The sequence below is a fragment of the Triplophysa rosa genome, linkage group LG15 (assembly GCF_024868665.1).
Source record: "Triplophysa rosa linkage group LG15, Trosa_1v2, whole genome shotgun sequence".
In the NCBI taxonomy this organism is placed as follows: domain Eukaryota; kingdom Metazoa; phylum Chordata; class Actinopteri; order Cypriniformes; family Nemacheilidae; genus Triplophysa; species Triplophysa rosa.
This window is the reverse complement of record NC_079904.1, coordinates 15,107,081-15,177,848: the sequence shown is the minus strand read 5'-3', so window position 1 is coordinate 15,177,848 and position 70,768 is coordinate 15,107,081. Positions and strand designations below refer to the sequence as shown.

General features: G+C 43.6%; 2 protein-coding genes across 6 annotated transcripts; both read left to right on the top strand.

Annotated features, from left to right (window-relative positions):
* The first annotated feature begins 31 nt into the window (after nt 1–31).
* Nucleotides 32–3,168, top strand: LOC130566061 (uncharacterized). 3 transcript variants are annotated; one of them, XR_008964429.1, is made up of 2 exons: nt 32–2,780; nt 3,026–3,168. XR_008964429.1 is itself a non-coding variant. In XM_057353275.1 (2 exons), the coding sequence occupies exons 1-2, from the start codon at nt 546–548 to the stop codon at nt 2,460–2,462; spliced, it is 1,821 nt and encodes a 606-aa protein (XP_057209258.1). In that variant the 5' UTR covers nt 32–545; the 3' UTR covers nt 2,463–3,168. The 3 variants fall into 3 exon arrangements, 2 of the variants coding, with proteins under 2 accessions (XP_057209258.1, XP_057209259.1); XM_057353275.1 differs by having other exon boundaries at nt 32–705; nt 802–3,168; XM_057353276.1 differs by having other exon boundaries at nt 32–1,615; nt 1,712–3,168.
* A 19,164-nt stretch (nt 3,169–22,332) lies between these two features.
* LOC130565700 (tumor necrosis factor alpha-induced protein 2-like) lies at nt 22,333–60,369 on the top strand. Of its 3 annotated transcripts, none has more exons than XM_057352694.1 (5): nt 22,333–22,728; nt 35,747–36,269; nt 57,975–58,127; nt 58,971–59,114; nt 59,556–60,369. In XM_057352694.1, the coding sequence occupies exons 2-5, from the start codon at nt 35,975–35,977 to the stop codon at nt 60,188–60,190; spliced, it is 1,227 nt and encodes a 408-aa protein (XP_057208677.1). In that variant the 5' UTR covers nt 22,333–22,728; nt 35,747–35,974; the 3' UTR covers nt 60,191–60,369. The 3 variants fall into 3 exon arrangements, with proteins under 3 accessions (XP_057208677.1, XP_057208676.1, XP_057208678.1); XM_057352693.1 differs by lacking the exon at nt 22,333–22,728 and adding an exon at nt 24,872–24,950; XM_057352695.1 differs by lacking the exon at nt 22,333–22,728 and adding an exon at nt 36,527–36,707 and having other exon boundaries at nt 36,165–36,292.
* The last annotated feature ends 10,399 nt before the right edge of the window (nt 60,370–70,768 follow it).

Below are 70,768 nucleotides of genomic sequence, written 5' to 3'. Positions count from 1 at the left end.
GTCTCCAAGATCTTAATTTTGGAAATGAGAATTGGCCTACACAAAGAAGCCTGGGTTTACACTGGGACATAAAAACAGATACCTTCACTTTCAAAGTCGCAACAAACAACCAGCCTTATACTCATCGTGGAGTGCTCTCTGTCACGAATAGCCTCTACGATCCTTTGGGTTTTGTGGCACCAGTGACAATCCAGGGCAGAGCATTGGTACGTGAGCTGACCAAAGAGGTACATGACTGGGACAGAGTCCTTCCTGAAGGAAAAAGATACAAGTGGGAAGAATGGAAAATCTCACTTCAAAAGCTAAGTAACCTTCACATCTCACGCACATATTTACAACTTTCATTTTTTAACACTTCACACACTGAACTATGTGTCTTTTCTGATGCCTCGAACTGGGCCATAGGGGCAGTGGCCTACCTTCGAGCTCTAAATGAGGAAGGCGAGGTTAAAGTGGGATTTGTGCTGGGAAAGGCAAAGCTGGCGCCATGTCCCGAGCCTTCAATTCCCCGCCTGGAGCTGTGCGGAGCTGTGCTGGCTGTGGAGATGGCTGAACACATTCTCGACGATCTAGACCACAAGCCGAATGATGTGAGATTCTTCTGTGACAGCAAGGTGGTTTTAGGATATATCCACAATGAGTCCCGGCGCTTCTTTGTTTATGTGCACAACCGTGTTCAGCGGATACGTCAGTCAACTTCTCCAGGTCAGTGGAATTATGTGCCAACAGTCCAGAATCCAGCTGACCTGGCGACAAGATCCATAGGTGCTTCACAACTGAACAACACCATATGGTTCACAGGACCCAACTTCCTCTATGAACCGTCCCAAGCACAGCAGCATGAGGTCTTCGAACTAGTGAATCCTAAAACAGACGCAGAAGTCAGACCTTATGTAACAAGCTTTTTTACTCAAGTTGAAGACGGCCTCTTCTCAGACCGATTTCAGCGCTTTTCCACCTGGGAATCTCTGTTGAGGGCGCATTCCTTTCTAATTCATCAAGCACGCTCCCTCACATCAAGCCCCAACGTCACATCCCACAAATGTAAAGGATGGCATCAATGCAGTGAAATACGTACGCCCGAAGAGCAGAAAGCAGCAAAGAAACTAATACTTCTGCACACCCAGAAAGACCTGTATCCACAGGAGTATACTGCTCTGCAGAAGGAGGAACAAGTTTCCAATTCAAGCATGCTGTGGAAACTCGACCCCTACATCGATGACGGTCTCATGAGGGTCGGAGGACTTCTGAGACATGCTTCTCTAGATTCAGAGCTGAAGAATCCCATCATCCTTCCTAAACAATGTCATGTTGCCCAGCTGTTGGTAAATTACTACCACTCCAAAGTGCACCATCAAGGCAGACAGTTCACGGAGGGAGCAATCCGTTCAGCTGGTTTGTGGATTGTAGGTGGAAAAAGGTTGATAAGCTCTATCCTGCATCGTTGTGTGATATGTCGAAGACTCCGGGGAAAGCAGGAAGTACAGAAGATGGCAGATCTTCCGCCTGAGCGCCTCAGTTCATCTCCTCCGTTTACATACGTGGGGTTGGATGTGTTCGGCCCATGGACAGTGGTCTCTCGACGCACCAGAGGTGGTGTAGCTGAAAACAAGAGGTGGGCAATACTCTTCACCTGTATGAGTATACGTGCAGTACATATAGAAGTCATTGAGTCTTTGAACACTGGGAGCTGTATCAATGCTCTGCGCAGGTTTTTTGCTGTGAGAGGACCAGCAAAACAGCTCAGTTCGGACCGAGGAACCAATTTCATTGGGGCCAGCCAAGAACTGGGCATGCAGGCTACAAGAGAGGACCAGACATGTCTTCTGAAATATCTTCATGAGAATGGGTGTACGTGGGAATTCAATCCTCCTCATGCTTCCCACATGGGAGGAGCATGGGAACGCATGATTGGCGTAACCCGCAGGATTCTGGATGGTATGCTGTTACAAATGTATCATAACCACTTGACTCATGAGGTACTGTGCACTCTGATGGCAGAGGTGTCAGCAATCATCAATGCTAGACCTCTGGTTCCTGTTTCATCAGATCCCTGTTCTCCATACATTCTCACGCCGGCAATGCTCTTAACCCAAAAATCAGAGGCAGCATTTCCGATTGAAGACTACACTGAGAAAGACCTCCTGAAAAGTCAGTGGAGACGAGTGCAGGCATTGGCCAATGAGTTCTGGAGTAGATGGCGAAAAGAATACATCAGTACACTCCAACCTCGACGCAAGTGGCACGTGACTCACCGAAACCTAGTCTTTGGAGATGTTGTACTGTTGAAACAAGCTCAGTTCCCAAGAAATGACTGGCCTTTGGGCTTAATTTCATCTGTCTTCCCAAGTAGTGATGGGAAAGTCCGCAAGGTAGAGGTTAGGACAACCTCAGGTGGTAACGTAAAAACATTCTTACGGCCCATTTCTGATGTGATCTTACTGCTAGCCAAAGAGGACTAAAATTCAAAGACCTTTATAGTGGCATTGGTAATGCCAGACGGGGAGTGTTCTGCCTCTGTTAGAGGCTATGTATAAGTTATGATTGATATTTGCATATGTTTATACGAATAAAATATGCACAATTAATGTTCTGAGTACATTACGTTAACCTGCTGATGTTATGTTAATTCCCGTGCGCAGACTTTTATTATGACATGGTTCTGTGAGCAAAGCACGTTGGGTAACGGGAAGTAGCGAACGCAGGGTGCAGCGAGCTCTCTACAAGCGTTATATTGTATCTGATTATCCTTCTTCCAAACCCTGTCGGAAGCAATGACTGTAAGTTTATTAATATCATCCATTTGTGTAGTGTATATAACTATGAGTATTTTCAGTTTATATGTGAACTGACCACGATGTTTATGTTGTTAACGATCGGTGCTAATGCGCTAAATTGATAAGGTGATATGTTTCTACCTTACGATGTTAGCAGGCTATTTGTATATTTCAGCTTGTTGTACTGTTATTAAGTATGATGTCATTAGAACGTTAATACATTTCTATTTTCTTACATTTATTTACAGTTTACTCAGTTCAATGGCTATTGAGTTTGTTTATGTAAACCATACATTGGATCATTAAAGGAGCAAGACGCTCATATCCTGGCTCTTGAACGGAGTTTGGCTTGCTGTTTATTTATATTACACGCTTAAAGAAGCAAAACATATAAAGAGAACAGTATAGGTACCATGTAGGGACTTATAGGTAGTCAGTGAGATTTTAAAGTTAACACGTTGCTTAATAGGTAACCAGTGCAATGTTGACAGGACCGGGCTAATATGCTCATATTTTTTATTTGTGTAAGAACTCTAGCTGCCATGTTTTTAATTACTTGGAGTTCTTGTAATAAACCTACAGGGCAACCGCCTAACAGTGCATTACAATAACCTAGTCTTCATTTCATGAATGCGTGAAATAACGTTTCTGCATTCGATAGTGACAGCAAATTACGTAATTTAGATATATTCTAAAATGAAAAAATGCTGTATGGCAGGTGTTTGCAACATGGTTTTCAAATGACAGATTACTATCGAATAAAATGGCCAGATTCCTAGCTGACGATGAGGGTTTTATTGATCATCCGTCAATAGTAGTAGTTCTTGGTGGTTACGTATGGTGGTTTTCAGTTCGATAAGTAAGACTTCTGTTTTGTCTGAATTCAACAATAAAAAGTTGCTTGTTGGTGAACTGCTGTGTTTCGTGAGGCCTCGAGGAAATGTAGAGTTGAGTATCATCAGCATAGCAGTGAAAACTTACTCCGTGTCTCTTAATTATACCTCCTAGAGGTAGTATGTACAGTACAGGCCCTAAGACTGAGCCCTGTGGCACGACGTACTGGACTAGTGATTTGCGTGACACCTCATCGTTTAATGAACGAAATCATTTTAATGCTATTCCACTAACGCCAAAATAATTTTCAAGTCTATGTAAAAGTATGTTGTAGTCAATAGTGTCAAAAGCGGCACTAACATCTAACAGCACAAGTAACGAGATGGAGCCACGATCAGATGCCAAATGCAAATCGTTTGTTACTCTGATCAGAGCAGTCTCTGTACTGTGATGTGCTCTAAATCCTGACTGGAATTCTTCACATGTGTCATTCCTTTGGAGGAAGGAACATAGCTGTGATGAAACAACCTTTTCAAGTACTTTATAAATGAAAGGTAGATTCTATATAGGTCTATACTTAGCTAAGTCCCTAGGGTCAAGTTGAGGTGTTTTGACAAGGGGCCTAATAACAGCCACCTTATATGCTTTAGGGACATATCCTAATGACAGAGATCAGTTAATAATACGAAGCAGAGGATCTATCATTTCAGGGAGCATCTCTTTCAATAAACTAGTAGGTATGGGATGTAGCATGCATGTTGTTGATTAAGATGATCTAATGATTTTAGACAATTCATCCTGACCTATTAGAGAATAATTGCAGTTGCTCCTTGAGGGAGCCGATGTTTATAGTCTGATCAGCTTGTGTCGCCACTTGTTGCTTAGCTGTAATCTTTTCTCTAATATTATCAATTTTACTTGTAAAAACGTTCATAAAGTTGTCACTACTATGCTGATGTCCAACATCTGAAGACGCTGATGATTATTTTTTGGTTAATTTAGCCACTGTGTTAAATAAAAACCTAGGGTTGTGCTGATTTTCTTGTATTATTGATGAGAAGTAGGCAGATCTAGACGTTTTTAGGGCTTTCCTGCATGTGAAGATACTGTCCTTCCATGCTATGCGAAATACCTCTAATTTTGTCTTCTCTTTATTACACTCCATTTTCTGGTCTGCTCTCTTAAGAGCGTGCGTGTGCTCATTATACCACGGTGTTGGACTGCTATCTTTCATTTTCTTTAGGCGCAGAGGAGCAACTGAGTTTAGTGTTTCGGAGAAGACAGAGTTAACATTTTCGGTGATAGTATCAAGATCTTCTAGGTTATCAGAAATGCTAGTGAATTGAGACAATTCAGGCAGAATATCGAGAAATGAGTCTTTAGTAGTTGAAGTTATTGTTCTACCGTATTTGTAAATTGGAGGTTTATTTGCAGCTATCATGTGTAACATGTAGGGTGTGTGTGTGGCCTTGAAATTTTATGTTCTGTGTAATTATGAATAAATGCTTGATGAGACATACAGTGTTGCTTGTGTGCATGCATCAAACTAATTGTTTCTGGCTATATATTCATCCTTGCATAAGTTTAAAGGGGGTATAAACGTGACAGTTAGGTAAAACAGATCCTGCACCAAAATTACTCCCAAGCCGCTTTAAATATTATTACTGAAAAATTATCATACCATGCCTTTTATATTGCAATTAGACTATGTTGCAAAAATACTGGCTAATTTTTTATTCGCAGCGTTCCGTTATATTTTTTCATTAACGCTCTGTAAATTTGCACCAAACAAGCCTGAACAATTTCCTTTTATTTATTTTCATATCACATTTTATAGTTATCTTATATTTAGCATAAGCTGGTTAGGCTATAGCCTCAATGCTCTTCGTTGTTCTGAATTTACCAACAAAAAATATAAATAAAAAAGTTTGTTTTAAAACTGACATCTTTGCAAAAAGCAACAATATATGCTACACAATAATAACCAAAAAGGAGAGATTATTTAGGCCTATTTGGCACTAAATAAAGGAAGGCAGTAATAATAACAAATTGCACTATTTAGCCACCTAAACACAGGGGTGTAAGCAGGGGTGAGGGCAAAACAGGGGGCCAGGGCTGAGGTAGGGGAGGTCCAGGGAGCATAGGGAGAACAACCAAGGGTCCGGGGGTAATGGGGACAGGAACAGAGTCTAGGGAGGACATAGAGACAGTACTGGGGGACCTGGACAGGGAATGGGGAGACGACACAGGGGAAGACCCAGGGGACAAAGTAGCCAGACCGGGGCTGAATGCCGGTGCTTTGGCCGAACCGGGACTGGAAGACGGCGCTGCGGCCTGACCGGGACTGGAAGCCGGCGCTGAGGCCGGACCGGTACTGGAAGCTGGCGCTGGCGCTGAGGCCGGACCGGGACTGGAAGCCAGCACCGAGGCCGGACCGGGACCGGAGGTCTGCGGCGGACCGGAACTGGGTACCTCGGGCGAGCCGGGACTGGATGCCTGTGGCGTCAGCGACCCCTTCCTCCGTTTCTTTTTCTTTGACCAGCCACAGGATGCACAGTTGGCTGCAGAGATGCGGTGGGGTGTGTGGCTAACTCTGCGCTGGAGGAGCCCGAAGTGGAGTCCCACGACTCCCTTCTCCCGCGCCTTCCAAGGCTGACTGGTGGGGCAGGACCTGCCGGAGTCGAGGTGGATGGAGCAGAGTCCCCCAGGGTGGTGACAGCCACCACGCAATCCTCTGGGATGGGAGGCAGGTGTGAGCGTGAAGGCAGCTGGTCCGGAAGGCAGCTGGCTGTTGACCAGCTCCTGAAAGGACCCCCGGATTATCCTCTCCCGTTCCTCCAGAGGTGGAGGATTGACGAGGCCCGCAAGGAAAAAAGCGTTCATGATTATCTCTAGGAGAAAACCCCGCCTTGCCACCGATGCCCGGGCATACCCGTCCAGGGCCCTATCTCCCTGAGGAGGGAAAGGACCGTTGCCATTCTGGATCATGGCGGAAGTCAACTGCCACCAATGCTGGTGGTCAGCCAACTCCCGCCTTGCCGAGGATGAGCTGTTGCCTGCTGGCAGACCCGGACTGGATGCCGGCTGCACCGGACTGGACCTGGACTGGATCTCACCATGTCCTAGAATCTCAGGGGTCTTACCAGCTTCATCTCCGACTTCGTGAGAGGGACGCTGAGGCAGAAGTTGAAGACCACCTTGAGCTCCGCCTCGCTAAAGTCTGTCTCAACCGCTGCCAACAAGAACTCCCGGGCAAACTCCAGAACACCGGAGTCCCCCTAGCGCAGGCCAAAGAGAAGGTGTGCCTGGCATGACTGCTCCGCACTGTTCATCCTCCACGTCTGCTGGGTTCTAATTTGACTTGTTCGTTCTGTCAGGGATTTGCAAGGACAGAGAACCTAGACGCAGACAGCAAGTGAGGGGTTAACAAAAAACTGATTTAATATCAAATAAAAAATCCACGAGGGGGTAAAACAACAGAACAGGGGATGAGATAGCAGATACAACAGGACACAATAAACTGACTAGACTAAATAAAACAATACTTGACACAAAAAAAACTGACTTGACTTGACTCGACTCGACTCGATGTCATACAGCGTAAACAGAACAAATAGCAGAATGAACAAGCACAAGACAGCAAACACAAGGGAATTATATAGGGGATACTAACAAGGGATAATTAACAAGGGGCATCAAACACTGATGGGAAGCTAACGAGGAAAAAGAGGGGGCGGGGCCAAGAGATGAGACAGGAAGACACATGGCACGCCAAAACAAACAATGCCATGTGTCTCACACAAAACACGTGGGGACTGTCATGACCCTGCCACAAGACTAGAAAAGCATGACAAAGTGAAGCAGGATCATGACAGACATCGGTCAGGGTTGAAAGTCCCCACTTGGCATGTTTAAAAAAAAAAGAACATATTATGAAAATAGACCTTAAATGAAAAGTGATGTCACTTTTGTTTCTCTAAAATGACCAGAAAAACTGGTCCCCTCTTGGTCAGTGTACAGCGACAGACGCCTCTTAGTAAGGTAGACAAGTAGGCGTGTGTGTGTGTGTGTGTGTGTGAGTGTGTGCGTGTGTGTGTGTGCGTGTTCATGTTTGTATATCCCGGTGGGGACCTAAACCTGAATACACACCAACACATGGGGACTCGTGTCACCGTGGGGACCAAAATTGAGGTCCCCAGGGGCAAAAAAGCTAATAAATACAGAACAATATTTTTTACAAATCTAAAAATGCAAAAAGTGTTCTATGATCTTTAGGTTTAGGGATAGGGTTAGGGATAGGGGATAGAATATATAGTTTGTACAGTATAAAAACATTACGCCTATGGACTGTCCCCACGGGGATAGTCAACCAAAGCCTGTGTGTGTGTGTGTGTGTGTGTGTGTGTGTGTGCGTGTGTGCGTGTGTGTGTGTGTGTGTGTATACTTGTCATTTACACACACTAATAAGTTCAAATAAGTAGCAGTACCATTTACAATTAACTACATGATGCCATAGAAGAACAGTTTTTGACTGTATATGGTTCTATACTGTAAATAACCTTTAACATTCATTAACAAAAGGTTATTTGTAGTATAAAAAGATTCTTCAGTAAAAAGGTAAGAAAGAAATGGTTCTTATAAGGGAACAAAAATATTACAATAGTCATTTGGCAAGGTGTTAACATGGCACTCCAAAGGACTTGAATTCATAAAAAACAAAGAAATATCATTTTACAGGATTAAATCAATGCCTCCTCTTCTTTATGTGGCTACATTAAACTGTACTTAAGAATGTTGCTGTCATACCAGGTTGCCTTGTGTTAACTGAGAAAAAAACAAAGATGCAGGACTCAAACCAACAACCTGCACAACAACACCCTAACACACTAACCACTACTCCACTTCTGAATCAGATTCCATTTGAATTTGAAGCCTTTCAAGCCTAAATTTAGCAAGTTCTAGCAGGGGGAATAGAATATGACAGCAACGTTTTCAGTTGTCAGATACTGTTCCCCCTGTGTTCCATAAGATAAAAAGTTCATACGCATGTGATATATACACTGCTGACTTTTAACACCAGAACAAGTAGCTTCTCAGAGTTTCAGCCTGATGTCACCAAATTTGTCCATCAAAGCAGGGGAACTTATCTTGACAATTACTGGCATCAGTTTTCATTTAATCAAACGTATTATATGCTTGGCTTGAATCAAATCTAAATGAATGCTCATTGGGAGATTTCAGAAAGAAGAAGACGATATACACACACAGACACACTCACACACACAAACACTTCTAAGTCCTTCACACCTGAGTGACCAACTTTGTCTCCGTAGGATATGAAACGTCTTCCCATGAATAAACATGGCCATCCAGCGCTGAGCAATTTCTCCTTTGCATGTAACAAATCTATTTACCATTGAACAACAGCACTCCTTTAGTCACAATCATTCCTCTCTCACTTTCTCCCTGTCACTTATCCTCTATTCAGCAAGCTCCGGGTCTGAATAGTGGTCAGAGCAAGTGTTTTCTGGCTTTTATAATCAAACCGTCTGCTGTTTTGAAGGAGATTTAGAAGCCACACTGTGTTTTCTCTCATTTTTTAATGCAGATTGAGCCCATTCTGAAAAAAATAAACAAGCAATGCTTCTGTCAATAATTGTCTCAGTTCCTGGTCTTCTTCTAACCCTTGTTTCGGGTCTCACTGTACTATCATGGAATAAAAATGTCAAAAAGGGTAAACATCAAATTGTATAGAGTGTTGTAGACAAGACCATCTAAACCGAGACCAAGTTAGAACCAAGACCAGAGTGTGTCAAGACCAAGACTTGGAGGGGTTGCAACCAAGGCGGGGCAAGACCAGACCAGCACTCTTCAACTCCATTAGAGTTTCAGAAGAGATCTCAACAATGTCACAAACTCAGCTCAGATTTGCCAAGTCTGAAATCAAAAGTCTATATTATTGATTATCTCAATATGATCTCAAACATTTCTAATCAAATTTACATTCAGATTATTTTGTCTCTATAATCTACAATCATTTTACAGTTCTATACCCTTCGTAGTTAAACAATTGTCTCATTTAATTCTGTTTCCAAGAAAGTTTTGAAAAAACATCTGAGACTAAATTGATACTTAACTGAAACACAACTGAGAACCCCATCACATCCGGGAACCATAAAAAAGCAATGTCTATGCAATAAAATGTTTCTCTGGGATATCAAAGAAGTTCAAAAATTCATTTAAATGCTTCATTTTCGTTGTTTTAATTTCAACTTCGTTATTTCTTTATGAAATTTAGTGGCATCTAGTAGTAAGATTGCGAATTGCAACAACGGCTCACTACACCCCTCCCTTTCGAAGCACTATAGTGGTTGACAAAGGACAAAGATGTCGTCACGTTTTTGCTTCTTTGCCGAAGCAGAAGCAAATTACGAAGCAATTTTCGTATAAACAAAACGTGCTCTGTAGAGCAGTTTTTCTGATTTGGGCTACTGTAGAAACAACATGGAGAATTCCGTGCAAGGAGACCCTCGGTGTATATAGATAGAAAAAGCTCATTCCAAGGTAATAAAAACACAACGTAGTTTAGTTATATTAGACATAGTTATGTATATTATATTGCATTTCTGTCAATAGATCCTCCTGAAAAATTACACACTGGACCTTTAAATATTTAATATTTTGAAATATTTTAATTTGCTTAAGTAACAATGTAAAATAGAAAGAAGACATTTGTACCCCACCCTGTATGTGTGTACATAATAAAACCCAATTTCACCGTTGTTAAACATATTCTTCACATAAAATTAAATTGGTAAGAATATCCTGATGTGGCTGTAAGACTCGACATGATAAAATATTCAGTTTCTCCTCTCAGGATGTCTGTCTACTTATACAATTTCATCCTGGATGTCTGACCCATGAAATGGAGTGAATAGATATGGCCTCAATTAGTGACTCTCTGCAGGCATCATCTCTGATGGCCATATTCAGCAGCCAGTCAGACTGAGGGGTTATTGAAAAATGAAAACAAAAACATACATGCTGCTGGGAGTAATGGAGTGTTTGAGAAACATGTTTTCGAATCTACCATCATTTTTGTAGTTCTCATGTTGTCACTACAGTTGCTCATCCAAGATATTTACTACTACCTTACTTCTGCCAGAAAGACTCGGGAGGCTAGAATGCGTGACAAACATTTATTAGACACTGATTGGCATAGAGTACAGTTAGGGTAGTATGTAGTTCTTTTGGCGTAGGCCCCGTCCTTGGCTCACGTCTGGAGGATCTTGAAATCCTATATTTCCTGCCTGATGACGAGGCAGGGGTGTAGCCGACCCCCAAAATAGTAGAAAGGGTTTTACCGTTGGATCGGGGCCTTCCCCCAAAGACTAGAAGGAAGGATTTCTACCCACCGGTTGAAGTTCCTGAATAACGAGATTGGGAACAAAGAGAAAAGTTAGTAAGAACATCGCTCGTAACGTCCACCGAGCCGTGAGCGAAGCTTTTAATATGGTCATCCTCTAGTGGACCATCATGTATGGAGACGAGCCGGTGAGACGAGCCTCGATAAGCTGTAATGTTGAGACAGAGACCTCGATAGGCTGTGATGTTGAGACGGAGGCCTCGATAGGCCGTGACATTGAGACAGAGGCCTCAATAGGCCGTGACGTTGAGACAGAGGCCTCGATAGTCCGTGACATTGAGACAGAGGCCTCGATAGGCCGTGACATTGAGACAGAGGCTTCGAAGGGCCGTGCCATTGAGATGGAGGCCTCGATAAGCCGTGACATGAAGACAGGGGCCTCGATAGGCCGTGACACTGAGACGGAGGCCTCGATAGGCCATGACATTGAGACAGAGGCCTCGATAGGCCGTGACATTGAGACAGAGGCCTCGATAGGCCGTGACATTGAGACGGAGGCCTCGATAGGCCGTGACATTGAGACAGCGGCCTCCATAGGCGGTGAAATTTTACAAAGCCTTGATAGGCCAGATGTGATGATGGAGGCCTCGATAGGCTGTAAAGTAGTGACGAAAGCCTCGATAGGCCATAACGTGGAAACGAAACGGTGCCTCTGTGGGCCGCACCGTGGAGATGAAAGCCTCGATAGGCCGTGATGAGAGATTGAGGCATTGGTGGTCACAACTTGGAGATGCGAACTCGATTCCTCATGCGGAAGACTATATTGACTAGTATTAGAGCGTGATCGAAGAGTAATGAATGAGAAAACAAGACACCACCACCAGTGTGTGCATGAAAATACCTTGGTTGAGGCTTGATAGAGCTTGCTGAGCCTTGAGGATGGTTTTGACGTCTGGTCTTATATATGACTCAAATGCTGAGGAAGACCATCTGCCCTGCAACTTGATGGCTGCCGTTGAGATCCCACATTCAGCTGCAGTAGTGGCTGCCCTAATCCTGAAGGAGTGTCCGGTGTATCGCGAGGAAGATAGATCGCAGCTTACTAAGACGGAAGCTAGGTGTGTTTTCAACCAGGCTTTGTTGACGGGTGTGCCGTTATGTAAAATAAATAGGTGGGAGTGGTGAGGTGTTTTAGGACAAATTTTAAGGTATTGTATCATGGAGGTGAAGGGACAAAATCTGATGTTAATTTTGGAGAGTGTTATGTTTGTGCCGGATCCTACGGAGTCGTTTTTAGAGTGCTTGAGGAACAGCGTGAAGAAATTAGGTGAAAATTGAATGTTGGAGAAAGTAAGACCACGAGTGGGATCAAATTGTTTTGATTCTGAAGCGAATTCCCCTGGGTGCATGAAACCGTAGAAGGCTGTTAAGAACAAGGCTTCTAGCATGGTGTTGATGTAGAAGGAAAACAGACTGTTGTGTACAGATATGATTAATCTGTGTAATATGGCTAAGGTGATGGGCCGGCATTTATCTGGTTGTTTGCTAGAGGATTTTGCTAGACCCTTGAGTAGCAGGCACATGGATGGGGCAGTGAAAAGACTTGGGTAATTAGGATTGAAGTATCTTGCATAAAATTGAATGCCTGCCAGCAATCTGCGAATTGAAGATATTTTTAAATTGCGATGCTCGTAGTTGTAGACTAGAAATGAACAGAGCATTATGGGAAATAGGGGAATTTGAAACGAAAAACAAAACGTGGTAAATGAGGACCATGCGGAGGTGTATGCGTTGAGTGTGAAGCCACACCTTTTGATATGTATTTTCTGGCTGAATTCAGCAGGTCGTCATATTTAGCATTATCTCCACTAGGGTGGGGCAGGGTGTTGGATCCGAGTTGGCGGATGGGCATAGCCATCTGAAAGCCTGAAAATGAAAGTGAGAAAGCGTGTCAGCTATGACGTTGTGGTGCCCGGGAATGTGCACAGCCGTAATTATGAAATTGTAGAGAACTGATTGCCAGGTCAACCGTCTCAAAAAAGGCATGATTGTCTGACAGGGAGATCTTCCTTTAATGATTATAGCTACTGTCGCTTCGTTGTCGCAAAACATTGTGATGCGTTTACGTGACCACTCTGATGCCCAGAGAACGCTAGCTACCGCTAAGGGGTAAATTTCATGGAGAGCGGACGAAATGTTGCCTGAAACAGGCTTTGGAAAATCGTTTGGCCATTGTTCGGCGAACCATTGGCCCTGAAAGAATCCCCCGAAGCTGAGTGATGGGGCGGCGTCAGTAAAAATGGCAGTTCTAGGGATGATTCGGAAACGTCGTTCTAAAAGAAAGAAATGCCGTTCCAGCTGTTTAACAGGCATGACCAGAATCTAAGATTAGACAGGTATCCTTCATCTTGAACCAGGTCGCTTAATTTGGATATGGAATGAGCCAGTGTTAACAAGCGAGAAATGAATGGTCTGCCTTGGGGAATAATGCTCATGGCGAAATTTAGATTGTGAGAGCATATCGTGTTTAGATACTGCTCGTAGCGAGATGAAACATTCCGTGAACGATCGGATTCTTAGCAGTTTATCGCTTGGGAGAGAAGCTTGCATATTAACCGTGTCGAGTAAGATACCTAAGAACTCTAGCGAAGTAGAGGGACCCAGCGTTTTTTCTTTCGACAGGGGAACGCCAAGTTCGTTGAAGATCTGTTTAAGCGTATCGAGGATTGAGGTTTGTGATTTGGGAAGGTCGATTAGTAAAAAATCGTCTAGTAGGTGTAGGACGAAAGGCAGTTTGCAGACGTTTAGCAGGATCCAACACAGGGCTTCCAAAAGGCAATTGAAAATATGCGGGCTGCTTCTGCAGCCGAACATGAGCCTCATGGCAAAATAAAATTTTGAGTTCCATTTAACGCCGAAGAGAGGCCACTCTGAGGGGTGGAGAGGTAATGTCTTGAAAGCGTCCGTAATGTCCGCCTTAGCTAACCAAGCACCTTGTCCGGCTAATTTAATTAACTGGATGGCGTTGTCGACGGAGGCGTAGTGCAGGGAGAAGGGTTCTGAGGGAATATTTTCATTGACGCTAGCTATTGTGTTGGAGTGAGGAGAAGACATACTGTATAAAAAATGAGACGTTTTTTACCGGAGTATTTACGGGTGGCAATGCCGAGCGAATTGACTCGGAATGGAGAAAAAGGAGGAAAAACGAAGGGACCAATTACGTATCCTTTATTAACTTCTTTCTCCAGCAAGGCTGATACTACCTCTGGTTCTGATAATGCTGATTGTAAATTGGTTGCAACGAAAGAGGTAGTGGGTTTGGAAAGGACCCCGACCCGAAACCGTTGAGATAGACCGGTGATTAAATAATCCACGAAATGAGAATCAGGGTGTGAAGAGAGGTAGCTTGAGAGTACGGGGACGTTAATAGGTGTAGATGGGTGTGTGTTCAAAATCTCTTCCGATTTGGAGCCTTCTCTCGGGTTGCAGGCCTGTATCTCCGTGGGCAGACGGATTTTGGGTGCGGGTCCTTGCAATAGCTACAAATATGTGCAAATTTACATTGTGAGAAAGAACAAACAGATTCATTGAAATTATTGCATAATGAAAGGCCTTTAAAATCTGTAATAGGGCGACCTCTAACGTCGAATTGTGATCTTACATTTTCAGCACCATGGACATTGGCTTTGCTGTCGACTGCTTTGGGGCAAAACGACGCTGAGTGTCCGTGGGCGCTACATGTGGCGCATACCAGGATCTTTTGACCGCCAAAATGGCGGACGAGCAGCTCGGTATCGGTGACGGACCAGTCTATTCTTGTGTTGAAGAGAGCTATGAGAGAGGCGGATTTAGCCGAGAGTGATTTGTGGTATTCATAGAATATTGTGCCTCCATAGCGTTGGTTAAAATCCGCCATCATCGCTAAGTATGTGTCTAATTCTTCTCTACGATCTGGGAAGACTTTGCACTGAATGTTTCTGTAGGTGCTGAGGGCAATTACGAATTCGGCAAATGACAAGTTACGTTGTAGTCTGGGATCAGATGTTTTGAGGAAAACGGCCACGTCACCGCAGTCGACCATTTTCCTATCGGCTGCAGGCGAAGGGAGCAGTAGAGTAGCTACTGTAGTTTTATGTCCTTACCTTGAATGATATTGTTTCTTAGATGAGAAGACACCATGACTGCTGCTGGTGAAACAAAGCGCCTACCGAACACTTGAGCTGGGACGGAGGTGGAGAGGTTGAATTGCGAAGTCGCAAATGAAGCGGGGGCGACTTGAATTGGTGTCTGAACTGTAGGCATGCGTGGGGCTGCAGTAGTTGTTGAAGGTGCGTCCAAATATTCTCTTGCTCCTAGGGGAGGAGGGAGAATCATTGAAGATCCTGGGCTCGTCTGGGGGTTAATTCTGGAGCTTGTGAGAGCGTTTTCTAAAATCGCCATTTTTGATTCCAGTCCTTTAACAGTTTTTGAAAGGCTTAGAACGGCTTGGATGAGCTGCGTGTTAGCGTTGGCGGGTTCTGAAGGAGGAGGAGATGATGTCCGTGCAGGCTGCGTGGGTCTTTTGGCTGGACGACGAGATGAAGACTTGCCGGTCCGCTTCCTGCCAGCTTGTTTTTGCTGAGTTGTCTGCGCTGGCTTGGTCTGTGTAACATCCGCATTACCTGGAGAGCTACCTAGCGTGTTGTTGGCCAGTAGGAGCAGATTTTCTCTAGAGAGTTCTGGGTTTACGGGGATACCGGCGGCCTCGAGAGTATTGGCAATGTTGTCCGAAGATTGCTGGGCCCATGGAAAGTCGTGGCACTGGATCCGAGTGCTACGCCTCACGGTAAGAGGAGATGGAGGGACGAATTCGTCTTCGGAGTCTGTGTAGTCGCAGACGGCGTTATCCTTCTGTGACATTTTGGTTTGCTGCTGTTCGCTCATGGTTGAATATCGCAGCTTCAACTGTAAATATCAGCGGCTTCAACTGTGAATGCAAACAAGAGGTGAGTGGCGATCTTATATACTCCAAGTGTTAGCTGGTGATTGGTTAAGTGACGATTGGTTAGGTCTATACGTTGTTAGTGGCGTGAGATTGAGTCTTCCCGGCAGAACTTGCGCTGGAGCTTACATTTCAGTGGATTGAAAACAGCAATCATTCTTCTACCTATTTTCTTTCATTATAAGCAAAAAATAGTATAGAAATAAAATAGATTTTTCACCTTTTGTGTTCCACAGAGAAAAGGCAATTTAATGACATGAGAATGAAAAAAAATATTTTCTCCCCTTAAAATTCCTGTTGTCTACTATTTATTTTAATTAGTATTTATCCTCCCCCGGGATGTACGTAACATGGTGCAGAGAAGGCTTCCCAAAACCCACGGTTGTCCTTCTAGCTGCCACTAAAACCATTTGTGACAGACTAAATCCTTTAGCTGACAACTCAAACCTTGTGGAGGTGTTCAGTGATTCAACACGATTCCCAGTGAAGCCCACCTGTTATCTGAGGAGGACAATAAACTCATCGCACCCTCTGGGTCACGTTTCAGACTGATGAATGCATTCACAATCACTCCCAATCATTACAATCTCATCAAGGAAGAGAGAGAGCTGAAGAGAGTCAAGCCCATTCAAATCATCTCTATCCCCTCTTATCATTATAACCCCAGGCACATATGTAGAGCGAGTTCGAGAGAAAGAAGAGCTTGCTTAGAGGAGAGATAGACTGAGATGGTGAAGGGCTGGAAAGAGATTGTGTGAGCGCAGGGGTGCTGTTGAGTCTGTGTCAGAAGCAGATTAAAATTCATACAGTCTAATCAGCCGCTAAATTTAACCTTGTCAGCCAGACCCCCATTCTGTTCACACACATACACACGCGCGCGCGTGCGCTACCACCTTAGTTGGCTCATTCAGATCCCCTGATGGACAGAGCAAATCTAGCGAGACTCGATTCACCACTGCCTCCACCTATGAAGGAGGCCTCACAAGTGAGGAAGAAGATATTATACATTTGCATCTCTTGTAGAAAATTCTTTAAAAAAAATGATATAGAAGCTGTCTAAATAAAAATAGTCAGTAATAAGCTCATTGGTATTGAAAAAAAACAGAAAAATAAATAAATGAGCAAAAATATGTACCACTGAACCTCTCATACCAACCTGAAAAAACAATACTGAAAAAACAAAACTGAAAATCCTCCCATAACCCCATTCCTAAACTTAACATCACCGGCATGAAAGCTAATTGTACTAGTGAAGATCATACAAATTCATACGAATTAACCAGCTCGTAAAATAGTTACAGATTCTGGTGAGATTGTGTTGCTCATACACATTTAGTACAGTAAATCTGAGAAGAAAGATCTACATTCGATTTATTGTTACAACATTCAAACCACATGCCAACAAGAAAAACAACATACAGCTCTGGAAAAAAAGAGACTGCTATTTTTTTGTAGTTTTTTTCTGAATTTACTATTTACAGGTGAATTTAAGTCAAATGAGAACTTTATTTTCATTCTGTGAACTACTGACAACATTTCTCCAAAGTTCCAAATATACATATTGTTCAATTTAACTTGTGAAAATGATGCAATGTTCAATCAATCAAACTTCAACTACTGCAAAGAAAACACGATTATATTTATTTTAAACAACACAATACGATGTTTTACATGTATTTTAAAAGAATTAAGAATAAATATTTATTTTAAAAAATGATCTTGAGGTTTGATTTTGTTGAAATTGAACAGACACTGCATGGACTGGAATGGCCACAATACATACTGTGTATCAATGCATTTAGTATAAAAGCAAACTTTTTCTTGCTGTATAAAATATAACTGTTGTTTGCCACTTAAATGACATATTTATTCTTCATTGCTGGAACATTGCTTGTTAAGGCGCTCTGAGTGGTTGTAAGTTACTTTTTGACAAACTCAGTTCTGGTTCATGTTTATTGGGAATAAAGAAGGAATAAAAAGAATATGTTCTCGGAGGACTGAAAAGGAGCTGTGCTTGCTCGTGTTGCTTCTTAAGAGCTTTTTATGGTGCTCCAGGAAGCCGATGTGGGAAAACTGAACCCTCACCTGTTGCCTTAACTCTCTACTAAAAAACCTTCAAAACCTTTTTTGATTTGTTTCATGATCATCTCATAGGGAAGTATGCGTTCTGTCAGAAAGATCAGTCTTCTTGCATCACCAGCCTTACCAAATGTGTTTTATGTCATTTGCAATTACAACATGTCATAGGCCATGAGTGTCTGAATCACATGACTTTTCTTTCAGATGATAATAGATCTCGATGTTCATTCAAATAATCAAGATTACAGGTAGTTTATTTCCATATGGGTCGCTTCCGGTTAACTTTAATTTCCTTTTGATGAAATTACTGAGAAGTCATGCTGACCTCAATTTCTTCCACCAAATAGCCTGTATCAGACTTTCTTTTTTCTATCACACTGCTAAAATAAAAAAAGCACTAAAACATACTGGTTTAATAGAGGAAATAGTGCTGGACTGTCTTTTCTTTTTTTTCTATTTCAGTTTATGTGATAGTTCACCCAAAAATGTATATTATATTATTATTCACTGCCCCTTTTGTAACATATCTGAAACAATCTTAACAAAAAACCTAGGGATTTTTGTTTAGTTCATATTCAACTGATGGGAAAGAACTTCATGAAGATTCTTTGACATCTAGCCCACACAGCACACCATTTTACATACTTGTGGGTGAAAGATAAGGATGACAGAATTTTCTTTCCTATTCCTTAGTGGTTCTCAAACCTTTTCGTTGTAAAGCCCACCATGTGTGGGTCGCATTGCTTTATGGCCCCCCAAATAAAGACTTATGATCTTATACTTTGAATTTTAACTACACCAAAGACATGTTCAAGTATACAATGCTGGTAGTCTTATTTTTCTGATGTTTGATTGCACAAAATTTATGATTCATTTCTATATTTCATAATATTCCACAAAAACTGCTGCCCCCCTAGACCCATTTTAGGGCCCCCAGTTTGAGAACCTCTGCCTGCTTGGGCCGCATAGCGAGTTGTCAAAAAAGCAATTTAACTCTATTCTACAAACCAGTCCATTACCTCCAGACATTATAATATAGGACGATAGGGTCCATGACACTGCGATTCATATGATGGCGAGCAATTATAGCGCATGCATTACAAAACATCACTTCTACAGAAATCCTGAGAGAAACTTTTTGCTCGTCTAATGTTGTTGTGCCATTTGGAATGAGGGAGTGAATGAGGTGAATGAGTCGAGATAATGAGCACATTTACATTATAGGCTTATGGATGAGCCTCAGGGAGTCTGATTAGGAAATGCCCTCTGGTTACCTGGGTGATTATTATTCTTATTGAGTCGGCAAGACAGGAGCAGGATTTCCAAATGCAGACTCCTGGGTAGTCTTGGAAGTGTCGAGGAGTCTGTGGAGAGACCGAGTCTACAGGGCAAACAGCTAATGATGAGGTGAATGCATTTAAAGTCTCCGGACCAACCACCAACCAGTAAGACCCAGTGCAGATTTCCAGTACATCTATATGTCAGGATATCTATCACATGGGTCTGTAAAGCAAGCAGACAGGAAAACAGTTGTATGACCTATGTTACTTGCAAAAATGTTTTTTTAATGTCCATCAATCTAGAAAGATTATATTTGCTGACATAATAATAGCAGCATCTACTAAGCAAGGACTGGATCATGCTAACAAAATTCAACCAAATCGGTATAAATTTCTTTGTTCTGATGAACACAGAGAAAGATATTTAGAAGAATGCTTATAACCAGACATTTTAATATTTATTTGTTTATTGTGCTATATAAGATTCATTTCTTTTTATCTGAGTTTTAGTTTTAGTTACGTTATTCATTTTCAGTAGGCCTACATATTTTTAGTGCCTACCATAAACGTAGTTTATAGGTAACATTTTTAATGTCCGTTTAGCGTACGTTTTTCAAATATTATTGAGGTTGATACTTAATTTGATTTCATTTAACAACTGTTTAATAGTAAACTATGATAAGCCTAACCTGAAAAGATCATGGACTTGCAAAACCAAAACAGCACCTCACATGCTGTCATCAGATTTAACTTTCTGTGTCTCAGCAGCTCTGAGCTGACACTGCCACTGAAAGAAAGAGAGGCATTGTGTTCAGACATTATCACTGATGACTCTGATACAGCACAAATATTGTGACCTTAGTTCACAGTTCATGTGAAAAGCTCTATTAGCACGTGGGCATCACAGTTCCCAGGTCAGTATTTGTGTGGTGAATACACTGTAGATAAGTGATGTAACTTTAGCTTATATGCTCATTTATGGATGATTCTCAAAAAATACAGCACTACTAATGAATTGCTGTGAATGACCTTTGTCCAAAGTAGCCTAATGTTGAGATGAACAGTATTTCCAAAAGACGTATTATTTTATCAAAATGAAAGAAAATGTCTCATGATGTATCATATGTAGGCCTATCATATTTTTTTTTTAAAGCAGTGTGTCTTTGTAGACTGGCCAGTTATTGAATTTATATTTGCATTTATAGATTTTTATATATTTACATGTGAATTTACTATTAAAGTAACACAGACAGATTACATTACATTTGCAACCCAAAATATTCTCAAAAGTATTTAAGAATAAAAGTATTATTCTATAAGTCACTAACTGCTGTTGGCAAGTTTGATGGTGAATGTGATTGAGCAGATGATGAGAACAGATGCATAGCCCCCGCTACAGAACATGTGCAACAGCCTTCATTGGGCCACGTGGATTCGTCATCAGTCTGGATGACTGTCAGCTGGGAGATACACACGATGCACGTGTCAGGTTTTCTCAGGGTGGCTTCCCAGGCACTCCTCTTTTCCACACTGGGTGCACTTAACATATACACATCGTTTTTTTTTAATGCCCGGTGTCTGGCATATAATATGGACATATGCTGAGCATAGAATTCACCTGTGCAAGCAACATTTGAGTGATAATACAGAAATTGCAATTATGAAAATATTATTCAAGTATTATGTTTTTTTTACACTTTGAGCACGCTAGCATTGGTCATGAGACTGCTTTAATTATTACATATGTTTTGGTGAGAATGCTGTTCTATAGTGAACTAGTGACCTCTTGCGGTAATGTAAAAACAATAATAAATACACTCTTCTTCCGCTAGATGTCACTGTGTAACTAATTATATGACGAATGATGTTTATTTGTTTGCATAATTGGAGTAGTTGTGATGGAAACTCAAATTCTGATGAAATGATCAGAAAAATAAAGCCTTGACTCGAGACTTGATACGGAGGTTCAGGTTAGCTTTTCAAATAACAAACAGGCATAATCATTGTAAAACACATTAACATTCAAGTAGCAAAAGATTTGTCTAAGGGACTTAATCTACATATGAAGAGTTTTTTATTATGTTATCATGTTTTTATTGTGTTTTTTATGTTAGTTAGCTGTTTTTTTGTTATTATGTCTTAAATCAAAACAAACCAACTGCAGTTTATTGATATTAATCGGAATGCACAATAAAAAAACATGATTTTGGAAAATTTTAAAAACGGAGTTATTTCATTTTGGAACCAAACTCTTCATATATAGCCAGTAATTTAGAGAGTTTTACACACTCCTGGTTTTTATGGTGTTAAAGATTTAAATAAAATGTTCATATAACAATAATAATAACAACAATATACACTTGTATATACTGTATACATCAAATAGCCTATAAAATAAAATTGTGTCAAAATAAAATTAAAAAGACAATATTTACATTTACATTTAGTCATTTAGCAGACAATTTTATCCAAAGCGATTTACAAATGAAGATTAACAACAGAAGCAGGACAACACAATGATAGCAATGCATAAGTGCAATAAAACTGGTCTCAGTAAGCCTGTCACAGTACAGTATACGAAGCTAAGCAGTGCACCTATTTTTTTTAATGAAAGAGAAAGTAGAAAAGAAGTCTGTAAGGGAAGGGATGTGTTTTTAGCTCATTCTTGGAGATGGCTACAGAATCTGCTGATCTTGTAGCAACAGGCAGATCATTCCATAATCGTTGAACAGATCCAGAGAAGGTAGCCAACGTGAGAGTGATTTTTTCCCTTTTTGGGATGGCACCACAAGACGTTGTTCATTAGCAGAGCACACTCAGCAGGGATCTAGAGCAGTGGTCGCCAACCCGTCGATCGCGATCGACTGGTCGATCTTTGAGACGTTACTTGTCGATCCCCGAAAGTAGGCTAATACGAAAATGGAGAGACAAATATATTGTGCCTGAATCTGATCAATGTCCAGTTTTGCAAGCGCATCTCTCTTTCTCTTCATTCAGTGGTTGTATGTTTTTAAGTTCCGCATTAATCTTTTCATGGCTGTATAAATAATGATTCCCTGGCCTGCGTGAGTTTTTAATGCGACCGTTATCATTAATCACATTTCATTGTGATGCGCGACTGCGCGTGATCGCTCTTCAGTGTTTCTAATGTCGGTGGTCAGTGATCAAACGCAAAATGAGACTCGCGCATGCACTGGCGTAACTGTCATTTGGAGGTCACTATACTGTTGCGGTGCATTACGCTTAAAAACAGTTTATTCATATGACATAAAAATGTCACTTGTTCGTTGGCGTTTTTGTGCTTTTACACTGGATGCGCAAGCAAGCGCGGTTTCATACTGTCCGCGTATCTGGAATCGCGGCTCTCTGTCTTCAGCGAATGTAACTTACGAGTGTGAGCAACGGGATATGGTGAGAAAGCGTCGCATTTTAATGTTGAGTTTGTCTGAAAGACAACATCGGTCTATTCACAAAGTTGTAATAGTGAATGATCCGCGGGTCTGTCAGTGATGGTAAACTGCACCAGTACTATCTCATGCGGGAGATGACATCTCCTGCTGATATCCTATTTATGTTTTCAATTAGCCTAATATGATAGCCCATTCCATACTACTACCTTTAGCTATTTTATGAAACAGATACTTATTACCAAGACATTATTAGACGGGTAAAAGTAAATAGATAAATGATTTAAAATAAATAATTAACGTTGTTGTTATTATTAGGGCCTATTTATAACATTTCCATCTATATGATGTATTTACTTAATAAAAGTAAACTAAATAAATGCATCATAAAGAACAAATCTTTATACAGTAAATACCTAAATAATTAGGGTCTTGTTAAACGTATTCTAAACCTCGTTTTAATGTCAAGCTGTCATGTATGAATTAAAGTCCTTGAACTGGTGTTTAAATTGGTGTTTTTCACCTCATTATGTCACACTTAAAGTGGCAACTCTACATGTTACAGAGTTTGCTTAGTTGCATCTGAAAAGTGGAACAAAGAATTTCAGGTAATTCAAATAGACCCACAATTATAGACTAAATAAAAGGCCTCAAGCAGGAGGTTCAATCTGGGCTGTTTTTATTTTCAACTTTTTGAATGGTAGATCTTGCCTTTCAACAATTCTGACGTCGGGGATCTTAGGCTCAAAAAGGTTGGTGACCACTGATCTAGAGGGTACATAAGTCAGTATTATCGACAGCGAGTGAAGGTATGGGGTGCCGAACCAGTGGTGCTTTTGTAGGCCAAGGCAGGCAAAGCTTTGAATTTGAAGAGTGCGACTATAGGGAGCCAATGAAACCTGACGAAGAGAGGAGTGACATGCTCTCTTCCGCTGATTGAAGACCACACATGCCGCTGCATTCTGGATCATCTGTAGAGGTTTGGTTGTGCAAGCTGGGAGTCCAGCCAGTAGCGCACTGCAGTAGTCCAGTCTGGACAGGACAAGAGCCTTGACTAGGACTTGCACAGCATGCTCGGACAGGAGAGGTCTAATTTTCCCAATTTTCATGTGTATTTTTTGTAGGCCCTATTTTGTGTTTTGGGTTATTTTAATGATAAACATAGCAGTAGCAAAACAATTGTGTTCAGTTTTAGGGTGGTTTTGGATTTTAAAATGTTTAAAGTTAAATGTACAGCATTATCCACATTTGAACTCCGTGGTGAACACTTGGAGGCGACAGAGAGAGGAAAGCTTATTTCTGAAGCCAGGGGGAAACCACGAGGTTTCCAGGAAACGGTGATGGCACTGGTGAGATACAATAAAAGAGAGAACAGAAAACTTAAAGAGAACTCAAAGCTATTAAATTAGGATATATGTATGTAGGGTTTTTTTTAATGCCTTAGAAAAAAACATTACTGATGTGCATCTTGAAACAAAACATTGCACTGACATATTTTAAGATATGTGGGGTATAAGTTATTTTCAGTTGAGATGGCTCAAACAGTCATTTTAGTCTGGGACTAGCCTTAAGCCTATGTTTAAGAGGAATTATAAAAATTGCATTTTTTTTTAGTTCCTTGTTTGTGCTGAGCTGCAATGGTTTTCAGGGCCTGAACATTATTTTCCAGCATCTTCTGCATATTTGACCACTTTCCAACAGTGACCGTACAATGCTGGGTTATTTTTTTAACCCTGTGTTTGGTCATGAAAGAAAAAACACAGCTGTTAAAACATAATTTACAACTCAACTGTTGGGTTTGTCCCTTTTTGACTCATCGCTGGTTTGAAAATAACCCAGCATTTTTATGATGTTGAGATCCATCTTCTAACACTAAAGATCCAACAATTACAAAACATACAAACATTCACTGATTTGAGGATGTAAACCGGATGATCAGTGTAAATGGTATTATATTGTAAAGCTATTTCAAAGATGATATCGTATTAGAGCCATCACAACAGACAAAACAGTTATTTGCATTTTAGGATGTTATAACTGCCCAGGAAACTGGCAATCAAAGAATCAAAAGACATGATGTGAAACAGAATCAAGACGTCTGTCTGTTTAAGCCTCTTGGTCACATGGTGCTTGTGTGGGTGCCATCACCAGCATAAAACAGGCTGCTGCAGACCTAGACACACACACAGCTGAACACACAGCTTAAAGAGAATCTGCACCGAAAAGGTAAGAATAATCATTTTTAATACTCTATAGGCTACTGTAAAGAGAGTGGCGACAATGCTGTGCTGCAGATATTTCACAAAAGTGACTTTTATTCTATTGTAGTCACTCTAAAATTGTATTCATTATAGGAGGGCTATAGTCAACTGGCGGCCCGCCAATCATCTTTACCTGGCCCGCCTTAACATTTCAAATAAGTGGAGAGACTTTAAGAATGGTGCACAGATAGCACTCTCCATGTGGATTACGTCTATTTGACGTCTGCATTTACATCTGCAAAACGTAGTTTGCTCATCTGCAATACATCTCGGAGATGTCAGACGTCATATAGACATATATAAGATGTCTGTAAGGTGTTTATGATTTAGAATTGATGTAAAGCTGCTCTTTCTAAGATGTTTAGCAGATGTTTTTACTCAGCGGATGTTTTCCAGATCTCCATATCTTTAGCAGACGTATTACAGAGGTTCAGACGTCTCCAAGACGTATTTCAGATGAGCAAACTATGTATTGCAGATGTCTTGCAGATGTAAATGCAGATGTCAAATAGACGTAAGCCAGATGGAGTGTGTTATGGTGTGCTTTAAGAAATGCGCATCCTGAGATGCCACGCCTTTGAAAGTCCAAAACGCTGCTACATTCAATACGAATTTAATTTCCGCGGCTCATAACGATTGACGTCTTATAAAGCGATTTGATCGGTCTGTCCAAGAAACTTAATGTTATTTGCAATGTTATAATAGGCAATCCACAGCCACATGCAGTCGGTTTGCGGCTTTGCGCACTGTTTCGCTGTTGTCTCAGATAAGGAAAAAACTATGTTGTTTTTATTACCGCATTCATTATGTATAATTTAAACAGCTATATTTACGAAAACTGCTCTCCCTCCAGAACTTGCACTTCAAAGGATCTGCCTTTATATGTGCGTGGCCGGCACTTGAATGCGATTGGAATTCACCTGAAGATTAGATAATAGCGTTCAGTTTCTTGCACACATCGATTGATTCGCTTTATTAGACGCCAGTTTAACGTCAAGGGGCAGGGATTACTTTTGTGCTGAATGCATTAGCGTTTTTTACTTTTTTACGTGACTTTCATTAATTCAATATCTTCCTAAATATCTTCTTGGAAAAAAACAATACCACCCACATCTTGGAGGTACTGGGGGAGTGTATGGGAGTAAATTAACAGCAATTTCATTCAATGTATTAGGGAATATAAAAAACAATTAAAAAGACAATATCCCTTTTAAATATCATGAAAAAGTATATACTGGATGCAATATTTGTGTGCATGTTTTAATATATATAACAGTATAAAAGGAACAAAATGCAATAAATAACGGAAATACAAAATAACAGAAGAAATTATGATATGGGAAAAAACTGGCCCGCATTGCCCGGTTGCATAAAGCACCTTAAGTGTAATTTTCCCTTAAGTGTGTCCTTAAGTATACCTTAAGTTTTACTTAAGTTATTCTCCTATTGTCTTTGGTAAAGGAAAATCACCCCTTAAGTGTCATACTTAAGGGAAAAACTTAAGGTGCTTTATGCAACCGGGCCCTGGCCCTCAAAGAAAAGAAGTTGAAGACCCCCGCATTATAGATTTCACTCGCCGCATTTTTTTTAGCCATTGAAGGTTTCATTTCGGGGCACAGTTTGCTTCGTTTCTGTTATGTATTGCACAGTTATACCCAAAACTGCAATCAATCTTAGCCGCGTTGATGATTTGTTTTTCGGAATTTTTATGGGTTGCTATTTTGATAGGCTATCGTATGACATCTGATCCGTGGGTCGGTCGGAGCAGCACCTGGGTCTGTATTTATTAGTTCCACATTAATTGACATATAGACAACTGTATGTGCGCGTAACGCACTGTCAAATGACACGGCAGTTTTGAATACAACTGATCAACTTAAGTCCATACGGGAGCTGTCAGGTCTAGATGCTGAGCTAACGGTGGAAACGCGGACATAATAATGTTATCGATCCTTGAATGTATGCTCTTAAAGTAGATTCATTAAAGTTTAATTAAAGACGACGCCGCCGTGTTTATAAAAAAATGGCGAAACATCGCTGCGTTTTAGAGTCTGTTGACTTTTTTTAGATCTATTAATAACAAAAACTCTAGTTAAATAACTTTGACATAAGAGTTAAATCTAACTCTGTTCTAAAATGTTCATCTATTTGGATGTGTTGTATGGTGACCGCGAGGGGACAAGCTCGTTTCACTTAGTTTTGTTGTGGCCACAAGATATCACCTCGTGGGAACGTGATAATATGTTGTGGCCACGAGATATTAATTCGTGGGAACGTCATAACATGATGAGGCCATGACATATTAACTCGAGGGAACGTAATATTATGTTATGTTGTGGCGAGATCAGCTTGTTGAGGTAATGAAATCCTTATGTTGTGGCCATATGTAAATAATTCGTTATTCGTTACATTTATATAGCGCCTTTCTGGGTACTCAAATGGAAAAAGTCATTTCATATAGTTCAAAACAAAATTTAAAAGTTTGTTATCATATTTGTTCTTTTTTTACTAAACGTAACGATGTTATTTGCCAATATATACATGAACAAAGTAATAAAACGTGAAAGTTAGATTTTTTTCTTGTCATGAATGAATAAGTCTATATTGTAAAATTAAAAGACCTTATGGTAGGGCTGCATGATTATGGCAAAATCATTACTGTTTATAGCCTATTATTCCCCATGACATTGTCTTTGCGGAAATATGTTTTAAAATATCTTAAACCTCTGTGAGGCAACTGCATGCCCTATTCTTTATATAAACATTCTGCTCCTGAAATAATTGATTATTCATTGATTATTCTACGGTTGTATCGTCTTAAAAGCATAATAAACACGTGCTTCTGTCGCGCTATGAAGAAATCAGTTTTTTTCTAAGTGTAATATACCGCATTCAAGTGTGCAGTTTGGTTTGGGAACCCTGAGAGCTGGAGTCGAAAACTGCAGTGGAGGAGCCGATGGACAGACCTGTATCATGTGCTAGCATACTGTGATAAATAGGCTTTTCCCACAGAGAATATAGGCCTATATACAGTATATATATATTAGGGGTGGAGCCGAACCCGAATACGGTATTCGGAAAGGCACAAACAGCGTGTTTTTTACTAATACTTATTTCGAACAAATACTTTAAAAAAAATATTTGTATTCGGGAACAAGAAAAACTTTATATCAAAAAACTGTGTTTTCTCATGAGACCGCAGTGCATGCCCGCATGAGTGAGTGAGTGAGTGACATTCAGGAGTCGGGGGGGGGGGGGGGGTAAAAGAGGTGACTGACACAGGCTGCTCCACACAGCAAGAGAAGGCTCGGCTGAGCGAAAAAAAGACTTCACTGCGTGCATCACTATTTTTGTTGAATAGATTTTTGTACCTTAACTGGGTTCCGGAGGCAGTTTATAACTTTCGGGAAGCGGAGTTTGATCGGGAGATTATTCCATTACGCTGCATTATTGACGTCTGCAGTCGGGTGCTCTCATGTTCGCTCTGATTACGTAGCTCTGTTAGCTCGGTAATTTAGACAATAGGCTGTTGACAGAGTAACGTTAACGTTCGGTTAAAAAGGTTAAAACAATGCTTGTGTAGTTGTGTCGAATTGTATGCACTTGTGGGAGTTATATGGTACGTTTAAGTTACTAGCAAGATGTAGGCTATAGGCTAGTTAACCTTAGCATAGCTTCCCGTCACTCGTTAACTTAGTTGAAACTCCTCACATAATGAGGTAATGGCTGTTATGTTATTTTCTTTTCAATGACGTTCCTTGTTACATGTTCAAAAACATCAACTAATATTGCATATCCATAATTATTATAATGAATATAATTAAAGAATACTTACACTATAACGTAAATTAGAAGTGTAACGCAAAAAACCTGGATTTTTACACCTATTTTGAATTTTACTCGAATACAAATACAAATACTTCCCCCCCTCAACAAATACAAATACAGATACAAATACCGGTTGCTTTGCACACCCTTAATATATATATATAATCTTGGATGGAAAATGACAGGCTGTGAATCCAATGGAATACATAGGCCTAAGGCGCACTCTCCTTGTGCGCTCGCGCACGTATCACTTATACTAAGTCTTTATTTATAATAATTTATTATTTATTCTAGGTTTTGCAGTTAAAACGTTTGCCATTACGAGAGAAATGATCAGTAAAGAGGACTCTATTGTATTGTTGATTTGTGTTTACTTATTTGAATGTGTATTTAAGATAATCCATTAATTTGTGTTTCGCTGCTGCCATATTGAATCTATCACACACACACAAACCATAAATAAAATGGTCCCCTCTTGATTTGATCCCTTATTTACTACCCCTTTGTTCTCTGTCCTGTGCTGGTTCATTGTGTGTGTCATATGTGGTGAGTTCCTGTCTTGTCAGTGTAGTTTAGTTATTTTGTATTTAATTCAAGTGTTGTCTTAGTCAGGTTAGGTGTAGTTAGTCATTGTCCCTGATGTCATGTTTTATACCCTTGTGTAGGGATGTAACGATTCACCGTGAGCCTGTTGAAAATCGGTTATAATGAGTGACGATTCAATTCGGTTGAGGCTTGAACTGAATCGCAATACATTTTTTGAACAGCAGGGGCCGCTATTTTCACTGCAAACCTAAACGTGGATGCTGATATTTCTTAAATGCAAAAAAATCCAAGATAAGCACAGACAGTATTCGTTTGTTTATATTAAAGAGACTTTTTCTATTATTAATTTGTTATAAAATCGCAGTTTACTTTTGTTATTTGAAATAAAACATTATTTTATTATGCAAAGAAACGTGAAGCATTTAAGAAATAATGCAAGGGAAGTTGTTCATTTCTAATTTGTTTCAACTCATTTTTTTTAAATAAATCGTGAGTAAATCGTGAATAAATCGCATCGTGAAATCAGAATCGTGAATCGCATCGCATCGTGAGCTGAGTGAATCGTTACATCCCTACCCTTGTGCTTTGTTGTTTTATCCCCACGTGGGTTTTTGTTTTGTTAATTATTTATTAAAAGTCTGTTAACCCCTTACCCGCTGTCTGCGATTGGGTCCTCTGTCCTTGTATCTTTGTCCTCACCACCCACATTCATGACAGAATGTTTGTGATATGCTCGTGAAATGTATTTAATTTGATTCATTCAGGCTCCAGTTATTATGTTCTCTATGTGTTTATTCATATTATATTTGTGTTGGTTAATTAGAGTTCAGATGTGACATAAAAATCAACACACTTTTCCAGTCAAATGTTTCAAATAGACATTTCAGTGCAAACTAATGTAATGCAGTTCCCTTTCTGTTGGTCTCTCGACGTTGTGTCGAACTGACAGAATGGGGTTTGTCTTGAGAACCAATCATCTTCTGAGTATTTAGAAAAGGCCAATGAAAATTGGCGAATTAAATTTGCATGCCGGGCTCCTCCCCGGATGTCCGGGCATAAGAGGGAAGCCGGCGTGCTCATTCATTCACCTTTTGTTCTTCAGAGCCTACGCATCTGATGAGCTTCTCTACGATCTTGGTGATCATTCTTTCTGCTGGAATCTACGACGTGGACAGCGGACGGTCCATTCCTGCAGTGACTCTCCCCTGGGCGTCTCGGCAGTTCCGGAGGTGTTCGAGCAAATTTCCTTTTCTAAAAGAGCAAATTTCTCCAGCGTGGCTTGTCCCGCTGTTCTCATGGGTGCAACACACTCATCGAGGAGGGGGACGGACACAATGCCTGCTTCCAGTTCGCTGGGGCAGACGTTGTGGATACGTCCTGCCCGCACTGCGGCGCTTTTCCCGGCGCTCGCGGCTGGTTACATGGCACCTCGGGCTTGAGCGCGGCTCCAAGCCGCGCCCGCCCCCAGTGCCGTGTTTACCGGAAGTGCATGAGGAACTTGGTAAGACCTGGAACGCCCCTTTCCGGCACGTTTCACGTCAAACAAAGTTCAGTCACCCTCTCTTCCCTCGAGGTTGAGACAGCTGGAGGATACGTTGTTGTCCCCCAGGTGGAGTATGCCGCCACAGTGCTCGTGCCCGTAGGCGGCGGCCACCTGGGGGGGCTCAACCTAGACTCCCGTCCAAGGCATGTGGTGTCTCGGCATCTCTGGTGTCGAGAGCTTACATTGCAGCGGACCAAGCTGCCTCCTCTCTCCACGCTATGGCTCCTGCCAGGCCAGGGCATTGAGAGAGCTCCACGAGGGTAAGACTGACCCAGCGCTTATGCAGGAACTCCGCGCCGCCACCGACCTCACTCTACGGGCGACCAAGGTGACCACGCGGGCCCTGGGTCGGACGATGTCCACACTTGTGGTCCATGAGAAACTCCTCTGGCCGATCCTTGCGCAGATGAGTAACGCTGAGAAGGTCCGCTTTCTCGACGCACCCGTCTCGCAAGGGGGGGCTGGTTGGTGTTACTGTCGAGCCGCAACGGCCCCGCTCACCCCCCGCCCGTCGGGGGGGGGGCACGAGACCCGCACGCGGCCTCCCTTAGAGGGTTCTCGACAGTAAGAAGCAGTCCTCCGTGCCGCAACTCGGCCGCCTCGGCCGTCGAGTCCCGTGCACTGTCTGCTTCCCAGCAGCCCTGGTCCTCTTCGACGCCCTCCAGCTCTGGGGCGGCCCCCCTGGTGGAGACAGCGAAGAGGAGACCATCGCCCCATCAGCAGCCGCGGCGAAGCGGCTGTCATGGGAAGACCTCAGGGGGATCGAGGCTACCATTGGGCCCGACCCCAGCCACATCGCTGGGAAGTCGGATAGGGACGGATCCTGCCCCGTCTCTCCATCTGCTGGCCCCCTCCGGGGGGCTAGCGCCCACTTACTCTCTAAAAAGGAGAGTTTCCTCTCTCTCTGGGTTACCACAGCCGCTCTCACCCTCTGCAACGGTGAATGGCAAACTCGACGTTGCGTCATGGCGAAGCGCAATGTCGAGTATAAACACCAGCCCTCAGCACTCTCAGTCAGACAGTGCGTTGAGCTGCGCAGTCGCCAGGCAGGAAAAACAGCAGAGCCGATCTCCTCCCCGGGGGACCTCCCCCGGCAAGGAATCCGTACTGCTAGCCATCGAACCACCCCCCGGGGGGATGATGAAAAAGATCGTACCTTAGTCCCCGTCTCATTCTGGGAGCCTGTCTGGCTTCCCAGGTTGTCAGACTGGCTAGGGAAGATGATCCGTCTCGGCTACGCCGAGGTCGCCACCCTTCTGGTGAAGGGAGTGATCGAGCCCGTCTCACCAGCCGAGATGTTCAACGGGTTTTACAGCCTGTACTTCATTGTCCCCAAGAAAGGCGGGGGGTTGCACCCTATCGGCACCTAGATCGGTGGGGCTACAGGTCAACTGAGAAAAGAGCAAGCTCTCCCCGGTGCAGAGCATCCTCTTTCTCGGTATGGAACTCGACTCTGTCCTCACGAGCGGCCCCGCTTTTCCCCTGGGGGGGGGGTGCGAGGACTAGCGCGCCCGGTCAGTGTTGAACTGCCTGAGATCAGACAGTCAGCGGTCCCCCTGTAACAAGAGGCTCCTGGGATACATGGCTTCCTCGGCGGGGGTGGTCCCCCTCGGGTCGATGCACATACGACCGCTCCAACACTGGCTGCAGAGTCAAGTTCCTTGGAGAGCGTGGCACACCGGCAGAAGGCGTATGGTCACACGCTTTTCTGCTGACACACCCTAACCCCCTGGTCTCCATGACCTTCTTGGGATTGGGGTGCCGTGTGCAAATGGGCAAGCAGTGTCGAGGCGGTGGACGGGCCCCCGCCTGCGTTGGCATTTCAACTGCCTAGAGTTGTTAGTTGTGCTACTTGCATTGAGGAGGCTACTACCTCTCGTGCAGGGAAGCACGTGCTGGTCCGGTCGGACAGCACAGCTGCTGTGGCGTATTCTTTCACTCACTGCAGCTAACATGACTCGCCCAACGCCTCCTCCTCTGGAGTCAGCAGGTGATCAGCTCCCTGCGAGCCACACACATCCCAGGCGTCCTGAACCAGACAGCCGATGCGCTCTCTTGTCAGTCGACGCCTCGCGGAGAGTGGCGACTCCCTCCCCGCGCAGCCGGCTCATTTGGGGCAGTTCGGCCAGGCACAGGTGGTCCTGTTGCCTCCCCGGACTCCACCCATTGTCCGCTTTGGTACTCCCTGTCCGAGGTACCCTCGGCACGGATGCCCTTGCGCACAGCTGGCCGCGGGACAAGCGGAAGTACGCTTCCCCCCAGTGAGCCTCATTGCACAGGTCCTGTGCAAGGCCAGGGAAGAGGAGCATCAAGTGGTACTAGTTACGCCCCTTTGGCCTAACCAGGACTTGGTTCTCGGAGCTGAGGCTCTGACAACAACTCCCCCCTGGCCGCTCCCCCTGGCGGACAGCTTCCCCAGGGGAAGGGGCACGTTACGGCATCCCAGGCAAAACCTGGTCTCCATGTCTGGACGGGACGAGGAGATCCTGAGTGACCCACCCCCAGTCCGGTTGGGACGTCACTCAGGCTAAGGGCTTCGGCCACTGGGCGGCTATACGCCCATAGGTGGCACCTCTTCTCGTCCTGGTGCTCTTCTCGGCGAGAAGACCCGCGGAGTTGCTCGGTCGGGTACGAGCTGTCCCGTCCTCAAGAGAGACGGGGGAGTAACCTCTCCCCCTCCACACTGGGAATGTATGTAGCCGCTACGGCCGCTCATCATGACCCAAGTGCTGGGTAGCCTCTGGGACAGCACGACCTGGTCATTAGGTTCCTAAGGGGCGCGAGAGGGTGACCACCTTATCCGCGCTCCGTACCCTCTTGCGACCTAGGTGGCGGGCCTCAAGAGGCCCCGCCCCCTTCGAGCCTCTCGGGGTTGCCGCTCTTTCTCAGTCTTGATAAAGACGGCTTTCCGCATGGCGCTCACCTCCAAGAGGGTAGGGGATCTACAAGCACCCTCCGTGTCCACAGATTGCCTAGAACTCGGGGCCGGGATTCTCACGTTATCTTGAGACCCCGCCCCGGCTACGTGCCCAAGGTTCCCACCACTCTCCCGAGAGACCAGGTGGTGAACCTGCAGGCGCTCCCCACCGGGGAGGAAGACCCAACCTATCCGTGTTGTGTCCAGTACGCGCACGGCGCCTCTACTTGGACCGCACGCAGAGCCCAGAAGCTCTGAGCAGCTCTTTGTCTGTTTCGGAGGTCAGCAGAAGGGCTGTCTCCAAACAGAGGCTGGCGCACTGGATCGTGGATGCCCTCGTTAGGGCATACCGATCTCATTTCGCCCCTGCCCGTTGGGAGTGAGGCACACCCCTCATGGGCACTGGCTCAGGGCGCCTCTCTGGCAGACATCTGCAGAGCTGCGGGTTGGGCTACGCCCAACAACTTCGTGAGGTTCTAATACCTACGCGCGGAACCGGTGTCAGCCCGCATCCTGGCAAGGTGTGGGACCGGCAGCCGGTAGGGCGTACGCCTGCGGAAGCCCTTCCCCCTCCGGGGGGAGCAGTGGCGATCCCGCCTCACTTCTTTCCCCTCGGGTAAAGAACAGGCATTCCATCCATCACTAAGCACCCTTCCAGGGGACAGGCTGGGCAGAGCAGCCCTGCCCCCTTAGGCCGGGGAACAGTTGAGTTATCTCCCACATAGCTCTAACCGGACCTAGTGCTCCAGACGTGGTAACCCCCCCTCCGTGGGCTGTTCCGTCTGATGTATCCTCATGAATGGTTCCCACCTTGGCAACCCATGACCTCCCCAGGTGGACTCCCACCTTGCGGTTAACTCCTGCAGTCCGCACATTCCTCCCATGAGTTCTCCCCTGATGGTGAGACCATGTGGTGTCTCCACTAATTCCTCCCTACGGTAGGTAGTGGCCTCTGCAGCGTTTTTCCCCCCGGGGGGAATAATGCTTACCCAGTGGCCCGTACGGTGCCGGGCGGCTTCTCGCCATTTAGAGAATCAGGCCTCCGTCCGTGACGGCCGGCGTTAGGGGGCTTCCCAACTTTTTGTGGAAAGCTCTGGGTCCCCCTTCCTCTCCACTGGAGGGTCATAATTTCGCGTTAGCGTCTTCGTCTGACTCGCCCAGGCCAGTCAACGTCGCTCCGCAGAGATTGTGACGCGGCTCAGTGCTGTGGCGTTTTCCATAGGAACCCCATTCTGTCGGTTCGACACAACGTCGAGAGACCGACAGAAAGGGAACGTCTTGGTTACGGATGTAACCTCGGTTCCCTGATGGAGGGAACGAGACGTTGTGTCCCTCATGCCACAACACTGGCCGCCCACCCCAGCGGTCGGGGGAGGATGCTTTAGGCTCCTCAGACCAAAGGTGAATGAATGAGCACGCTCATTCACGTCTCGTTCCCTCCATCAGGGAACCTAGGTTACATCCGTAACCAAGACGTTATATTTCCTGCCGATGCAGAAGAAAGAAATAATGTTAATGTAACATAATGGCAGATCTGATGATAAAATCAGTAACTTGAATGTTAAATGTGTATGGTTTACATATATTTATCAGGTTCTTAGGCCTTACATGTTCAGTCATGTGTGATGATTTTAAATGCAAAATTTAACTTTTGAATTGTCGGAGTAGATTTAAAGAAGCAAAGTTAAAAGCTAAAATGTATGGTTTTTTTGTAAAAAAAAAGAAAAAACTTGAGAAATGTGCATTGTTTTGGCATAGAAAAAAAGAAAATAATATTTGTGCATTAAGAAACAAAGAAATATGCTTTACTGATAAAGCTGTATTGAATTACAATGTGAAAAAAAGACATTGAATAGACAATTGCGGCAAATTAGGTGCGACACAGACACGTTTGCTCCTGTCTCCTCAATTTTTCCTGTTTTTACAGGGACTTTCTAATCTGCCAACACGGCCTTCTGCACGGGGCCTGTAACAGATTTTTGGGGGCTCGTCCGGGATCGACTCCTGATGCCTACGGAAGTCGATCCATAAAACCTGATCCTGAGGACCAACAGAGTGTGGATGCAGTGATCTAATAGACGAGGACGTCAGAGGAGGGGTTCAGAGAGCTGGTGACTGCGCGAGTTGCTCGAGGGACTGTGGAAAAGAGATCATCATGGCTGATCGAGTACGTAAGGGCCTGGTGTGGGAAATCAGGAAAAGGCTACTTGACCTGTCTGCCGTTGAACTGTTCCAAGTTGCCAAAAGCATCGGTCCAATACCAGAAAGAGACTCCCCCGAACTTGACGCGGAAGATCAAGAGGGTTGTCTTGAACATATCAATGCCTTCATGTACAGCACTCACCTTTTAGAATCAGAGGACAGAGGTATGACTGAACTTTTGGTTTTACAAGAGACTGTGGAGGCTGTTGTACAACAGCATGGTGCTGCAGAGCCTTGTCATCGTCTTGGTGAGGTTGAAAGTAATGTTGATGTATGCACTGCACCTACTTCACATACACACACCTCTACAGGTCACATGTCCACTACAGACATAAAACTGCATCTGACCTAGGCAGAGATGATCTGACCTTCAGATTTCAAAGAGCTGAGCAGGAAACTCAATCAGTATCTTACACCACATCTACAACATTCCACTCCTAGTCCACCTGTGATACACAACAGTGACACACCTTTGAATAGTAATAATATGGAATGTACCTCACAGGGATCACTCTGAGAGACCTCTCCTGCCTGCAACGTTGTGAATTTAAGATACAAAGGGGGAAAATTGGTGACTATGCATCTGACATCACATACACCAGTGTGTGCAGAAAGATCGATGATGGAGTCAAAGAATTTCAGTGAAGCTGAACTGGTCAGGGGAATATTACGTGCAATCAGACCAGGTAACTTCAAAGAAATGATTACGAATAAGCACGATATGACAGTGGAAGAGCTTAAGAGGTTCCTTCATTCTCACCTAGGCGACAAAAGTAGCATCGAGTTATTTCAAAACTAATGTGCGCAAAACAGATGGAGACTGAACAGTCTCCTCAACACTAGTGTTGTCAACATACTGGAATTTCTAACTTCGATTCAATACCTAAAAAAATATCGATATTCAATACCATTTTCGATACCACGGGGAATAAACTGCCATAGCAATAAGGCCCTAATAAGCAATAGCAATATAGGCCTTTTTAATTTTTATTTGAAGTTAAATTGAACAAGACTAGACAATGAGGTATATATTTTTACATTATTTATTAATTGTTAATCTAATGTTAATTTTACGAATACATTTACTATTTAAAATCAAAGTTGTATTTGTCAGTATTAATGGACCAGACCCTGTTGAAAAAAACAGCCTATGCTGGTTTGGTATGTTTTGATGCTGGTTTAAACTGTTCATGTGCTGGTTTAAGACGGTCATATGCTGATTTAAGATGGTTCTTAGCTGGTTTAAGATTAAACCAGCATCGATCAAAACATACCTTACCCAGCATATACTGGATTTTTCAACAGGGGAGTTAACATAAATAGTTGTATTTTTTAACTAACATTTAAAAGAGATTAGTAAATACTTGAACAAATGTATTGCTCATTCATTGTTCGTTAATGTTAGTTAATAGCCTACATTTTTATTTGGCTAAATTGGCTTTTATTCACATAGGCCCATACTGTAATCATTGATCAGCGCACATATAGACAGAAACGCAAACTTAAACGCAAGAACTGTTGCAGAGACTCCGCACTGGACATCTTTCTAACATTGACAACTTTTAACCGGAGCGAATGAGACGAGTGGATGAAATCATTGAACAGCGCACACACATAGAGAGCTATGGTAAACACGGAAGTGCAAACGTGTATCACACGCGAGAACTGTTGCGGAGACTTTACTCGCACCAGCATTATTTCAAACATCAAATTAACCAGAGCGAACGAGACGAGTGGATGAAATCATTGATGAGCGCACATAAAGACAGAAACGCGTGCATTAAACATGAGAACTGTTGCGGACTGTGTACTAACATAAACAACATATAACCAGGGCGAACGAGACGAGTGGATGAAATCATTGATGAGCGCACATAAAGACAGAAACGCGTGCATTAAACATGAGAACTGTTGCGGAGACTCTGTAAAAACATAAACAACATATAACCAGGGCGAATGAAATGAGTGGATAAAGTTATTGATCAGCGCACATACATGGATTGCTATGGTAAACACGGGAAGCGTAACGAGCGTGCACCACGCCAGATGTGTTACTGAGACTGGCCATCTTTTCTAACATAAACACGATTTAACTGCCGCAAACGAGTCAAGTCTGTGAGAGGAGGCGGGGCTCTGTTGTTATGCGTTCACGTGCAGTGTGTGTCAACTCACTGTCGGAAAAGAGAAAGAGAGCGGGAACGCACAGCTGATATCGATACGTGGGACATGGGTATTGGAACCGTTTCAGATTCTTCAGTATCGATACTTATCGAAATATCGATATTTTTGACAACACTACTCAACACCTCAACAGTTCCTGTACAGGGTAATAGGCCTCAAACAGAAAATACTCTTTGCTATCAAATGGTCTAACACGGCTGTGTGATACAGTCCAGCCACAATCCGAAATGTGTTCCTCCATACTGTGTATCATCAGTTTAAAGATGTCAGGAGTGAGCTCAAACCTCTGCTGGCTGACCACAGTATCACCGATGAGGCCATCATGTGAAAGTGATGTGATGTGAGGCCAAGTATGGTGTTCCATACTCGGAATTAGTGCTCTGCATTTAACCCATCCAAGTGCACACACACAGCAGTGAGTAACACACACACCATGAACACACACCCAGAGCAGTGAACAGCCATTGCTGTGGCGCCCGGGGAGCAGTTGTGGGATCAGTGCCTTGCTCAAGGGTCTCACCTTAGCCATGGTATTGAAGGTGGAGGAGAGCTCTGATCATTCACTCCCTCCACCTACAATCCCTGCTGGTACTGAGGCTCGAACCGGCAACGTTTGGGTTACAAGTCCGAGTCTCTAACCATTAGGCCACGACTGAGAAATGTGATGAAAATTACTAATGAGAAAAACGAGCGAGCGCGAAGGTTGGGTCCAATAACTCGTTCCAAGCAAAGCAATGAAAGCTCTGCCCAACTTGAAAGTGAACCGGACCGAGGGGTAAAAGAGACACCTGGTCAGAAAATGAAACACGATCCAATAATACAACTTACTGCTCGCATTGAGGCACCAGGCTCGAGGATGTCTCTGGAAGCAAAAAACGCAGGGAAACGGCCACTGCCCAGGGACGATCAGTGACCGAATACCCTATGTCCCAAAGCCCTGAGGACCCCATTTCAGCGATCAAATCTATGGCTGTGTGATTTTGAGAAAATATCTAATTGCAAAAAAATCTTTTACACACATTGAGATGCGATTTGATTTGCGATTTAATTTTCTAAGTCAAGCTTCAGCTCAATATTGTCAATAGTGTGCAGCACAGTAAGGGTATAGCAACACTGCTGAAAGAAAACAATAAAAACCATTACAGAAATTCCAATTGTTTCCATTAAAACCATTACAAAATTCCTTTTTGTAGTGTGTTTTGGGCATTGGTCAAATAGGAATTACAGTGTTTCCCACAGGATTTTGACAGACTTGGCGCTGGTGACGTCACAAACTAATTAGCATATTTATGACGTCATCACGTCGTGTTTGCGTCATGTTAGTGTTAGCACTTGATATCTGTTTTTCTTCTACTCTCTGATCTTGTCACATTATACTGTATTTTACAACTGAATGCCACCAGCAGTCACTTTAACTGCTGTTAAAATCCTGATTTATAAACGCAACATCATCGGACAAAATCACAGTACATCTCCATTATAGAGCGGCTATATGCTGTTTGCCCTTTCTCCACAATGTGTTGCTGTATTATGAACGCTTCTTTGATTTTAAATGCAAGTGACAGTTAAATACACTACACTAAGCTAACTACACTCGTGGCCGAGGGCTCGCATACACATGGAGCTCATCAGAAGAGAGTGGATGCGAACACGGAAGAGGAGGACGCGCGCCACTCACACCAAACAAGTCGTGAAAGAGAGAAGACGCGTGGAAGCACAGTTTATCCACTAGTTAATCGATCACAGATACAGTCATTATCCCGGATGGATAAAAAATTACAAAATGTGACGCCAAATATACTTGGGCCATTTATATACCTGAGCGAAAATGATGAATTACTGTTGTTCTATTGGTTCCCAACTGCCAGATTACATCACATCAATAGAATCCAGACACCAGTGTACACTATTATAGTTTCCATTAAAACAAATACAACTCCCATTATAACCCTTTAATCCATAAAATGTTCTGTTGTGTTAGTGAATTGTTAAAATAGTACATAGGTTACATAGGCTGATTTATTCATTTTTAAGTATTTGGGATTTTAAAAACAAGTAGAAAATGTGCTGAATGCTTCATTTCATCCAAGTGAAATTAGCAAAACAGTTAGATATAATTTGCATTTGTTTGAAACGCAGAGCCTGGCGTGAGTTGATACTATCATATTTTTCACATCGATTTCGATTAATTGCTCAGCCCTAATCAAATTTGACTCTGTAAAATGTAAACCCGCAAGAGCATCTCCCTGATGTGAAGACCAAACTCTCAGTATCAGCGAGTTGACAGTCCATCGCCACCCGGAACTAAAAAAGAAACTATTGTCAAATTGATAGGGAAGAAAGCCCTGGCCCAGTGTAATCTCAGTGGCCTCGCGGTGACTGCTTTGCTTGATACCGGGGCTCAAGTAAGCATGATCGATCGAATCTAGAAAGACAAATACTTACCCACTGTAGAAGTAAAGCCTCTTTTGGAACTAGTGGAAATGACGGAGAAGTTAGAAGTTTATGCCATCAATGGAGATAAAATACCCTTTGATGGGTGGGCTGTCATTACCGTCAACTGACAAGGAAATGACAACCCCGACCTCTCAATTAATGTTCCTTTTCTGGTGAGCCACATCCCAATCGAGAGGCCGTTTCTTGGCTTTAATGTGGTGGAAGAGCTAATTCATGGCCAACCAGAGCATTTAGTTCCTACTTTAGTTTTGTTGCTCTCCAGTGCAATGGCAGTATTAAGTGAGGGAGCCCAGACCCTGGTTAGTTTTGTACAGACTCCTGAGCACAGCGGACAGTGGAGGCGGTTGAGAGTAAACAGAGACAGCATTTTGATACCGGCAGGTCAGGTAGCATGGGTAAAGTGTAGAGTACCACCCAAAATGGATCAGTCTGGCACAGTAGCCCTGTTTGAGCCAGACGAGGACAATGTGCAGTTGGAGCAGCTGGATATAGGTAAAGCACTTTTGCAATTCCACAGCTCATACGTTGCGGTCCCTATCGGAAACCACTCTACATGTAACATTACCCGGCCTCGCAACACAATCCTAGGGTACGTCCACCCTGTTGAGACGTTGTTGGAAGCGGACAGGTCCTAGGAAACAAAGGCCAGAGAGAAGGTTCATGGTGCATCAGTGGCAGTGGTGAATGAAAGCTCAACCTTGTGGCACCCACCTGTCAATCTCAGCCATCTGAATGAGGATCAGCAAGCAGTGGTTAGGCAAATGCTGCACGAGGAGTCTGCATCCTTTGGCTGGGATAGAAATTATGTTGGCTGCATTCCGAGTCTCCAAATGTCCATCAATCTTAAAGATGACATACCAGTACAACGGGTTTATTCCTCAATACCCAAACCTTTGTTCAAAGAAGTAAAGGACTATATCCAAGATCTTATAGCAAAAGGGTGGATTGTAAAATCTCAGTCCCCTTACTCCGCCCCAGTAGTCTGTGTTCGGAAAAAGGAAGGCTAACTGCGTTTGTGTGTGGATTATTGCCTCCTCAATAGGAAGACCGTACCAGACAGGCACCCTTTGCCGAGGATTCAAGACCTGATTGACACCCTGGGAGGGTATTCTTGGTATGGCATCTTCTACCAGGGAAAAGCTTACCACCAGGGATTCATGGTCGAGGTTTCGAGACACATGACCGCCTTTATTACCCTGTGGGGGCTATATGAGTTGGTGAGAATTCCATTCGGCCTGTCCAATGCACCTGCAGCATTCCAGCGCAGCATGGAGGGGATGCTGGACGAGCTCAGGGATGAGTGCTGTGTCCCGTATCTTGATGACGTTGTGTTATGCCCGGTCATTTGAGGAACATGTAGAAGTAATCTGGAAAGTTCTCCAGACTCTTAGATGCCACGGAGTAAAACTTGAGGCCTGAGAAGTGTGAACTCTTCCGCCAGGAAGTCTGGTATGTGGGTCACCTAGTGTCGGCCAAAGGAGTGAGAATAGACCCTCATGATCTTGAAGCAGTGGTAGCACTAAAGAGTCACAGGCCCCAGACAGTGGGAGAGCTGCGTAGACTCCTTGGATTCCTTGGATATTATCGCTCATTTATACAAGATCTTTCACGGGAGGCCTGTGAAATCTACAAACTACTTCAGTCTCAGCCAGGGGCAACAATGCATCCATCCAGTCAAGGGAAGAGAAAGGGTCCCCAGATGCCCTCTCGAACACCAGTGGAATGGGCCAGTGAGCACCAGAAAACACTCGACCTGCTGATTGACATGCTGGTACTCCCCCTGTCTTGGCTTACCCGGACTTCAACCTCCCATTCGTGCTACATACTGATTCATCAGAAAAGTGCCTCTGGGCCATCCTTTATCAGCACCAGGATGGAGGGTTGCGGGTCATCGCATATGGTTCCAGGACTCTTTCTCCAACTGAAAAGAACTAACTGCATAGTGGGAAGCTGGAGTTTCTTGCATTAAAGTGGGAAGTATGCTAGAAGTTCAGGGACTATTTGATTTATGCCCCTCACTTTTCCATCTACACTTACAAAAACGCTTTAACCTGTTATGAGCACTACAAAACTGAATGCAGTAGGCCATCGTTGGGTGGGAGAACTGTCAGATTTTCACTTTGATATCAAACATAGGCCCGGAAAAGTGAACATTGATGCCGACACACTATCACTCCTTCCTCGTGATGTGGAGAAATATGTTGCAGGGTGCACAGAGGACCTGTCGACAGAGGTGATACGAGTGGTCTGGGATGGGACTCATGCCACCAGGAAGAAAGATGTGGCTTGGATTGCAGCACTCATTATGGCTCATGCAGACATAGACCAATTCTCCTCTGCTCCCTTGTTGCCGCCTGTAAACAAGGTTGAACTTGCCAAAGCTCAAAAGGACGATCCAGTGATCTGTAAAATAATGGAGATGAAAGAGACAGATGAGGTGCCAGATTAAGACAGTAGGAGAAGGGTGACGGGTCCAGCCAGAAAACTGGCTAAGAGAGTGGAGCAAGCTGTCTTTGGAAGATGGGTGCCTGTATAGGTACGTGGCTGGGAGGAAACAGCTTGTTCTGCCAACCAAGTATAGACAACTAGACAACATCACCCTCAAGGGAACCCCGCTGAGAGATTTAACTGGACCGAACAATGGCAAGAAAGAAAAAGAAAAGTGGAAAGATGTGTAAGTGTACGGCAGGGTTCCTCAGATAGTTTTCACCAAGGGCCAAATTCTACCAACAATAGAAAGTCAAGGGCCACCAACTATAATTTGATAACTGCAATGTTTGTTCTGCTATTATTTTTGTTATTATTATTATTATTATTCATTGTTTCCCTCATCTGTAAGTCGCTTTGGATGAAAGCGTCTGCTAAATGACTAAATGTAAATTTATTATTATTATGATTGCTTTTGCTGTTGTTCTTGTTAAAAAAGTCAGAATATAAATATATATTTCCCTTTCTGTCGGTCTCTCGATGTTGTGTTGAACCGACAGATGGGGTTCGCTCTTGAGAACCTATCAACTTCTGACTAGTTTAGAAAAGGCCAATGAAATTGGCGAATGAAGTTTGCATGCCGGACTCTGCCCCCGGATATCCGGGTATAAAAGGGAGATGGCGTGCTGCATTCATTCACCTTTTGTTCTTCGGAGCCTTCACACATGTCGACTTACGCCGACAAACTCTACGCCGAATTACTGCTGGAATCTTACGACGTGGTGCAGCGGACTGTCCCTTCCTGCAGTGACTTCCCCTGGGCGTCTCGGCAGTTCCAGAAGTGTTTGAGTTTATTTCTCTAAAAGAGCAAATTTCTCCAGCGTGGCATGTCCTGCTGTTCTCGTGGGTGCAACACACTCATCGAGGAGGGGGATGGACACGATGTCTGCTTCCAACACGCTGGGGCAGCCCTTGTGGATACATCCTGCCCATACTGCGGGCGGGTGACGATTCAGACGTTGCGTCACAGGTGGCTGTGTTTCCACGGGACTCAGCCACCACCTCGTCTGCTTCCCGTTCCGTGACAGCAGTGGCCACGGCCCTGCCGTCTGCTATGGCGAGCAGCGAGGGTGATATGAGGATTACTGTGAGCGCCAATCCGTCAGCCACCGGCTCGCGGACCGTTCGCACCTCGTCTCGCTCGTCTGACCATTCCCCATGAGGCGGTCCCACCGTCTTGTTCCTCAACCACTTATTCGGAAATGGTGCGTGATGATGAGATGTCCCTTGCAGCATTGGAGGGTGACTTACTGGCATCTGACTCCGATGATTCCTCGGAGCTCCCTACCTCGGGAGGTCGAGCCCAGGAAAAGCGGACGTCGAAATGTCAGCCATGCTTTCCCGGGCCGCCGGCATTGGGTTGCAGTGCACCGCACTGCCTCTCCCAACGCTCGCGGCTGGATACATGGTACCTCGGGTTTGAGGTACGGCCCCCAGTGCCGTGTTTTCCCGGAAGTGCATGAGGAACTTAGTAAGACCTGGAACGCCCCCTTTCGGCGCGTGCACGTCAAACTAGTTCCATCGCCCTTTCTTCCCTCGATGGTGGGGCAGCTAGAGGATACGTCGATGTCCCCAAGGGGGCTCGACCTAGACTCCCGTCCAAAGCATGTAGGTTTTTCGGCATCTTTGGTGTCGAGAGCTTACTCTGCTGTGGGCCAAGCTGCCTCCACTCTCCACGCTATGGCCATCCTGCAGGTCCATCAGGCCAAGGCGTTGAGAGAGCTCCACAAGGGTAAGACCGACCCAGCGCTTATGCAGGAACTCTGCGCCATCACCGACCTCGCTCTACGGGCGACCGCGCGGGCCCTGGGTCGGGTGATGTCCACACTTGTGGTCCAGGAGAGACACCTCTGGCTGAACCTTGCACACATGAGTGATGCTGAGAAAGTCCGCTTTCTCGATGCTCCCATCTCGCAAGGGGGGGCTGTTCGGTAATTCTGTCGAGCAGCAGTTCTCGACAGCAAAGAAGCAGACAGAGGCTATCAAGCATATCCTCCCCCGCCGCGATTCGGCCGCCCTCCAGCCGTCAAGATCTCATGCACCTTCTGCTTCCCAGCAGCCCTGGTCCTCTTCGACACCCTCCGGCTCCGGCGCCCCCACTCAGGCGTCGCCCCCACTCAGGCGGCCCCCCGGAAGAAGACGTCGAAGAGGAGACCACCACCCCATCAGCAGCCACGGCGGAAGCCAAAGCGGCCCTCATGGGAAGACCCCAGGGAGATCGAGAATACCATCGGCCCGAACACAGCCATTCCATCGCTGGTTGGTCGATCCGGGATGGTTCCTGCCCCGTCCCAACAGCCCACTTTTAAGAGTTTCCTCTCTCTCTGGGTGTTTATCACAGCCGCTCTCACCCTCTACATGACAGTGTTCGGCAACTCAACGTTGCATCACGGCAAGGCCCAATGTCGAGGATAATCAGCAGCCCTCAGCACTCTCAATCGACGGTGCGTTGTGCTACATCATCGTCTGGGTGTTTATCACAGCCGCTCTCACTCTCTACACGACAGTGTTTGGCAACTCAACATTGCTGCGAGACCCAATGTCGAGGATAATCAGCAGCCCTCAGCACTCTCAATCGACGGTGCGGTGTGCTACATCATCACCAGGCAGGGGGATTCCCCACGGCGAGGGATCCGCACTGCCAGCCATCGAACCACCCCCCAGGAGGTCGATGAAGCAGAACGTACCCCTAGCCTCCCTGTCTTGGTCCCTGGGAGCCTGACAAGAGCTTCCCAAACCGTCACGGTGACTACGGGATACGATCCGTCTCGGCTACGCGATCCAATTCCGGAAGCGATCGTGCTCGTCCCTTTAGCTGAGATGTTCAACGGGTTTTACAGCCCGTACTTCATCGTCCCCAAAAAAGCGGGGGTTGCTAGATCTGCGTACCCTGAACAGGCACCTACTCAAGCTGCCATTCAGGATGCTCACGCAGAAGCACATCCTGGCATCTATCAGATGTCAAGATTGGTTCATGGCAATCGACCTGAAGAGGCTTACTTTCATGTCCCGATTCTCCCTCGTCATCGCCCGTTCCTACGGTTCGCTTTCGAGGGTCGGGCATATCAGTACAGAGTCGTCCCTTTCGGTCTGTCCCTGTCCCCACGAGTCTTCACGAAGATCGTGGAAGCCGCCCTCACTCCCCTCAGGGAGAGAGGTGTGCGGGTACTAAACTATCTCGACAACTGGCTCATCTTGACACACTTGCGAGATCTGTTATGTACACACAGGGACCCAGTGTTTCGGCACCTAGATCGATTGGGACCACAGGTCAACCTAGAAAAGAGCAAGCTCTCCCCTGTGCAGAGCATCCTCTTTTTTGGTATGGAACTCAACTCTGTCTCCATTACAGCGCGACTGACTACAGAAAGCGCTCAGTCAGTGTTGAACTGCCTGGAATATTTCAAGCAGCCAGCGGTCCCCCTGAAACAAATTCAGAGGCTCCTGGGCACATGGCATCCTCGGCGGTGGTGATACCCCTCGGGTTGATACACATGAGACCGCTCCAACACTGGCTACAGAGTCGCGTTCCCTGGAGAGCGTGGCACACCGGCAGCAGGCGGATGGTGATTACGCCTCTCTGCCGACGCACCCTAACCCCTTGGTCTTCAATGACCTTTCTACGGATGGGGGTCCCTCTCGGGCAGGTCACGAGGCACGTCGTGGTGACTACAGATGCCTCCCTGCAGGGTTGGGGTGCCGTGTGCAACGGGCACGCAGTGTCGGGGCGATGGACGGGCCCCTGCCTGCGCGGGCATATCAACTGCCTAGAGTTGTTGGATGTGCTACCTGCACTGAAGGGGCTACAACCTCGGACAGCACAATTGCCGTTGCGTATATCAACCGCCAGGGTGGCATTTGCTCACGGCAGCTAACACGACTCGCCCGACGCCTCCTCCTGTGGAGTCCACAGGTGATCAGCTCCCTGCGAGCCACACATATCCCAGGCGACCTGAACCAGACAGCCGATGCGCTCTCTCGTCAGTTGACGCCTCGTGGAGAGTGGCGACTCCACCCCCGCGCAGTCCAGCTCATTTGGGTACAGTTCGGGCAGGCTCAGGTAGACCTGTTTGCCTCCCTGGACACCACCCATTGCCCGCTAGGGTACTCCCTGTCCGAGGCCCCCCTCGGCACAGAAGCTCTAGCGCACAGCTGGTGGTGGGACAAGCGGAAGTACGCCTTCCCCCCAGTGAGCCTCATTGCACAGATCCGGTGCAAGGTCAGGGAAGAGGAGCATCAAGTGCTACTAGTTGCGCCGTACTGGCCCAACCGGACTTGGTTCTCAGAGCTAATGCTCTTCACGACATCTCCCCCCTGGCCGATTCCCCTGACGAAGGACCTGCTTTCCCAGGGGAAGGGCACGTTATGGCATCCCAGGCCTCTGGAACCTCCATGTCTGGCCCCTGGACGGGACGAGGAGATCATCACTCAGGCTAGGGCCCTGGCCACTAGGCGGCTATACGCCTATAAGTGGTGCCTCTTCTCTTCCTGGTGCTCTTCTTGAAGAGAAGACCCGCGGAGTTGCTCGATCGGGAATGTGCTGTCCTTCCAGAGACTCGAGAGTAATCTCTCCCCTTCCACACTGAATGTGTATGTAGCCGCCATTGCCGCTCATCACGACCCAGTTTCTGGTAAATCTCTAGGACAGCACAACCTGATCATTTGGTTCCTAAGGGGGGCGAGAAGGCTACCGCCTCGTCCGCGCTCCGCACCCTCTTGCGACCTTGATGCGGTACGTGCGGGCCTCAAGAGGCCCCCCTTCGAGCCCCTCAGAGATGCCGCTCTTTCTCACCTCACGATGAAGACGGCTCTCCTGATGGCGCTCAAGAGGGTAGCGGACCTACAAGCATTCTCCATGTCCACAGATTGCCTAGAACTCGGGCCCGGTGACTCTCACGCTATCCTGAGACCCCGGCCCGGCTACGTGCCCAAAGTTCCCACCACTCCCCCTAGACACCAGGTGGCGAACTTACAGGCGGGAAGACCCAACCCCATCCGTGTTGTGTCCAGTACGCGCATTGTGCCTCTACTTGGACCGCACACAGAGCCTCAGGAGCTCTGAGCAGCTCTTTGTCTGTTTTGGAGATCAGCAGAAGGGGAGGGCTGTCTCAAACAGAGATTGGCGCACTGGATCATGGACGCTGTCACTACGGCGTACCGGTCCTAGGATCGCCCATGCCCACTGGCAGTGAGAGCTCACTCCACTCGGAGTATAGCCTCCTCGTGGGCACTGGCTCAAAGCGCCTCTCTGGCAGACATCTGCAGAGCTGAGGGTTGGGCTATGCCCAACACCTTCGCGAGGTTCTACAGCCTCCGCGTAAAACCGGTATCAGCTCGAGTCTAGCAGGGCATCAGGTAAGACTGGTGGCCGGTAGGGCGTATGCCTGCGAAAGCACCTTCCTCCCTCCTAGGTGGGTCAGCGTGCTATTTTTTGCCCCCCTTCTTCCCCCACTGGGTGAAGAACAGGCATTCCATCCATCACTAAGCAAGCACCTCCTGTGGGTGGGCTGGGCAGAGCAGCCCTGCCCCTTAGGCCGGGTACCAACTGGGTTATCCACAACATAGCTCTAACATAGCTGCTCTTGAATTTATCTTGAGAAAGAAATTTGGTCCAAAAGTCATTCACATTAGATGCCTTGTGTTGCTCTCTGAGTAAATCAGACTTTGACATTTCCAAAATCTCCAGCTGTAAAGATTCTTCATCTAAGGATGGAATCAGGCTTTTAGCCTCAGCAGTCCACAGTCCATCTGCTGGAACTGAGAATGGATGTCTTAGGAAGAGAAGGAGTTCACTCGACAAGTTAAAGCTCCCAAATTGCTCCTTGAAATTATCTGCCAGTCTCGTGATGAAGTCATGCATTAGCGGGTCCTCTCGCAAATAGGGTGTTTCTCGCAATGCTGTTGCAAATGTGGAAAGTGTAGCTTTCTTCCTTGAAGATCCCGTTCAAAAAGAGTCAGTTTTAAACGAAAAGCTTCAACAGCTTCGTGCATGTCTGCAATAGTGTGGTTCTTGCCTTGCAAATGCAAATTAAGCTGATTTAGATGAGACATGATATTGCACAAAAAACTCAAGTATCCCATCTCTGTGCTGTCGTTCAAAAACCTAAAAAAATCCTCTTCTTTCTGACTTTGGATGCTACTTAAAAATGTACAAAGTTCACACACTCTCTCCAGCACATGACCCTTGCTTAGCCACCGGATATCATTGTGCAGCAAAAGATCATGCCGTACTGCAGACATTTCCTCCAGTAAAGCTCGGAAAAGACGATGTTGCAGACTCGAGCTCTCGCAAATAAAGTTTATCAGCCTCATCACAGTATCCATTATCTCTTTCATTTTCCAGACAATTTGGTGCACGACACCGATTTATGAATTATGCAGTGAAATGCCATGAGTGTCGAGTTGACAGCAGCTAGTCTGCTTATCAGGCCTTTGTGATGTCCAACCATTGGGGGAGACCCGTCAGTAACGACAGACACAACTTTGCTCAAATCCAATTCATTCTTTTTAAAGAACTCCGTTAGTTCATCAAAAAGTATTTCGCCGGTTGTGCGCCCATGTATCGACAACAAACAAAGCAGCTCTTCTTGGAAATCCTTTCCGAGACAAAATCTGACAAACACCGACAGCTGTTCAATGTCGGTTCGGTCGCAAGACGAGTCTTTTGCGAGCGATATGGCTTCTGCTTTCTTTATGTCGGATAACAGATTAGACAAGCACTCACCCGCCAATGCCTCCACTCTTCTTGTTGCCGTGGAATCGGATAATGGCACCTGCTGTAATAGCTCCGTTACCATTTACTTTGTTTTCGCGTCGTGATTTAGAAGTTCATCCACCATGTCAATTGTACAGATTTTGATTAATTCGGCGTCAGTGAACGGCTTTTTGGCCTTTGCAAGGTTCCAAGCCACACGTAAGGATGCTGCGGTTGCATTCTCCTGCACAGGTGTGGTTTTGTGAATAACAGCAACTGACTTTTTGTAAGCGGCCACCAATTGTGTTACCTTCTGTTTGCGGCTTTCAGAATGTTCTGGATAACTGCAGTTGAAATTGCTGTGCAATGCATTGAAATGCCGTTTCATGTCATCAGCCTTACAGACCTCCACGGTCTGTGTGCATAATAAACACATTGGCTTTGCATTGTGGTAGTCAGGCAAAACAAAACAAAACTGTTCAGTCCATTCACTATTGAATCTTCTATTTTCTGTGTCTACTTTTCTCTTTTTCACACTCGCCATGATTTCGCTGTCACCCCTTGTCACTAACTGTCAATGAAGCTGCGCCGTTTGCATTTTTGCACCAGCAATCTTGTGATTGGCTGACAGAGTACCACGAGAGCTATGCGAGGTCAGAGTGCTTCATGTGATTTCGAGCCGTCCGTTCTCGTGCGTTGATGTCATGCCGACCCAGATGTGGCCCGCGGGCCGCCTATTGAGTAACCTTGTACGGTGTGAGTTTTTGTAACTGGAGCCTATTTAATTTTGTCAGGGAGGGTGTGACACCCTAAAGCAGTGGTCACCAACCCTGCTCCTGGAGATCGACCGTCCTGAAGATTTCAGCTTTAACCCCAATCAAACACACCTGAACTATCTAATCAAGGTGTTCAGGTTTGCTTGATAATTACAGACAGGTGTGCTGAAGCAGGGTTGGAGCTGCAGTCTGCAGGACGGTCGATCTCCAGGAGCAGGGTTGGTGACCACTGCCCTAAAGTATGTACACATTTTGTGTATTGTGATTCTTGAAGGAAAAGTTTACTTTCCATATACTGTTTTTCATTTTGCTAATAGTTTATATATCAAATGTAACAGGAAGTTTAAAACTGTCAAGTGTAAACCATTGTTTATTGCTGAGTGAAATCGGGACTCTTATTTTGAAAATGAATTGAGGACTTGCACAGAGGAACAGTGTGCTCCTGCGCCCTCACAATAGAACGTGTGCACGTGTTGTCACTTTCCCACATGAACACGCCGGAACGCCTGCTTGAGTGGTAAAACACTGGGCAAAATGAATGGTTATAATATCAGGAAGTGCAATTCCACGCAACATTTGAGTGTCTAAGAACACCTGATTCCTTTGTAAGTCATAAGGTAGTCGTAAGGATCACCATCGAGTCCAGCTGCTTGTAGTTTCAGCAAATAATTGCGTGTTTTAGTCCCTGTTTTTGTTCCTCCTATTGAATGCTGCCATTTTGCCTTAGGTTTACCACTCAAGGGAGCGTGTCCCGGCGTGTTCACTTGGGAAAGTGACGTCAATGCATACCCTCTATTGCTGGGAATACGCCCTTTTCACATGACGTCACGCATCTTCCGTTCTGCCGCGAAGCAGTGTATCGTTACTTCCGCTAGCACTCCAGTTCATAAGGTGGCGGTAATGCACCTATAAGCTGGTTTGCCAACCGCCAGTAAAACTCAAGAAGTTACTTCCGCTAGCGCCTCAGAATGGAGTTTACCAAGTCCCTTGCACATCTGCCACAAATATATGGCTAGATGATACAACGTTGTGACAAGCAGAGCGGGACGAGAGAGGATGCTGTGACAAGCTCGTTATCACTCGCATCACGGCCCTCGTCCCGCTCTGCTTGTCACAAACGTCTTGCTGACAAATTATATGCACACGAGTCATATTTAATTCCTATGTGTATGTTTATATAAATATTCCGATTTGTGAAGATATTGAACATGTGTTGATCCTCTGCCATTTTGTGGATGCTGTGGAATGAACGTTTGTGATATGATCATGAAATTAATTTAATTTGATTCATACAGGCTCCAGTTACCAGGTTGTTATGTTCGCTATGTTTATTCATATTATATTTATGTTGGTTAATTAGAGTTCAGATGTGACATAAAAATCAATGCACTTTTCCAGTCAAATGTTTCAAATAGACATTTTATATTTCCTGCCGATGCAGAAGAAAGAAATAATGTTAATGTAACATGATGGCAGATCTGATAATAAAATCAGTAACTTGAATGTTAAATGTGTATGGTTTACATATATTTATCAGGTTCTTAGGCGTTACATGTTCAGTCATGTGTGATGATTTTATATGCGTAAGATAACTTTTGAATTGTCTGAGTAGATTTAAAGAAGCAAAGTGAAAATCTGAAATGTATGTTTTTGTTTGTAAAAAATGGGAAAACCGTAGATGTGAAATATGCATTGTTTTGGCAAAGAAAAAAGAAAATAATATTTGTGCATTAAAGGTGCAGTTCTTGAAAATCAGCGGCCACTAGCGTTGTATTATAGTTTTGCAACGAATCTCTGAGTTACAGTATTTGCTCACCCCTCCCTTTCTAAGTACGACGGTGGCCGCAACAGTAAAAAAAGATGTCGTCTACTGAGACAGCGGATATGTCACGATAGACGAGGAAAAGAACCCAATGCAGGCAGGCGTGAAGGGGTTAACAAAGACTTTATTTTACAAATAACGAATAACAGAAAAACCCACGAGGGGGTGGCAAAACAAGGACGAACTAAAATGCAAAACTGGAACAAAACACTTCCCTTGATGTGGCAAGAAAAACTAAACAATAAGTGACACAACGTCAAGGCAGGGTATTAAATAAACAAACAAGGCACAGCTATAGGATAACGCACAGGAACTCACGACGCAAGGAACAAACACGGGGTACATGGAACTCTGGACAAAAACGTAGCACAGGGTACAAGGTATAAAGTACATACACAATCCACGAGCACAGGACATTAAGAAACAAGAAACATTAGGGCATTTTAAAGGCAAGACAAACGAGGGATAATGACACAGGGCAGGTGGGAAACATTAGACACGGCAGGGAAGCAATACATGAAACGAGAGGGGCGGGGCCAATGACAAGACACGAGAAAGCACATTAGATGTAAAAACAAACAACGCATGGCTTTCTCACATAAAACCTAAGGGCTCTGTCCCGATCCTGCCACACGACTAGAAGTTCAGAAACAAGAAGGCAGAACCGTGACAGAGCCCTCCCCTTAATGAACACCCCCAGGTGTTCACCAAGGGGTCGACTAACAAGACATGACAGACTGGGACATAGACAAGAACAGACACAACATGGAAAACAAAATCAAAGGCAGACATGACAGGATGACACATGGGTTGGGGTGGGTCAATAAAAATAATGAACATGGGAGGGGGGGTGGGACAAAACATGGTTCACAGGAGGCACAGTCTTAGTCCGTGGACGCGCTTGAGGGCGTGGAGTTCTGGGGGACTTAGGGGGAAAAGTCCTGGGGGGGACAAGGTTGGGTGCCGGCTTGAAAGCCGGCAGAGCCACCGCCTGAAAGGTCAGCTGAGTCACTGGCTGGAAGGCCGGCTGAAAGGCCGACTGGACAGGGCTTGACGCAGGCTGGAAGGCCGGCTGGACAGGGCTTGAGGCCGGCTGGGATGCCGGCTGCTGCACCGGCTGGACAGGACAGGACACCGGACTGGACACCAGACTGGGCGCTGGCTGCGCCGGACTGGACGCCGGCTGGATCACCGGCTGGGATGCCAGCTGCACCGGACTGGGCTTCCCCCTCCTTGGCTTCTTTTTCTTGGACCGGCCCACAGGACATGTGGCCGGTTGCTGGGAAGCGATGGGGGGCACGACTAGCTCCGTGCTAGAGGAGTCGGACGGGGAGTGCCACGACTCCTTCCGTCCACGCCTGCTATGGAGGCTAGCCGGTGGTGGAGAGGCTGCATCGGACAAGGTGGAGGGTGCGGAGAGTCCCACAACCCCGAGCAGCAGGGCCTGGCCCTCCGGGATCGTCGCCAGCCCCGTAGAAGACTCCGCCACGTACAGTCCCCTGGACTCCTCGCGATCTGGAGCTCATCTACGAAGCCCAGGGGTCTCAACCTGCGCATCTCCGCAGGCTCAAAGGGTTCGTCAAAGCAGCTGTTGAAGATGACCTTCAAATCTGCCTCGTTGAACCCTGAGTGGCGCGCAGTGGAGAGGAAGTCCATGGCAAAGGTCTTTACAAGGGTGCCTCTCTGGCGAAAGCCGAACAAGGTGTGAGCCTGGCGGCTCCTGAACATTTCGTCCGGCTCGTCCATGACCACCTGCTGGGTTCAGTGATGGCTCGTGGATTCTGTCACGACAGATGAGGAAAAGAACCCAATTGCAGGCAGGCGTGAAGGGGTTAACAAAGACTTTATTTTACAAATAACGAATAACAGAAAAACCCACGAGGGGGTGGCAAAACATGGACGAACTAAAATGCAAAACTGGAACAAAACACTTCCCTCGATGGGGCAAGAAAAACTAAACAATAAGCGACACAATGTCAAGGCAGGGTATTAAATAAACACAACGCACAGGAACTCACGACGCAAGGAACAAACACGGGGAACATGGAACTCTGGACAAAAACGTAGCACAGGGTACAAGGTACAACGTACATACACAATCCATGAGCACAGGACAAGGAAACATGAGGGCATTTTAAAGGCAAGACAAACGAGGGATAATGACACAGGGCAGGTGGGAAACATTAGACATGGCAGGGAAGCAATACATGAAACGAGAGGGGCGGGGCCAATGACAAGACATGAGAAAGCACATGAGATGTAAAAACAAACAACTCATGGCTTTCTCACATAAAACCTAAGGGCTCTGTCCCGATCCTGCCACACGACTAGAAGTTGAGAAATAAGAAGGCAGAACCATTACAGGATAGCAGTGATACAAGCAACGATGTTTCTTTACAAAGGTAAGGCAATATATTAACATTTATTAATCATTTAACATGTATTCTATTGCGATAGTTACTGTTACAATTCTATAATTAGATATATTTCTTGCGTGCTATCTAGTACACGCTGAGAGTAGTGAAGTAACTAAAGTTAGCTAATCGTAAATAGCAACACTGTTCAAAGTGTTTGATCTGACAGCGACATAGGCAGTTAGCTGTAAGTTAGTAGACGTTTGTCTCCCCCTTTGTAAAGTCAGGAACAACCGGAGTACGTACCGCAGGGACGGAAAACATTATTCGGAGGTTATATGGCCATTTGTATAAAATGCTAACGTTACCGTTTCAACAAAACAGTTGTTTGGTAAACATTGAAAAAGTGGAAACATTGAAAATGTTGAATTATCTTACCAGTCTAGCAGAAAACAGGCAACTTCGGCATCGCCTTGAAAACATTTGTCTTTCAACAGTACCTTCCATCTGGTAATAGATACACCGATGTTTATCCTGGATTTCTGCCGCCGTTTGTCTCTAATTCATCTGGCAGCATCACGTTTGCGCTTCTTTGACGACGGAGATTCACGCTCTGTCGGCTCTTGTGCACAATACGCATGGTCCTCCATTTTATCAAAACTTCTAAGACGGAACAATCAATTGCTTCAGCTAGACGACGACTACTCCTCCTTCTCTCCTTACTACGACTTACTACTTTGTGCTTCTTCAACTCAGTGATGACGCAAGCTGCGTCTAAAAAAACACACGAAGAAGACCAACATATACGAAACGCGCTCTGTAGAGCTGTTTGTCCGTTAGAGCTTACTGTACAAAACATGGCTGTGCAACATAACAAATTCCATGTAGATAGGCCCGCTCCCTATGTAGATACAACTGGTTTATTCTAAGGTAATAAAAACATAACTTTTCATTACATAAGGTTTTTATACACATCTAAAGACACAGTTTTGTATGTTATATTGCATTTCTGTTAATAGATCATACAAAACATCCCGCACTGTACCTTTAAGAAACAAAGAAATATGCTTTACTGCATAAAGCTTTTTTAAATTACAATGAATAAAGCTTTATTGAATTACAATGTGAAAAAAAGACATTGAATTGAGGTTGGGTATCGTTTGGGTTTTTTCCGATACCGGTGCCACATCAATACTTTTAAAACGGTACCGGTGCCTAAACGGTGCCTAAATTGATCATTTTGAAAAAGAGTCACAAAACACCAGTGGATGACATTAAAGAACAAAATGTTAAATTAATAAATATTTATTAGGTAATAGAAATACACAACAAATTCACAATTAAAGTGAATGTGAAATGAGGATGTACACTAACATTGCTAGAAAGATGTTATAGTGTTTACTGTTTACGTTTACCCTCCAGCTACAACTAAATGCTCGCCATAGTTGTATTAAATATGGGCAGAAAATGCGTTGAATATATCAACAAATAAAGTCCATTTACAGAGAGCCTTCTTGGCTGCATTATGTGTGCATTATTTTAAAAACAGACAATATGTATAATGAATAAGTATAATTATATGCCTATACATGCAGTCAGAGTAAAAAGCTTGACAGACTGCATGTCTAGAGATCAGACTGAAAGATGCTATAAGGTTTTAGCACTTTCACTGCTGTGTCTCGATTGTCTTTCTTGTCAAATGCGTTACTGTGTTAAGAACGAGCTCCACGGCACGCAGCACGCGCTTCATTGATTTTAAACGCGCACAGTTTTATTGTGATTGCTTGCATTACTGACGCGTCACATGCTTTCGAATTAACGTTAGTTTCATTTTAAAACTTGCCTTATGCGGCGGTTGAAGTTAAAGGCTGTGCCCGGTGATGAATGCTGAACTCGCTGAGATGGAGGGAGGGAGATGAGAGCGCGCGTTAAAACTGTCTTTCACTATGATGAATCCACAGGTCATGCACGTTCCAATCCGTGGGGCGCGCGCGATCCGTGCGGATCACAGATCATTCGCGATCCATTTAACCATTGTATAAGATGTGTTGGATTTGTATTATCTGAGGTTTCCGACTTTCGTTCACGTGAATGAGGGCTAATGTCTCAATCGACGGCTCAGTCAGCATTTAAGTGGCACCGAAATGGGGCACCGAAATCTACGTTTTGATTCGGTCCAGTTACATACCAGATACATAGGTACCGGAGCCATATTGGCACTGGTTTTCGGTACACAACCCTACATTGAATAGACGATTGCTGGGAATTAGGTGCGACACAGACACGTTTGCTCCCGTCTCCTCAAATTTTCCTGTTTTTACAGGGACTTTCTAATCTGCCAACACGGCCTCTGCACGGGGCCTGTAACAATAAGGATGTCATTCCCTCAACATATTAAGTCATGGCCACAAGATAAGGATGTTGTTCCTTTAACATACGAAGTTGTGGCCACAAGATAAGGATGTTGTTACCTCAACAAGCTGATCTCGTGGCCACAACATAATATCACTGTAACACAGTTCAATGTAGGGAAGGAAGGAGGCGGGAACCGGCGAACATTAACAAACTTTAATTCAAAAATAAACAAACAATAATCCAAGAATAAAAGGCCGGCAGCCACCTCACGGTCGACTGCCGGCCACACAAACATAAACAAACTTAACAGTTTCCGGGCCCGGGTCCTCTCTCTCGATGGTCCGGTCGCTCGTCCTCTTATGCTCCCGAGCTCCCCCGTGAGGCATGCGGGGACCGGCGGTCGCACAGCTGACACTCGTTGCCACTTACGCCGCCGGCCCCGCCTTACTCGCCCCACGGCTCTCGCCCCGCCTTCCTCGCTACAATCACGTTCCTTCAAGTTAATATGTTGTGGCCTCATCATGTTATGATGTTCCCACGAATTAGCATCTCGTGGCCACAACATATTATCACGTTCCCACGAGGTGATATCTCGTGGCCACGACAAAACTAAGTGAAACGAGAATGTCCCCTCGTGGTCACCGTAGTGTTGTCATGTTAATGTGTCACGTGTGTGTAACGTAACAGGAGGGGCGGGGTGATGACGTGTGGGGAGGTGGAGGCACTGTGACAAGCTGATGTCTGTTAAAGTTGTTCTTAGAAAGTAGGTATTATATCTTATAAAGTGTTATTCCTTGTCTATTGTATTTTCTATAATTCTCTTTTAGAAGTGGCCCTTGACACTACTGAAGATTCCGCTAGTGATTCTAAGATGGGACGTGTGAAAAACAATCACAGACAGAAAATATCAGATAAATTAAAATTTCTGGACTTCATGAAACAGAAGAAGAGTTCAAAATGCACCCCTGAAATGCTATCAGGTAAAATAGGATAATGTTGTCATGTACTGAAAATTAAAAGACATTTCTAAGGCGATTTAAATTATGCGCAATCCCACGCCGAAATTGCAGCCTTGAAATCATTATAAAATGTAGAAACGAATCATCATTAATAATTACAATTACAATATCAAAGGGAATAATGTAGAAAATATGCTTTTGACATAATCGTGCAGCCTTGCCATATTGCAATTAAACCTATTCATTTATCACAGGAAAAAATAAAAACGACTAAAAGGAAACTAATGTGTGTTTTTTTAATTAGTTCCGCGCTATATCTTAGTTAAAAATAAATATTATTATAGTCCTATCTATTTCTGATAATTCCAGGCACTAATAGATGCAGGCTGTTCACGCATTTAAGTCGTGGCCACGAGAAAGGATGTCGTTCCCTCACCATAGGATCTTGAGGGAACGACTTCACATCGCGTGGCCACAACATAAGGATATCGTTACCTCACAAGCTGATCTCGTGGCCACAACATATCACGTTCCCTCGAGTTAATATGTTGTGGCCTCATCATGTTATGACGTTCCCACGAATTAGTATCTCGTTGCCACAACATATTATCACGTTCCCACGAGGTGATATCTCGTGGCCACAACAAAACTAAGTGAAACGAGCATGTCCCCTCGTGGTCACCATAGTGTTGTCATGTTAACGTGTCACGTGTGTGTAACGTAACAGGAGGGGCGGGGTGATGACGTATGGGGAGGTGGAGGCACTGTGACAAGCTGAGGTCTGAGGTTGTTTTTATAAAGTAGGTATTATATCTTATAAAGTGTTATTACTTGTCTATTGTATTTTCTATAATTCTCTTTTAGAAGTGGCCCTTGACACTACTGAAGATTCCGCTGGTGATTCTGAGATGGGACGTGTGAAAAACATGAAAATATCAGATAAATTAAAATTTCTGGACTTCATGAAACAGAAGAAGAGTTCAAAATGCACCCCTGACATGCTATCAGGTAAAATAGGATAATGTTGTCATGTACTGAAAATTAAAAGACATTTTAACAATTGCAACTTTACAATGTTGTACATTTATTTTAAAGATAAATAAGCTACTGTTTGTGTGTGATCACGTATAGCCTACCATACTGCACACATAACAATTACAGCGTTCACCCAAAAATGAAATACCCTCATGTCATTGTAAACCTGCATGACGTTCTTCTGCAGAACAAACGAAGATATTTTAAACCAAACAACATTGGCCCCCATTGACTTCCATTGTTTGGACAAAACCGCTAAGACATTTTTTATTTCTGCTCCACACAAGAATTCAGTCATACAGGTTTTGAACGACAAGAGGGTAAATAAATGATGACAGAAATTTTTGGGGGGTAAACTATCCCTTTAACAGAATAAGTGAATTAAATGAATTTTCCTCTCACATACTGATCTAGACCTTGACTTCAGTGAGAACCTGGAACAGAACCGCCTGGCTGAAGCACAGCAGCAAATAGTGGCAGCAGAGGAACGTCTCTTCGGAAATTCAAATGAAGCTGAAAGAGCGGAGGAAGACGAAGAGAAGTTGCAGAAAGATTATGACGACTTCATTTTGTATTTGAGGATGATCATCCGTGAGTCCTTAAATGAGGACAACCAGGAGAAACTCAAGAGTGCATTGACTTCCATACTTCAGGAGGAGGCACAAGACAGACGCTGGGAAAAACTAGCAGATGATGAACGTCCACCTTGGAGACCAACGAGGTGCAGAGAGATCCATGACTCACTACTCCAGACTGTTGTGGAGGAACGAATGAAGAACGGAGATGAAAATGAGAATGCAGCGGACAACCTGTCTACTACCTTAAAGAGAGAGGTGTGCCGAATGGGCAAGCAAGTGCAAAAAGATCTGCTCAGGGTGGTCAGAAGGTTGAGAGAATGTTATCCACCAGACTTTGATATTTGCAGAACGTATGCCCTGCTTTACCATCAGGCGTTCTCCACCAGACTCCAAGAGCTGGCAAGAGCTGATATTGATTTTGAGGATTGCCACTACTTATTGAGTTGGGTTGCCAAGTTCTACCCAAGGTAAGTAGTGATTTACAAGTGATATTGCTTTTGTATCACCCGTTTCTCTTCAGTGGAATGGAAAAATGAATGGCTTCCACTTTTCACAACAGAATTTTGATTGTACCTTTAAATTCACACATTAGTTATCTACAGTTCTCATTTGTTTCAGATTTTACGTCTAGTGTCTTCTAAACATTAAAGTCCCAGTGAAATAAAAAAATTACAATGCCTATTTTTTCATGAAATATTACAGCGTTTATTTTAAATCGTTTATCAATGTGGGTCATTCTGTTTTTAAAAATCGTGTGCCCTCATAATCTTTAGTTAAAATCTGAAAATGCACTTCCGTCCTGTAATGACTATCCATCTTAGATGACGTATGTTAGACGGTTTGGGCGGAGCATCCGTTAACTCCTCCCCTTCAACTGTCAGTCTGCTGCCAGTTCCATTTCAAAATGCAACGGCTGTTTTTATACATTAGTATAGTTTTTACCAATAAAATCACAGAGAAAGACAAAAGCCACGCCCACTATTTTTCTCATTCAAAATTCCATTTCACTCGGAAATGTGTCAAAATACGTAAGTAAAAATGCAACTTCCGGTTCACGGGGACTTTAAGATGTCTGAGTAATAAAATGACTTCTGGTTATAGACGGTTTTATTTTAACAACATAAGCAAACGTTACTGTGCATGCGCATTTTTGTGACCCTGAATGGACTTCCAGTAACAATCAAAAGAAACTGAGAAGAACCGTTACTTGTAACTTGTCTCTCCAATATTTTGAATTTAGACTACGATACCAAGCTCAACCGCTAGATGTCAATGTACCATACGGTTTGTTTAAATGCGACTGAACCACAGGACCCATTCAACAAATTACTTTATTTTTTTACATTCAGACGCTTTTATCCAAAGCGACTTACATTGCATGTACTATATACATTTTTTTTTTTTTTTAAGTATGTGCAATCCCTGGGATCGAACCCATGACCTTGGCGTTACTAGCGCCATGCTCTAACTACTGAGCCACAGGAAAGCTTGTTTGTTTAAAAGAGCTGTATGTAATAATTTACATACAGCTCTTTTATTAAATCAAAACAATACCTTAATATGTTGGTAGACACTTAGGAAATAAGTTCTCATATTGGTTTGTCCAAAAAACAATGCTATAGCCAGTTATTCTGGTCCGTGTGACCCCGCCCACTGACGAATTACCCACTAGTGTATTTCGACAGCTCGGTTGCCAGTTGGCAACAATCACAACATACTGCAGCAAACAAACGATCCGTGTCAGAGATAGCAGATTCCACCCTTTCCGGTACTATTGCGTTGGAAACTTAGAAAATATTACTATATTATTTACGAGGAGTAATATACAATTTTATTACTTTTATTTAATCGAGACCGCAATATGTCCCATAAATGCGATCTCCGGAGGACGCAACATCTGAAACGAGCTGCTGATTGAGTTATATTTACAAACAACAAAACCACTGCAAACGTTTAAATTATCAGATACACTTAGTGTAAGAGTTGATGCTTTCCATTACACTCCTGTGTCTGGCAACTCCTGTGAGCGTCGAGTCTGAGGAGGGGTGGGAAAAAACCCTCACCAATATTTTGAATTTGGACTGCGATACCAAGCTCAACCGCTAGGTGTCAATGTTACATACGGCTCCTTTAATAAAATGAAAATACAACAAAATTCAACAAATCATTTATTTAATACAATTATTATATAATAAAATAATAATACAAATTAATATAAACATAAATGAAATAAAATATAAATAGCTGAATCATTAGACACTAGCCAAACACAAACCGGAAGTTAACTGGGGGTCAGGCGTGCGTGCATCCGATGAAACGGTCCAAGGTAGGGTTGCACGGTGTACCGGTGCTACGGTAGCATCGCGATGCTAAAGCTTCAAAATACCGGCGATGCCTCTCTATTTTTGAAACGGTAGTATCGTAGTTAATGTTGCATATGCGCATTATATTTATTTGAACACTTACATCTGCCTTTTTGCAGTGTTTATCTCCAAAATGAATGTGTGTTTTGAATGTCTCGGACGAGTTAATGATTCAAATTGGCGATTTGAACAAGTTGGTTAAATGATTCACTAACTCAGTGGAAAATTGACGCCACCTACTGGCCGTTTTAGTTCTGCATTTAAAGTAAGCCTAATATTTCCCTTTATAAAGACTGCTGTATCAATTAAATTTGTCCAACATTTGAATTAGTTCCTACGTGAAAAATGATCTAGTGTACTTTAGTATTTTCTACAGTAAACTACTAAAACTCATAGATACTAGTGTTTTTGAGTCTTATCATCATAGTAAATATTTAAGTATACTACAGTATTTATAGTATTTACAAATGACTAAATGTAAATGTATTTGCTATAATTTATCCAATTACTACAGTTAATACAACAACATATTCTAGTGCAAAGTATAATACAGTTTACTATAGTAAATACAAATGTTTCATGTAAATCTGTGTTTTTTGTATAGATTTAAATTATATGGCACAGCATCGTGATACTACTTGGTATCGAGATACTTCAGCTGGTATAGTATCGTAAGACATGTTTATGGTACCGTGACAACCCTAGTCCAAGGGTGGGTTGCACCAACAAGGATTAGTCTTAAATGTAGATTAAATCAAGGTTTATTTAATAATTATTTTGCACCAAACTGTAAACCTTGTTTAAAAATAATCAGGTTTATATTTTATGGGGTTCCATATGTGTCAAAAATGTGTTGATTGGGTTGTACAATACAATCGTCTATGTCTACTGTTATTGCCTGTGTTTTGTTTGTTTTTGGTATGCATGTACGTATGTCGTCTGTATATGTCGTCCTCACTGTCGTCTGTTTGTGTCGTCCTCCCTGTCGTCTGTATATGTCGTCCTCACTGTCGTCTGTATATGTCGTCCTCACTGTCGTCTGTATATGTCGTCCTCACTGTCGTCTGTATATGTCGTCCTCACTGTCGTCTGTATATGTCGTCCTCACTGTCGTCTGTATATGTCGTCCTCACTGTCGTCTGTATATGTCGTCCTCACTGTCGTCTGTATATGTCGTCCTCACTGTCGTCTGTATATGTCGTCCTCACTGTCGTCTGTATATGTCGTCCTCACTGTCGTCTGTATATGTCGTCCTCACTGTCGTCTGTATATGTCGTCCTCACTGTCGTCTGTATATGTCGTCCTCACTGTCGTCTGTATATGTCGTCCTCACTGTCGTCTGTATATGTCGTCCTCACTGTCGTCTGTATATGTCGTCCTCACTGTCGTCTGTATATGTCGTCCTCACTGTCGTCTGTATATGTCGTCCTCACTGTCATCTGTATATGTCGTCCTCACTGTCGTCTGTTTGTTTCGTCCTCCCTGTCGTCTGTTTATGTTGTCTAATATGTCGTCCTCACTATGGAAAGCCAGGAGGGTCAAAAACGCGCGAATTTTAACACGTCGAGAATGCGTTGTTTGCGCGTAGAATACGTGTTGTTTGCGCGTTAAAAATCGACGCGTGTTTGACGAGCAAACAACACGTATTCTACGCGCAAATAACGCGTTCTCGACGCGTGACGTCAGACGTCAATTTCGCGTGTTTTTAGCCATCTTGACCAGTTTGAACGTGTAAGCGTGATGAGTTCCTATTGGCTACTGAGCAGTAGGGTTAAACCATTACTGTAGGCCTAGGGGTTTGCCTTCCATTTCTAGACTCTTTGCCATCCCAATGCATGTAACATGCGAAGGATCCACTTATCTCTTTGTGCTTGACGGCCAGTGAAAGTCCTCACCACAACAAGCTATTAGATATAGAATTTTATAATCTTATTTATTTTCTAATTTCCTCTCAACTGAGATTGATTGGTTTAGCAGAGACAGTAGATACTCAAAATACTTTGAGCAAGTACCAGCTTGAATGGTTTAGGGGTAAAGACAACGTACGTCTCATCAGCCCGATTGCAGTTTGAATCTTCCTTTTGCCAAACGTGTTATCTCCTTTTCCCATCCCTCATCACATTGAAAAGGCATATTTGTTGTAGAGCAAATTAAGTAAATGTTCCGAAAGTCGAAATAAAGTGCCCCACGGCTAATAAATAATGAAGCTTTTATCTGATAAAGTTACTGGTAGGTGTAGTAGAGAGCTAGGCTTTAACTGTCCCAAAGGCGGCATTCGTTTGTAACAAAGAAGCTGCTAACCTTACAGGTGGAAGCTAAATACTGTGGGAAGGATTTTTTAGCGCACTGCACGCTTGCTTTGAGTTCAATGATCTTGTTTGTTTTCTATTTGCTCTTTCTTGAGATTGATTGTTTTATCTATAGCTTGGCGATCTTATACAAGCTTAGCCTGAGGCTTTTCTTTAGCTCATCTTTTGCAAGACTTGCAAGAATACCATGACAGTAAACGTGATTTAATTTATAATACCTATATATGTGTGTACATAGTATGTAGATATGTATGTGTCTGTATTTCATTGCTTTGTTTTTTCCTCTTTTTGTGTTGTACAGCTGCTTTGATACAACGCAATTTGTAAAAAGCGCAAATAAACATAAATTTGACTTGACTTGACTTTTTTCCTGCTTCTCTGTAGACTATAAAATAAAATACGACTAAAATAACGAAGTCTATTGAAACAGAGTACAAGTACCTGCAACGTTGACAAAGTAAATAAGTAAACGGCTCTTGTCTCCTACTAGCTGAAGTGGCGTATGGTTGGAGACGTCACATTGCTACGCAGTTTTTGTAGCAGATCGACAGGGGTTCGAATCCCGCTTTTGCCGAACGTGTTCTCCTTTTCCCATCACTCATCAGGTTGGAAAGGCATTTGTTTCAGCACAAGGACATGTTCAAAAGGTGTAAAACGCTTCATGTGTTTTTATGCAAGAGAGGAGAGATCGATCTGCATTTTTATAAAGGTGTAAAACGCTTCATGTGTTTTTATGCAAGAGAGGAGTGATCGATCTGCATTTTTATAAAGGTGTAAAACGCTTCATGTGTTTTTATGCAAGAGAGGAGAGATCGATCTGCATTTTTATAAAGTAAACAGCTGATTTTACATTATAACACGGGTTTATGTTTTAGAGGGAAATCCCTAACAACATATAAAATGTATAACTTTATGATATTTTACAGTTTTATTTAAGAAGTTGCGACGCTATGATTTCCCCTGAACAGCGGGAAGAATGCAGTCATCTTCGTCCATATAGGACATCATTAGACAAAATAATCTGATTTTATTTGCATACACTCACAATACCAGCAAAATTTAGTGCTTTTGTAAAACAAGAAAAATGATGCCCGTTCTGCCGTCTCCATGACCTACCCGATCTCATTTATCAAAGGTACGATTTTCTGTTTATATTTGGCCTTGCCTATTTAGGCAATCCAAAGTGTATACTCGGCACATATTTCTATAGAACACTTGAAATGTCAACTTTCAAATAAAACAATTCAGATCCAAAATTGTATGTAAATATTTAAGATGGCTATGAGCAAAAAAGTTCAGAATTTACCTTATTGCCAGAATTAGAACTCCATTGGACACAGCATGGTGTTGAGTTTGTTATTTGTATCCGTTAGATTTTAGATGAAGAAATATTGTTGCAGTTAGAAAGAATAGGTTTAGGTTTTATCAGACTTGATGAAAATAAAGTAATGTTTTATAATAAAATGTTATTGAATTATATGCTAAATAAATACGAATTTATACAGAAATCAGTTTTTCTTTTTAAAAATAAGTTAAATAAATATTCAAAACTAATTGTCGCCTGAACACACAGAACACCTTGCGATAATTTTTAAGCGTACAAAAAGTACTGCTTTCATAAGATAAGCACATTTATCAATAATAGTCACAACAGCTAGCTGTGGTGTGGTTTTTAAAGTTTTAGAATGAAAAAATTTTTCATTCGTTTTCTTGAATATTAATCTGAACGAAAATAACCAGTATAAATAAAATTAGTTTCACACTTAAGAAGAAGAATCTAATGTTTGCTCGGGTTTTCTATACGTTCTGCAAAAGGTTTGTCTCTAATTTAAATTAAAGAGGGATCAATAAATTCCTTCTCTAACGAAATTCAGAATTACAACATTTCTGATGTGTTAATATGAAAATATAATCCCGACATATTACCCGCACAAAAAAAGAAGAAAAAAAGCACATTGAGCGATGTTTAAAGGGTGCACAACCAACACAGGGTTTTATATGGCTATATGTATATTTTCTTGTCTCTGCCAAAATACAAATAGTCGAATTCATTTGTAGGCCTACGTCAAAATCAAAAAGTGTCGTGTTCCCGGTCTGATCCCCGGGCTTTGTTGTCTTTTTGTCAGTGTGCTTATGTTGGTGTCGAGCACACGGCTTTTTGTTTTGACAGCTCGCTATGTGTTCCATTTGTTGGCTATAATTGCTTCAGGTTTGTGCATTTTAATTCACAGAAATCCTACAAAATTTGTCGTCTCCCGAAAACCGTGTCGTTTTTTGTCACATCCATAACACATTTTTTAAATAATTTTTTTAAAATAAAAACTTGTGCATAGAATGATATTTTTCTGATGTTTAAACTCAAGTGTTTACCGAAACAGGGTTCAGTAAAATGGTAACAAATACATTCTCTGAGCATTTTAATGTCACATCCATCAAGGAGTGAGATGTGCTGACAGATAGGCTACAAGAGATAGGAATAGGTTATGACATTATCTGTGGGAAAAAAAATATATATATACTTTTGAGCCTAAATGTTCTTGTACTCCATTTGAAGCATTGGCTAGAGGGCAACAGTTCAAAAGGATTGTGGCCAGGGTATGAACTCCGTGATGGCTTTTCCTGCCATTTTCAAGGACTACAAGGATGGGCAGGGGAGCATCTGAGACAAACCAGACCGTTACTGAAGTGCACAGAACAACCCCTTGCAAGTCTCTAACTTTAGGTCCTGTGAGATGGTGGGGCTTTCCTGATTTCACCAAGTGAGAGATGTTGACCCTGGGACAACATTTCAATCAACCAATCAGATTTGAGGGATTAGTTACACTTCATGTTAAGATTAAGCTAGCCAAGGCTTTGTGCCATGCACCCTTATTATTCATTTATCATTTCCCTCTGATTTAAGGGATATGGTTATGGTTAGAGTTTGGAGTGGGTGTAGACTTTTTCTACAAAAATGTTGTCAACAATGTTGCCATAATAACATCTCTTACTTGGCAAAATCTGTTCAAGTGAGATGGTGGAACCCAGTGACCTGAAGGACTCCACAGCAAAACAATTACAAAATATTGTGTGTTTTGGGCCATATTCGATTTAAATTGAATCTTTTAAAAGGGATAAGATATGAGCTGTCTCTTCTTCTCACTGGAAGCTGCTCTCTCTGCTCTCTCTGGCTCTTCTCCTCTGGGCTGTTCTCCTTGAGCTCTGCTCTTGAGTTCTGCCCTTACTTCATTCTCTTCCTTTTTACTTGAGCTTTGGGGTTCAGGCCACTAGGCCATGCTTCCAGGCTCTCCTCTTTCTTCTTCTAGACTTTATTTGCACTTACATCCAATTTTTCACATTTAATTTATTTAAATGATTTTAAATGATTCATTGGTTAATTTTAATATGAAATTACAATTATTTTATCTGTTAAACTAAAAATTTCATAAAACCACTATCCAAATCTGTGAGCGGCAGCAGGCAACCCCTTGGCATACTGTATATATATATATATATATATATATATATATATATATACATAGGCCTACAGTAGCATATATTTGCACCTCAGTATTGTAGTACATTATAAAACACCATGCAATAATAACATTTTGAGTGTAAATTATCATATTTATTAAATGAATGCCACATTATTGGGATAGTTAAAGCCTTCTCTACCCTACCAGATAAACGATTCGTTATTTATTACCCGTGAGGTGTTTTATTTCCACTTTCGGAACGTTTTCTTTATTTGTGCTGAAAACAAACGCCTTTCCACTCTGATTAGTAATGGGAAAAGGAGAAGAACAAGTTTGGCAATAGGTAGATACGTATGGGGTTCCATTTGTGCCAAAAATGTGTCGACTGCTTTATGCCTTGTACTATACATTTGTCTTTTTCTACAGTCATTGCCTACTTGTTCAGGTAAATCAATATATGTTGACGTGTATGTTGTCTGTTGAAGTCGTCTTAATATGTCGTCCTGCCGTCTTTTTCACTGTTGTCCTTATTGTCATTTGGTTCTGTCAACTTTACTGTCGTTCTGTTCTGTCATCTTTGCTGTCATCCTGTCTGTCGTCCGTGCTGTCATCCTGTCTATTGTCCGTGCTGTTGTCCTGTCTATTGTCCGTGCTGTTGTCCTGTCTGTCATCTGTGCTGTCGTCCTGTCTGTCATCCTTGTTGTCGTCCATTCTGTCGTCCGTGCTGTCGTCCTGTCTGTCGTCCTTGCTGTCATCCTGTCTGTCGTCCGTGCTGTCGTCCGTGCTCTGTTAGCTTTAAAATCGTTTAAACTGTGTCAAATATGTGCGCAGGCGCAGACGCAAAGATGTTCAAACAAACGTCCTATCATCCTCACAATTAAAAAAGTTTACAAACTGTTTCCATACCTCCAGGTCTTAAACCTTTTTACTGAACGCGCAATGCGGAAGTCGCGTCTGACTCGTAACTGGAAGGATTATACAAGCCGAGTTTCACAAATTTTTTTCAGCAGACTACCCAGATAGCAAACGGACATTGTTTCAGAGTTGTGCTTGCAAACAAGTTTGTGCCGTGCGCGCTTCAACTTTGCACTACTGCCATAAAGTTGGTTTGACGTTGGACGTTCGTGAATTTAGGGACCATCTCTAAAGTTACATACACATCAAAATATTTGTTTAAAAGCTCAATAGCATTTGAAGGGAATGACTTACAGCCACAAAACTAACTGTACAATATTCATGTGTGTGTCAGCTATAATGCACATCATTTAGATTTTTTTATATTTACTATAATAAACTGTTAAATCAAATGCAAATATTCCTCTGTGTCTCACTACTGTATGGACTCATACACAAAAATGGTGTGCATTATAGCTGACACACAAGTTTGTAAACTTTTTTTGTGAGGATGATAAGACGTTTGTTTGGACATCTTTGCATCTGTGCCTGTGCACATATTTGACACAGTTTAAACGATTTTAAAGCTAACAGAGCAAGGACGACAGCACGGACGACAGACAGGACAACAGCACGGATGACACACAGGACGACAGCACGGACGACAGACAGGACGACAGCACGGATGACACACAGGACGACAGACAGGATGACAGCACGGACGACAGACAGGACGACAGCACAGACGACAGACCGGACGACAGCAAAGATGACAGAACAGAACGACAGTAAAGTTGACAGAAGCAAACGACAATAAGGACAACAGTGAAAAAGACGGCAGGACGACATATTAAGACGACTTCAACAGACAACATACACGTCAACATATACTGATTTACCTGAACAAGTAGGCAATGACCGTAGACAAAGACAAATGTATAGTACAAGGCATAAAGCAGTCGACACATTTTTGGCACAAATGGAACCTCATAGATTCGAACCCCCTTCGATCGGAGCAAAAGCTATACTTTCGTACGGGGTCACTACACATCTGTACTGCTTGAGCTGATAAATAACAGGTGAACAACATATTCTTGTACAATCCGACTGTTGTTACTGGGAGTTGTAACGGAGAGTAGCGCATTTTCCCCGTTGTCGGCTTTATTGTTATCCAGCGAAACTATATGTGCTTGATTTTCTTATCAAGAACGTGTAAAACAAAATATTCATACAGTATACCACAGACTCATGGCCGTAGCCAAGGTTTGAAAATTAGTGAGGTCCGGGGTGGGGTGTGAAACCTAATATTACCAATAAATGCTATAAATTATTCAACATGAATAAATATAATGAATAATAAAGTTAACAAATTATAAACTTATATATATGGACAGGGCTTAATACTGTGGCTAGAGGTTTTCTAAAACAACTTTTGTTACTAATTAATTTCGCTTCGCAACGAGCGAGCTTCGAACCAGCGTTGGTCAAGATTGCAAATAGGGAGACAGACAGGGTAGCGTCGTTTACCCCTAGGCCACTCAAGCCGGACGACATATTAGACAACATAAACATATTAGACATACAAAGGACGACATATTAGACAACATAAACAGACGACAGGGAGGACGACACAAACAGACGACAGTGAGGACGACATACACTCACCTAAAGGATTATTAGGAACACCTGTTCAATTTCTCATTAATGCAATTATCTAATCAACCAATCACATGGCAGTTGCTTCAATGCATTTAGGGGTGTGGTCCTGGTCAAGACAATCTCCTGAACTCCAAACTGAATGTCAGAATGGGAAAGAAAGGTGATTTAAGCAATTTTGAGCGTGGCATGGTTGTTGGTGCCAGACGGGCCGGTCTGAGTATTTCACAATCTGCTCAGTTACTGGGATTTTCACGCACAACCATTTCTAGGGTTTACAAAGAATGGTGTGAAAAGGGAAAAACATCCAGTATGCGGCAGTCCTGTGGGCGAAAATGCCTTGTTGATGCTAGAGGTCAGAGGAGAATG

Coding starts and splice junctions, on each gene's coding strand:
- LOC130565700 (XM_057352694.1), top strand. CDS start 35,975: ATGGCTGATCGAGTACGTAAGGGCCTGGTGTGGGAAATCAGGAAAAGG. Junction 36,270..57,974: donor AGAGCCTTGTCATCGTCTTG/GTGAGGTTGAAA, acceptor ATTCTCTTTTAG/AAGTGGCCCTTGACACTACT. Junction 59,115..59,555: donor CACCCCTGACATGCTATCAG/GTAAAATAGGAT, acceptor ATACTGATCTAG/ACCTTGACTTCAGTGAGAAC.
- LOC130566061 (XM_057353275.1), top strand. CDS start 546: ATGGCTGAACACATTCTCGACGATCTAGACCACAAGCCGAATGATGTG. Junction 706..801: donor ACGTCAGTCAACTTCTCCAG/GTCAGTGGAATT, acceptor TATGGTTCACAG/GACCCAACTTCCTCTATGAA.